Source organism: Primulina tabacum, chromosome 7, assembly GCF_025594145.1.
Source record: "Primulina tabacum isolate GXHZ01 chromosome 7, ASM2559414v2, whole genome shotgun sequence".
Taxonomy (NCBI): domain Eukaryota; kingdom Viridiplantae; phylum Streptophyta; class Magnoliopsida; order Lamiales; family Gesneriaceae; genus Primulina; species Primulina tabacum.
Genome location: NC_134556.1, coordinates 9,489,564 through 9,542,683, shown reverse-complemented (window position 1 = coordinate 9,542,683; position 53,120 = coordinate 9,489,564). Strand labels below are relative to the sequence as shown.

At 36.6% G+C, this 53,120-nt stretch overlaps 1 pseudogene; it reads right to left on the bottom strand.

Annotated features, from left to right (window-relative positions):
• Window positions 1-12,152: 12,152 nt before the first annotated feature.
• LOC142550544 (putative F-box protein At1g67390) lies at window positions 12,153-34,512 on the bottom strand (annotated as a pseudogene).
• Window positions 34,513-53,120: the final 18,608 nt, after the last annotated feature.

Here is a 53,120-nt window from a genome sequence, read left to right as displayed (position 1 = left end):
CCAAAACAATACTAGTGAGAAAACAAAATCAAATTCCTTGACACTCCAAGGAATTAAAAATGAATCAAAATAAACCACATAAAAACTAGATGCATAAAATAAAACGCGTGTTGCATAAAACCAAACAAAGTCCACTCTTCGATCAACACTCTGCGTCAGTGTTGTTCTTCGAGTGTGGGCCACACCAATCGGCAACACGGCAAAGTCTGTGACTCAATCACACAAAGTCTTCAACATCAAAAATTCTTCAGTAATCTCTGTAAAAGGACTATGCACTAAGTCCACGAAAAACCGCAGAGATCACACACGAGAAAGCTCACAAAGACACAAAAGAACACTCTTCAAAACCACGAAAGGAGACTCTCTCTCAAAACTTCTTTTCTCTCAAAATCTCATTCTCTCTCCAAGAACCCCTTTTTCTCTCTCAAGCCTCTTTTCTCTAAAACCACACCTCTTCTGCCGTCCACCACTGTGAATATATATACATGCATGACCTAGAAATGCTTCCTTAAAAAATCCTATAAAATATGGAAATAAGATTTCATTAGATATAAAAACTCTTTTAAACAAAGATAAAATATCATAGAGATACAAATCATATTAAAAAAAATTCTATATTATCTAGATTTAAATCAATTAAGATCTTATAATTTAGAATAAGTAAACCAAGATATTATCATTTAAAATTAAATCAAGCAAGATTTGATAATCTAGAAATAAATCAAATAAAATCTTTTAATCGAGAAATGCAAAATCTTAAATCGATATTATCAATTTAATAAAATAATAAAGGAGTAAAATATTCCTTTCAATCTCCCCCTTTTTGCCTTTCTGGACAAAACATCCAAAAATGATAATCTTGGTAAGCATCACAGTCAGTTAAGCTCCCCCTGCGTTAGAGTGTATCTCCCCTTGAGTAAAGTTCATCTCCCCCTGAATTAAACATGTTAGAGCACTGGTGTTGTGACAGTGTTGTCAACCACCATCGTTAGAACACCTGAAAACTTAGAAAACATACAAAAGAAAAATTCAATAATCACGCAAATAGGTATAAGAGCAACTCAAAGCAACATTAAAAACAGAGTGTAAGTATTCATTCAATATCAGCAACTCCATATGCTTCAGCATCATTATTTAGCATTTTGGTCCTCCTACTCCCCTTTTTTGGCCAGAATGTAAGCCAAATTCCAACAACAACTAGAATCAGCCACGCAGTAAGCACGAATTCTTTGGCCTTTTGAATCTGCTGTAGATCAAAGTAAATTTGCGCATCATAATCAAAAGAATCATGTTGTCAACGGTGTTGACAACATCAGACTCAACATCAGCGTATCTTCAGCCACATGTAGAACGTGAGAGAAAATTATAAGATATATCAAGAGTTAAGCACAGAAAAAAAACACAAGAAATCACGAGAGTAAGGAAAGATGCTAGTAAGTAAAAATAAGAAAGAGTAATTAACAGGCATTTAACGTCAACAAAACATATTTACTCTTACACAAAAAATCGATTCAATAATTCAGCTCCGAAAGAATCCGCACATTTAAGGTAATTTTTCCGAAATTTACCCAAACACTAAATACGGTTTTATCCCCACAAACTAAACAGTAAAATTGATTCAAACTCGTGTTACGACGATTTCAAAAGAATATCCAGTGAAACCCACGTCGATTATAACCCACTGACACAAGTAGTCACATAAATTCAAAATCTAGGTAATCAAGGTTTTTATCAACTGTCATAGGTCAGATACCGATATGTCACTGCACATGATAAATTCAAGAAACAAAAATCAATATGCATGTCCTAAATATGCCTCCAAAAATGATGAATTATCGAAATGTCAGGCAATGTATAAATTGTGTTGTGTCTGAACTTGGTGTTGGCAACACCTCCTGGTAACACCACTGAGTTTTAGTCAAACTTCCATAATTTTTTTTATATATAGAAATGGTAGCTCCCACACTAGAAGAACATTCTTCAATAGACTCCCCTAGGTAGCTTTTTCCATTACTATTTTGATTTAGAAGTGGTAGCGTCCCACACTAGAAGAACGGTCTTCAATAGACTCCTCTAGTAGCTTTTTTTCCAATTTCTTCTAACCATTTTTTTTAATTTACCTCTTTTCCTGTTTTTCTCCTTATGCTCACATTTACCAAGTCACTTTTTCACATTGGACAGATCACGATTTCCATGAACATCCTCAACAACTCGATGCCTTGGATTGAGCATAAGTTACTCCTCAACATTTGATTGGAAGTATGAACACTTAGAGAGTACCTTTCAGAAATTGCCTTCACTGTTCAGACATTACACAAATAAATAGGATGATTATGATTATGCAGTATGCCTAGCATCCTAAAAAATAGACATGCAAAAATTGTGTTGTCACCGTGTTGGCAACACCAATGACAACATGTGTGTGTGATTATTGTATGCACATGCTGAGATACTTCCGAAGTTGGAAAATCTCTCAAAGTCCCAAAGGTTTCGTGAAATATATCAGCCTGTTGTTCTCAGTCCTAACAAATTCCAGTCGGATTATCCTTTTCAACCCAAAGTTTGAATTAAATGTGTCTTATGTCCATGTGTTTTGTTCGAGAGTGGTTTGAACAGGATGTCTTAGAAATGTCCATAGCACTAGAGTTGTCACAATATACTATCCTGAAGTGCCTTGACCCAAAATTCATCTTTTAGTGCATTATTAATATTCTTGGGTTCCAATTTGAGACACAAAACACGAATGACTTACCTGGGAAAACGCTGGAGCTCATGCAGATTAAACCAACCATTTTGCGGTAGTCCACCTTTTCTTTGTTTCTTGTTTGCACACCATCATGTAATTCACCAATGATTTGTGATGATGGATGATTCTTTGAATCTTGTTGGGAATTTATCTTTCACAATTGATCATCACATCATCATTATCATCGTTATCATTATCCACAATTTCTGTTTGGTTCAGAGGCGGTGTTGTGCTTGGTGTTGCTTCACTGGTCTCAACACCAGACTCAACACTGTTTCTGGTCAGTGCCTCACTATATCAGCAATATCTTCTATATCAGCCTCCGGTGTTTTAACTGTCAGATCTGCAAGATCATCAAACACAACGTTAATTGATTCCATTGTAGTCCTAGTTCTCAGATTAAATACACGATAAGCACGACCATTAGTAGAGTATCCAAAAAAAAGACATTTAACACTTTTTGAATCAATTTAGCTAGATGATCTCTATCATTCAGCACATAACATACACATCCAAAAATATGAAAATATTTAAGGTTTGGTCTTCTTCCCATGATAATCTCGTATGAAGTCATTGTAGAACCACTCCTTAAATAACGCGGTTGGAAATGTGACATGCCGTATTTAAAGCTTCGGCCCAAAAACATTTTGACACATTCTTGGAACTAAGCATGACCCGAGCCATTTCTAGGAGGGTTCGATTTTTTCCTTTCAACTATGCCGATTTTTTTAGGGGTCTTCGGAGATGAATATTCATGAATGATACCTTTCTTATGGCATAAAGAAATAAATAGAATTTTCGAACTCTTCACCATGATCGGTTCTTATTTTAAACCATCCTCATATCATACAGATTTGTTATCCTAGCATGCAACTTCTTAAAAGCATCAAATGTATCAGATTTTCTCTAAGAAAACTTAGCCAAGTAAAATGCGAAAAATCATCAACACAAACAAACAAATATTTCTTACCACCCAAGCTCTCAACTTCCATCGGACACATTAGATCCATATGCAAGAGTTCAAGACACCGTGTTGTCCCAAAGTGTTGCAACACCAGGTGCGCAACACGGGTTTGTTTACCTTTCTGACACGGGCCACAGACATAATCATTACTTGAACTCAAATTTTGCATACCTCTCACAGCATCAAACTTACTCAGATTCTTCAAAGTCTTTGAAGCTCACATGTCCTAGTTTTTGATGCCATACGTCTAAATCACTCACCTTGGCACTTCGGCAACCATCACCTTCTCCCAATTGATAACAATTGTCAGTTGAACGAGTACCTACATTACACAAACATTAGCATCATTAAAAACTTTACAATTATTTTATTGAACTTAACATGTAATCATCATCACAAAGTTGACTTATGCTTATTAAGTTTGAGTTAAGTCCTTCAACGTGTAGAACATTATGAAGTTCAGGAAGCCCATCAACATTCAGGGTTCCTTTGCCTACAATTCTTCCTTTGGCACCACTACCATAGGTTACACACCCACTTTTTACTTCAACATAATCCGTGAGGTGTTCTTTAGATCCTGTCATGTGGTGTGAGCACCCACTGTCAAAGTACCATGCACCTGCAATGTTAGTTTTTAAAGAAGTATAAATGACATTGCAATGAATAACAGCTTTCGGTACCCAAACTTTCTTCACAGGAGGTTTATGGACTGTTGTGTTGCGCTTGGTGTTGGGCAACACAGTGGGCAACACCAGATTTGAATGCCAGTTCATATAGTCATTTCTCAGTTTAAAACAGAAAGGTTTGATGTGACCTGGCTTATGACAGTAGTGGCAAATAAAATGTCGTTTTCTTTGCTTTGATTTAGAAGTTGACATTGGCTTCTTGGTTTGTGGCATCTTCACTGGCGGGTCAACTTTCAAATGAGAAGATGAAGCTCTGTTGTGTTTCAGCATTTGTTCCGAGGCTTGCTTTGAGATTTGCAGAGTCTTCATGGGAGGTTTCACTGTTCGGGGGACAGAGCAGTCTTTGCTTGCCTTTACAAACACGGTTGATTTTGATTTAGAGTTGGAAGTTCACCATGTTCATATGTGCTTTCAACATATCCAAGACCAGTTCTGTTGTCCTTTCCCATAGTTAGAATTGAGTCAAGTTTTGACGAACTTGAGTTGAATTTTGCAAGAGTTTTTAGGCCCTTCTCAAGCTCATCCTTGACTTTGCACAGTTCAAGATCCTTTTTACTCAATACGACTTCGAGCCGAGACAATTTGCCTTTTAACTCAACATTTTCTTTTGAAAGAATGAATTTGTCTCGTTTCTTTTAAGCCAATCATCATACAACTCTTCATACATAGCCTGCACACTTTCAAAGGTGATTTCCTCAGAATCAGTATACTGGATTTCATGATTACCTGAGTCATTGTGAGATTTAGCATTGAGACACAAGGATTTTGAAGTGGTGTTGCGGCCCGGTGTTGCAACACCAGAGTCAACACCGTACGGGTTGACTTGCAGCCAGCATTTTTCCTTCAAAACAACAATGTTTGTAGACAGTACGTCCATTGAGATTCTGTAAAATTTCCTGCAAACAAAAACAACAATAACCAGAATCAATCACTAAGTGTATCAAGCGTTGGCTCTGATACCACTTGTAAGGAATTGTTGTTCATAAACGTACAGGAAATTAAAATATTATAATGTGTGTATCAATTAACAGGAAATAAATAGTTAAAACAGATATGTCAGAATTTGGTGTTGTGTTGGGTGTTGTCAACACGGAACACAACACTACAGCGGAAATTAACTTTTAAGCACACAATATAATTTTAATGAATAAACACCAGATTTAAATTATGCACAAGTACGAATACTTGTGTGATACTTCATGGCAAAAAATTCACTAGAAAATTATGTAAATCGTTACATCAAAACAATAATAGTGAGAAAACAAAACCAAATTCCTTGACACTCCAAGTAATTAAAAATGCATCAAAATAAACCACATAAAAACTAGATGCATAAAATAAAACGCGTGTTGCATAAAACCAAACAAAGTCCACTCTTCGATCAATACTCTGCGTCAGTGTTGTTCTTCGAGTGTGGGCAACACCAATCGGCAACACGGCAAAGTCTGTGACTCAATCACACAAAGTCTTCAACATCAAAACTATTCTTCTGTAATCTCTGTAAAAGGACTATGCACTACGTCCACGAAAAACCACGCAGAGATCACACACGAGAAAGCTCACGAAGACGCAAAAGAACACTCTTCAAAACCACGAAAGGAGACTCTCTCTCAAAACTTCTTTTCTCTCAAAATCTCATTCTCTCTCCAAGAACCCCTTTTCTCTCTCAAGCTCTTTTCTCTCTAAAACCACACCTCTTCTGCCGTCCCCACTATGAATATATATACATACTTGACCTAGAAATGCTACCATAAAAGAGTCCTATAAAATATGGAAATAAGATTTCATTAGATATAAAACTCTTTTAAACAAAGATAAAATATCATAGAGATACAAATCATATTAAAAAACAATCTTATATTATCTAGATTTAAATCAGTTAAGATCTTATAATTTAGAATAAGTAAACCAAGATATTATCATTTAAAATTAAATCAATCAAGATTTGATAATCTAAAAATAAATCAAATAAAATCTTTAATCTAGAAAGACAAAATCTTAAATGATATTATCATTTTAAACAAATAATAAAGGAATAAAATATTCTTTCAAGAATGATGTTTGACGAAAGTTTCATCAACAGCTTGTAAATGTTGACGTCCTTAATGTGAATATGTTCCTGCTGAAGTTCATTCCACTGTTGCCAAAACGGTTGTGTGGTATATGATGAGATTTATATATGCAAAATTAATTCTTTACGATCTTGGTGAACTTCTTAAAAAGATTACATCACAGCCGATCACGAGCCGTGGTGGTTCATTAGGGTAGAGCATGTAAGTTGAGTTGTATTTATTTTTTTTTCAATTATTTCTGCTGCACCCAAATGATAATAATTTTTTAAAGAAAATTCTAGGCATTCCCTCACACATTATGACTTATTATTCGATCTAACTTGCAATAATTTATGTTGAGGTTGATCTATATCTTATAATTTACTATGTAATCCTCTAGTATTTTCTTTTGAAGAACTTGGTTTCCCACGAGAATGAACTACTCATGTGTCAACGTTTATTCTTGTGTGGGTGACTATAATCTAATTCTCCTTGTCCTAGGAAATTTATTTTAATGTCCTTTTTAGTCGGGATAATTTTATTTGCCTCAAGATTTTGTGGTGATAAGCTGAAAAAGACACAGACTGTTTCTTGCATGATCAAATTCGTCGATAATGGTTTTGAACAAGTCTTCAGTTAAACTTTTCCCTAGAAATTTGGTATTATGGCTTATACAACTCCAATAGTCCAATGTGACCTGGCGAACCAACCTCACTGTGTTTTTATTGATTCTGCTTTGGTTCTATTAATCACATTGGCAAATTTACAGAAGTGTAGTTGTATCATGCTTGCATAAGAAATGTCTTTGAGAGTAATTCATGCATGTTGTTAATTGAAATATTAGATATCATTCTGATTCTTTTATATCATTTTTAGAGAGTAATTCATCTTATTTACCACCAATATTTTATCCAGGTTTAAGTTGATTTAATCGAAGACGATGGACCTTCCTGGCAAGTTTCCATGTATATAATAGTAACTTGTTATTTTGAATATGGATGCCTCTCTTTGTTATGTCTGCTGATGCTATGCCTAAACATTTATAACTACATGTTATGCTTTCTATGAGGCAATTTTTCAAAATTAAGGTATGTACATAAGTTTGGATTTATTGGATGGGAAATATTAAGTTCATTTGATAGCCAACTCGTAATTATATTTGATCTCTTTTTGTAACTTTCATGTCAGGGCAAAGTTCATATCAGCTGAAGAAAAAATAGGTGTTACCTTTGATGATTTTTCTAGCCAAGAATACATTAAGAGGGAGCTACAAGAGATTGTATGGATTCTAAATAAACGACAAGGAGTTCCAGAATAAAGGAATCTATTGTCCCAAAGGCATGCTTCTTCATGGTCCTCCTTGAACTGGTAAAACACTTCTGGCAAAGCTATAGCTGGCGAGGCACGTCTTCATTTTTTGCAGCCAATGGGAGTGATTTTTTTGAGGTGATATGCTTTTTTAAAAACTTCAGCATCCCGTTGTTGGGTAATTACGCCAAAGCGATGACGATCATGATGCTAATATAGTGCCAAAACACGGAATAAAATAATCAACAAGAACACAAAGATTTACGTGGTTCATCCAATATAGGCTACGTCCACAGAGCTACTAAAAATTTTTATTAGAAGAAATATTACAAATGTATACAACATTCAATCTCTCAAAATCTCAGTCATAAGTATAACCGAGAAATTTTTTACTCTAACTCACCCAAGAGAACACTCAGCACTCAAGAAAACTCTTTTCTTTTTATTTATTCTCTTTATTTCAGGATGCTTTTAAGAAGATGGGATGCTTGATAATTGAGGCAAATGAGCTCAAGTTATAGATGCAATCCTCCGTGTGAAAAAATGAATCAATTTTCCTTCGCCAACCAAATTCAGCTAGCAAATTCAGCTTTCACATTTTTATGTCAAAAGAAGTTGTTGTCCACATCCACCAACCATCAAAGTAATATAGCATCATGTACCTCCTCATTAACAATATTTGCATTATTCTTTGTAGATTTTCAGTTCTTTTTTCGAGTGACCAGTTTTACCACAGTCTCAGCACTTCAAATTCTTTTCAAAAGTGTTTTTGTCTTTTCCATTCCTGGACTTGGATCTACAGCGCCATCTGTTAGAACTTCTTTCGTACTCATGCCTCTTCCACTGTTCTCAAGATTTATTGAAGATCTCGATAATGTCCCTTACCTGAATCCATTCTGCGAATTTCTTCGACAATAATTTGATCTCTGAAATAATTGAATTATAGCTTTATTTTTTCAACAGAATTACTAACCGCTGCCTGCATCAGTTTTCAATTATTTGGTAAAGACATCAAAAGAATAAGTTCACAAATCTCATCATCAAAATTTATTTCAACTGATGTTAGGTGAGAAACAGTTGTGTTGAGTTCATTGATAGTTTAGCCACCGAAGCACCTTCTCCAATTTTCAAGTTGAATAACTTTTTCACAAGATGTGTTTTGTTGTTTGTTGATGGCTTTTCGTACATGTCCACAAAAATGGACATCACCTCTTATGTGGTTTGTGCCTCCGCCAAGTTATGTGTCACGTTTTTGTTAGGGTCAATCGTATTACACCTAACACCTATCGATCAAGGAGTTCCCAATCATCGTCCTCCATCTTTTTCAGCTTTTTCCTGTTATAAGTTGATGCAACTTCTTGTTATACAAATAATCTCTAATCAGGTAACCGGCATAACGAAAAATCTGTCATCGAACTTGTTGATTCTTAGTCCCGATCCGTTATCTCCGACCATCATTTCTCTAGTCTTCATAAAGAAAAATTTTAAAAAAATTTCTGATATGGAATATCAGAAAAAGCTGTAACCACATAGCATACTCAAAATTCTAACAAATGTTCACAACAAGGCTTTGATACCAGCTGTTGGGTAATTATGCTGAAGCGATGATGATCATGATGATAATATAATACAATAAATATGGAATATAATAATCAACAAGAAAACAAGATTACGAATGGTTCACCCAATATAGGCTACGTCCACAGAGAGCTACTGCAAATCTTTATTGGAAGAAATATTACAAGTGTATACAATACTCAATCTCTCACAATCTCAACCTCGAGTATAACCAAAAAAAAATTCTCTGAATCACACAAGAGAACAGTCAACACTCCAGAAAAAACCGTGTTCTTTTTATTTGCTCTCTCTATTCCAGGATGCTTTGAGAAGATGAAATGCTTGAAATTGAACAAATGAGCTCAATTGAAAGTAATCCTCCGTGTGAACAATGATCAATTTTCCTTAACCTACCAAATTTTACTAACGAATTCAGCTTTCACATTTTTTCTGTCAAAAGAAGTTGTTGTCTATATCTACCAACCATCAAAGCAGTTCAATCTCACCTAACACCCATTCACATTTCCATTTCCTTATAGTAAGATTATTCTGGGAATTGATCTTGTAGCAAATTAGGGAAAACATAGTAAACTGCTTTTGTCTAGAGTTGACTTGGTGGTCATGTACTGACACACTTTCCTAAAAATTATGCGATAATAAGTACATTTGAGTGATTCACATATAACTAAGTGAGCCTTGTTAGATTGCTGATAAACATCATTTTATTTCAAAAATCAAAGAATGTGAGACTTTTGAATTTTGAGTATGCTATGTGGTTACAGCTTTTTGATAAATCAGTCAAACATGTTGGATCACTCAACACATCATTTTATTTCTTTGCTAGCGCACTGCACGTCGTGGATACAGAATCGATAGCGCATACACACGTTGCGGATGACGGTATCTACACCGTGCATTATACGTCATGGACACAAGAAGCGATAGTGCACACTGCAACGTTGTAGCAAATATCATCGACAGCGCTCCACTGCACGTTGTGGATAAGCACATCAACAGTGTAAATTTCCGCACCGTTTAAATCAAATTTGTACAAAAAAATTCAATTTCATTCACAAAAAACGAAAATCAAAATTTTACAATAAATTTATTGCAAATTTAAGTCTAATCCACAAGCAAAGTTAAAAAAAGTCATTATTTCGCATCACCGAGAAACTACATTTCATCATTTGGCGAATTAGATCCACCTTCTCTACCAAAACCTTATCAATCCAAACTTTCCGATAAGGTCCACCAAGAACAACGTGATGCACTTTGTGTTTGTATCTGTAGATGCAATTCGACCTTCGCAAACAATAACCCATCACACACCAATAAAGCAGCTCACATTTAATAAAAGGACATATATCTCAACGACTAATATTCTTCAAATTTGACTGTAAATAAACAATATAAAATTATTTACTCTTCGACGCGTATTTTGCAAAAATTTTGTAGTTTAGAAATGCATAATTTCAAGATAGTTACTTGAACTGTAACAAGATGTTTTTTAACATTATCAAAATCACCACTTTTTTGGCACCGATATTGATATCATTATTGCTATCAACTTCATTCTCATAACCACTAGCAATCTAAGTTTACAAACAAATTGTGTCAAGCAATGTCATCATGATAATCCAAAAGCATTTAAGTACTGTACAATATATCAAACTGATTTTATATATGTTGTTTAATTACTAACTTGTTCTTTGTTGAATTTTTTCGTCTCATACTATTAAAAGCATAGACACCATTTCTAGAATTTCTTGTTAAGGTTATGCACCATAGTTTGAAGTTGTTTAACAGTGGTCATTTTGTTGCACATAAAGCTCCAACTTTCGATGGTGTAATTTCAAAGTCCATCCCACGCACTCTACCCTGAGCTTCATTACCAAACACAAGGCTAATTGCCTCATAAGCAATGTTTGTTGTATTCTGAGATTCAGGTAACTTTTGCAAAATAAAAGGAGATAATTGTATTCAATTTTATCTCCAACAACTTGAGTACTAAATTCCCTTTTTTTTCTTGTGCCCTTCAATACAAACATGCGATCTTGTAATGTTTGTATCTGCGGGAGTTAGGGGTGTTTATCGATCGATTCGGTTAGATTTCGGTTTTTACAAATATATAATCCGATATCCGAACCATTTTCTTCTTTCGGTTCGGTTACGGTTTTTTTACCGCAAGGTTCGGTTATGTCGGTCTGATTATTTCAGTTTCGATACAATTATTTAATTAATAAGATAAATATATTGTAAAATATAATATGTTATATTTTTACATGATTTCTTAGTAAAATATTAAATATAAAGTCTAAATGAATTACAATATAAACAACAATCAACTAAATATTATTCAAAATAATTATCATGTCACTAATATCATCTCAAAAAAAATATATAATAAAAAAATTATTAATTTAATGAAATTTCGGTTTTCGGTCGGTTCGATTTTGACAATATATAATCCGAAATCGAACCAAATAAATTTCGATTTTAACACTTATATCCGAATTATAAAATTCGGGTTTTTCGGTTTGATCAGTGTTGTGATTTTCGATTTGCCGGAATTGTCTTTTTCTTAATTATAGAAATATATAATTCAAAAGAATGTATCTACATCTCACTTATTATTTAAATTAAAAAATATATAAAAAAAATAATTTTATCATAATATAGTCAAACAAGCATAACTTCTCCGATTCATGAGTTGGAAAATTAAACTAATAAATGAGTTTATAATATTATGATTATAATTATTTTAGGTATGTCGCCTTTCATATTATACATAAATCATATAAAAAAATCTCTCCTTTTCACCATATAATAGAAATGTCTATTCATTTGGATCAACTAACTCATAAGTACTGTCGGGGACTGATAATCACGACCATAATATACTAACAAAAAAATGTTTAACTTGACTTCTAAATTATAAATGGATCTGCTATGGTTTCTTACATGATAATAATCTCAACATCCTTAGAAATGGTCTCTCTTTGCAACCGCTCGCGAATAATTCTTCGTATCTTCTGGTAATCCCATTGACTAAAATGTGTACGCTGCCATCTTTCGCGATTTACATGGTAGTGTATAGCATCCACAGAGACTGACAATCGTTCGAGGAAGACCGCATTTTTAAGGATATACAACATAAGATTATACTCATTCTGTGTCCCTCCAAATCCACTAAAATCCACCTCTTTCAACTGAGTGTGGGGCCTGACAACTCTCTTCTCTACTGGTTTTCCGTTAAATGTTGATGGCAGTAGCTGCATTCATAAAGCCATGTCAGCAATTCATTAAAAAAAATTATCACTGTGGAGTAAGGAGTAACGTGAATATGTGATGAATACCATCGATATATGGAACTTGTGTAAAAGAGGGCACAAATCCAAGATTGGAGCAAGTGCAAGCAGATCGATATTAATGTTCTGGTATTCTAAAACTAAAGCCAATTGTCTGAGGTGGATTAGCTTGTTAACTCCACCTATTTCAAATGCCTGAGACAAAATCCAGAAACTACTCTATAAGTATTTCTTCACTCCTAAGGAAATGAAGAAAGGTTAAATGGTGAAAAGAGATTCACTGCACCTCAAAGAATCTGGCATCAGTCCAAAAATACATGCATCTAAGATGAGGTAGATCTTTGGCGACATTTCCAAATATATAAGGTCCACTTTGTGTAGCAAAAACGATAACGTCATCATTCTATGGGTAAATAACTCAAAAGTAGTTAGATTTGTAGCAGACAAGTCTATCTCTACAACCTTCGAACAATTAAACACCCTCAGATTCTTCAATTGGAGATCACGACCATGAATATGTAATTTGGAAGGGAGTGTACAAGACTTAAATTTTAATGACTGGAGGCTGCAAAAGTTCAATAAAAGGCGCTCTACGGCCTCAGAAGTGAAAACCACATCAGTCAAATCAAGATCTTTGAGAGCTTTTTGGTTTGATATTTGGAAAGAACCACCCATCATATATACTTTCCACCGATGTTGCTTGAGGAAGAAAATCGGAAGATAAAACAAGAGGGTGGTTTCTCTTTAGAACATGGCTATGACAACAATATCGAATGATAAGTCTTTTCACTCCCATCTGCCAACATTATTCATCCATCTACTAAAACTGTCCAAGATGCATCCACGGAAACAACAAATCAATTCAAAGTACATTATTCTAGAACCAGAATGATGTTGTAAAAAGGCATCCACTACATGGACAAACTTCCTTCGTAATCGGCTCAGCTTTTCGCCCTCGAGTAAGCGACAAGGAGTAGAATCAGTGGACATACTACAACAACCAAATCTGACTTCTGAGATAAAGGTGTAAACATGCTTCCATCTCCTTGACAAGACGCTTGTCCTAACAGCAGCTCTAGTATCTAGTCGAGATATAATCAATGAGATCACATCATCTGGTAATTGACTAATCCTATCTTCTCTCCCCCTACGAACGTATCAGCATCAATACCATGCTTGTGATGAGTAACTACACGAAACACCTTTAGTGCAAATATAGTAAGAGGTTTGATCGATCAAGAAACAAGAACTTCAACAGCACTGAAGATAGCAACATCGTACCTTCACCCGACGACCCTCGCCTCTCCTGTCTGCCATAAAACCACCAAACACCTGATCCCGCAAAAACACCAAGAATCGAAATTTCGTACAAAAAATCACCAAAATCACATCACAATCTACTACCAGAAGTACATAACAACCAGCAAAGGAATGTCAAAAAACAAAAACGAGAGAATCATAACAGAACCAACTGGGCAAGAAAAGATTTGACGCATATACAAACAGAGTGGTTAACATATTTCCACCAAAGAAACCAGAAAAGCATCAAAGGAAGTAAAACTCACCGGTTATACAAGCGCGCAACATTAAAAACAAAATCCTAAACCAAACCGAGATTTTAATGAATAAAACGCAAACGGGAAGATGCAGATTCACGATATTCTGCTAACTCCTACGGTCGGCTAAGAGGCATGTCATAATCCATCTGTTGGTATATCAATATCATTAGGGTTGTTTGACATTAATTTTGTTCGTAAATATTCCATAAATTAATAAGTTTTTTATATAATATTTTTTTTGACCTGATATATTAATATTCGATTTAATATTCAATAAAATAATTATTTTTTAAGAAAATATTTTTTATGATCTATCTTATCAATGTGTTAAAAATATGATAATTTTGATTTTCCTTTGTCCCCGCCAAATACATAACTAGTACAATTTAGTAAAATATATATTTTTTTTATTTTTTTCATGAAATTTAACTATATTTTTATTTTTGTTTACTAGTATATCGGTGGTCTGATGTACAAAGTGTTATTTTATATAATTAATTATTAAATTTAGTATGTATATGATCGAATAATTTTTTAAAAAATTTGATATAATGTAATCTATATTATTATAATATTAAGTTTGAGACGTTTAGAGTAATTAATTTGTCGTGTCATGGTCTGTTTTAATAATTTTATATATATATTTATAGTGCTATATTTTAAGTTTTTATTCTCTAAGCATCAAAGTTGCTGGTTCAATTCTTATTAGAATCTTTTTTTCTTTCTATTTATTTATTTTTTTAAAATCATATATCACATGGCAATGTTGACCCATTATTTTTTATAATAACATTTTGATTCACATTTAAATATAAACCAAATGAATTATAAAAATATTGTATAAGCACGCAACGCGTACTTCGGTGCACTAGTTGTTATAATATTTCTATTATCCTTAGGTTTTTGTAATTCACAAAATAAATAACATCGAACTGTTTCAGGATCCAATCACTCTCTTTTATGTAAAACAGTTTTTAGACCGCTGAATCAATTCAGGAGTTCAAGTCGTTACATCAAGAATTCAAATCGTTGTATTTATGAAATCTAGTTGCAAGATCATCTAACAAAGTGACCAATCCGAAAATTCAATGTAGTGCAAATATTCAAACCGTCTCATTCCAATCGCATTACAAATAGATAGTTTGAGCATTTGTAGGAGTGTTTCAAATCAAGCCGTTTAGAAGAATGCTTCAAATGGAAAGATCACACACTATCATACCAACCCTCAAATTGGCAGAAAGTTACATATTTGGTCTACGCTCTATCAGCTTTTCAATTAGCATGGACTTAAAGCACAAAAACAAAACGAATATTAAAGAGCATTTAATAATATATACAAAGATTGAAAAAACTTGTCCATGTTGTTGGGAAATAGTGCAGATGATCATTGAAAAAAAATCCGACCGTTAGAGCTATTCAGCTATAAATATGTAGAACATTCAAAGTGTAGAATGCCGGAAACTCTAAAATCAAGTTTTCCAGCCGTGAATTAAATAATTACAGTCTGTATATTTTCAGATAGTTTGAGCACTTAATAGTTACATTGCACACTGCTCAATCAAAGCACAAGCTTACCAGATTGATTCAGATCTTCAAGGATTAAATTGTGCTATCTCAACCAAGTCAAGCCATTGCAAAGCTGGTCATTGGATCATTGTTATTTATTGCGTTGTCTGATGAACCAGGTTTCTTAAACGTCAAGACCTTGTAAAGTGGTCACAAAGAGTTTCAATTTAGGCAGTTTAATAAGTCCTAACTGAAGTGGGCTATAACAAGACGTTTTAAAGCCAAAGTATTTTAATGGAAAATTTTCTAAGTGGAAGAATGGGTGACGTAATATTTTTATCTTAAACATCATTAAAAACCTTACACTTTACATTTCTTCGCATTATAGTTTTCGACCGTTTCTTGTTAAAATGTCAACCATTTATTTATCACTAGCCAAACCGAACAGTTTCTGCACTTACTCTCTTTTAAAGTGGTTCACTAAAGCTAGTTGTTCGAGGATAGTTTTTACAGATTAAAAATATTAAAAACAATTTAAAGAATTTGTAAATAGTTTATTCACCCCCTTCATAAACTCTAAATCGATCCTAATAAGTGGTATCAGAACGGTTTTTCTTGAACTCTGATAACTACACTTTCAAATGACATCATTTAACAAAATTCTCATGTTTTAAAGGAATATTACGATGATTGAAAAATCCAATGCAGGCAACAGCAGCCAAGATGATGACATGTGGTATGTCATCATAAACGATCCAATGAAGATTTTAAAAGCAAATCCAGCTGTTCATTATCTGATGGTGCTCCACATATGGTGGAGAAGAACAGGTTCGAGTGGATGGTTGAGGACAAGAAGAAGGCCAACCTCGAAAACGTGGCCAAGGATATCCTTTACAAAACTTTAGATAAAATATATTTAGCGAAATCAAAACTTGTTCTACAACTAAAGAGATCTGGGGAAATTGACTCAGAGTAATGACCAGATTAATGAGAACAAGCTAACAGTTGCCATACAGAGTTTGATAATGCAAAATTAAGCCCGATGAAACTTCAAATGGGTTTGATGAACGGTTTAGTACTATCATTATTGAACTTGCATCTCTCGGTAAAAATATTTACCGTGAAATTTCTTTGAAGTTAATGAGAGCACTTTCGAGAGAATAACATGTAATGACAGAGGCCATGAGGGAATCCAAAGACCCAACAAACTAGAGCTATATGATTTGTTTGTTACCTGAAAGCTTACAAATTTGAGATAAGAATCAGGACAGAAGAGGAGCCATCCACTGCCCAACCACAAAAGTTCTGGCCGCCACAACATCAACTCCAACCATTAATGAAGAAGCCTCTAGCATAAATTCTACTGACCATTTCATTTTAGATTATAATAGGCCAAAGAAGGATGAAAAGAAACTTTTAAAAGACGAAGGTCCAAAGATGAAAGAAGATCTTTCAAAAAGGAGAAAGCCAAAAAGTGCTTGTTGTGAGGAGAGCAAAAGCAAATGGGCCGATTCAAATTCAGAAAGCCTAGTTCGAAGATCTCATCAAATAAAATGATGATGAGAAGGTTTAGTGTCTCATGGAAGATGTTGAGACAGAGATTTCTGAAGTGAGCTAGAAACTGTCGATGACATGATATTTAATTTTGACTAAATTGAATTTATTGCTTTTCGATTCGTACACATGAATATCTGTCGATGGGACTTCATCATTCTTATTGACTTCAGTACTTTCGTCTCCAGTTCCAATGCTTGACTTGTCCTTGTAAAATACTTTTCATTGAAGATTACATATCTGCTCCGATGATCTTCCGATTTTGGTCATTCCAAAAATGATAACCAAACTCTTTATCATTATAACCAATGAAGAAACACTTTTTGATTTCGGATCAAGCTTTGTTCTGCTAGCCGAGTCAATATGAACATAGGATAAATATCCAAATACTTTCAAGAAAGAAAGGTTTACTTCTTTGCCGTTCCATACCTCTTCAGGTATTTTGTAGTCAAGCGGTACGAATATCCTTCGTTGATCAGATATGTTGCAGTGTTAATAGCATCAGCATAGAATGATTTCGGTAATCCTGAGTGAAATCTCATACTCAGCACGTTCATTCAGGGTCATATTCATCCTTTCAGCTACGCCATTTTGTTAGGTGTAATAGGAATAGTTTTCTCCATCTTGATCTCATTATATGCAAAATATTTCTTGAACTCATCATTTTTGTATTCATCATGTTGGAATTAGAATTTCGAAATTTGACAAATTGAGCGTTTGAATTACAAAACTGATTGACTCAACTGAACGTAACTGAACTAAATTTAACTATATTGTTATTATTTTTGTTTACTAGTATATCAATCGTGTGATGTACAAAATGTTATTTTATATAATTAATTATTAAATTTACTATGTATGAGCTCGAAATTTTTTTAAAATTTTGATATAATGTAGTTGTTATAATATTTCTATTATCCTTAAGTTTTTGAATTCACAAAACAAATAGCACCGGATTGTTTCAGGATCCAACCACTTCTTTTATGTAAAACATTTTTTCAGACCACTTAATCAATTCAGGAGTTCAAGTTGTTACATCAAGATCAAATCGTTGTATTTATTGAAATCCAGTTGCAAGAGATCATCTAACAAAACTGATCGGTTCGAAAATTCAATGTAGCGCAAGGATTCAAACGTCTTATTCCAACCGCATTACAAACAGATAGTTTTGAGCATTTGTAGGAGGGTATTGCAAGTCAATCCGTTCAGACAAATGCTGCAAATGGAAATCACACAGTATCGTATCAACCCCCGAATTGGTTGAAAGTTACGTATTTGGTCTGTGTTTTGTCAGCTTTTCAAATAACATGGACTTAAAGTCACAAAAGTAAAAAATATTAAAGAGCATTTAATGATACATACAAAGATTGAAAATGACTTGTCATGTTGTTGGGAAACAGTATAGATGATCATTGAAAAGAAAATCCGATAGTTAGAGCTTTTCAACTATAAATATGGAAAACATTCAAAGTGTAGAATATCGGAAACTCTAAAATCAAGTATTACAGCCGTTGAATTAAATAATTCTACCGTCTATATTTTCAGATAGTTTGAGCATACTTAACAGTTTACATTTCAGATTGCTCAATCAAAGCACAAGCTTACCAGCTTTATTCAGATCTTCAAGGATCAAATTGTGCGATCTCAACCAAGTCAAGCCGTTACAAAGCTGGTCGTTTGATCATTGTTATTTATTGTGTTGTTGATGAACCAAGGGTTCTTAAACATCAAGATTCAAGGCTTTGTAAAGTGATCACTAAGAGTTTCAATTTAGATAGTGTTATACGTCCTAACTGAAACGAGCTATTACAAGATGATACAAACCAAAGTCTTTTAGTGGAGAAATTTCTAAGTGGAAGAATGGGTAATGTAGGAGTTTTTCTCCAGATCTATAAAAACCTTATGTCATTTACTTACGCACTTTACATTTATTCATTTATAGTTTTTTCCTACCATTTCTTGTTAAAATGTCGACCGTTTATTTATCATTAGTCAAACCGAACCGTTTCATCACTTACTCAATTTTAAGTGTTTCACTAAAACTAGTTGTTAAGAATAGTTTTAACAGCTTAAAAATGTTAATAAGTTTAAAAATTTGTAAAGAGTTTATTCATCCCTCTTTAAACTCTAATCGATCCTAATAAGTGGTATCGGAGCGTGTTTTTCTTGAAATCTGATAACTACACTATCAAATGACATCATTTAACAAAATTCATATGTTTTAAATGGGATATTACGATGATTGAAAAATCAAATACAGCACATTTAACAATCCAAGATGATGATATGTGGTATGTCATCATAAATGATCCAATGAAGATTTTAAAAGATTATCTGATGGTTCTCCACAGATGGTGGAGAAGCACTAGTCGAGTGGATGGTTGAGCACAAGAAGAAGGCCAACCTCAAAAACGTGGCAATGATATCTTTTACAAAACTTTAGATAAAAATATGTTTAGCGAAATCAAAACTTGTTCCACAACTAAAGAGATCTGGGAGAAACTGACTCAACTATGAGAATAATGACCAGATTAATGAGAACAAGCTAATAGTTGCCATATAGAAGTTCGATAATGCAAAATTAAGCCCGACGAAACTTTAAATGAGTTTGATGAATGGTTTAGCACTATCATTATTGAATTTGCATCTCTCGGTAGAAATTATTTTAACCGTGATTTATGAATTTTAGCATTTTAAAGTCAAATTTAAATTTTTAGGTGTATTTAAAGATTTTAAACATCTTATTAGAAAATTTCCAAAATTAGGATATTTAACTCTTGGGAATGATTTTAATATTTTATTAATTATTTGAGTGGTCTCATGTGAGACTGTCTCACAGATCCTAATCTGTGATACGGGTCAACCCTACCGAAATTCACAATAAAAAGTAATACTCTTAGCATAAAAAGTAATATTTTTTCATGGGTGACCCAAATAAGAGATCTGTCTCACAAATACACCCTTGAGACCGTCTCATACAAGTTTTTGCCTAATTATTTTATGTCTTAATTAAATTGTTTAGTTAGCATTTAATTAAATTTGCAAAATTTTAAAAATAAGAAAAAAAAGATAAAAACACACGCGCGCACACACACAAAAAACCTAGGGTTCTTGGCTCCCAAGCAACCACTACCCTTTCTCCACTCCTACCTACAATATTTTGGTGATTTCTCGCAAGTTCTGTAAAAAAAACGTTTAGAATCATTCTCCGTTCATCCTCCACATTCTCCCGTGCCGGTATTCATTTATTCTAGCGTTTATATACAAGGCACGTTCTAAACCATTCTTGTCGCAGCAATCTTGTTTATATTATTATTTGATGATGAATATGTATGAAAAACATGTATTGCATGCTGAAATTTTTCTGCTCGTAATCCTTCAAGTTTTCACGAGTTTTTGATGCGTATGCTTTGTGTGGATTGTCTGGGATATTGCTGCTGTGTATGGGTATGTATTAGGATGTATCTAGATATTATTTATCCGTCTTCGAAATGTCGGAATTTGTCTGGTTGCGCATAGAATAGGTGGAGCACAAGTTGCCGCATCGCCGTGCATGGGGGCTGTTTTATGGGTTCGGTCTTGGGGCAGGTTTGGGCTAGGTTAGAGCTTGTGGCTAGGGTTTGGACCGTGTCTTAGGGTGTTAAGGTGGGTCTGGTCTTGGTCGTTTATGGGCTGGTTGGGTAGTAAAGTCGCTGGAGGCAAGAAGGATAGCACGCGCGCATGAAGGCGCGAAAGGCGCTGTCATGGCCGGCTTGCTATACGATGTCAACGTGTGACCTGGGTTTGTAAAGGCTGTATCAGTTGCTTGGTTAGTGTTTAAGGTCATGGTATAGGACTTGGTTAAGGGCTGGTTCGAGCCGTGGTATGTTTGGAGCCATATGTAAAACGAACGTGTCAAAAAGAGGCCGAATAGAGTCTAGAATGGCCTAGAGTTGCTTGTCTTGTTTCGGGATGGCTTGGAGCTATTCCATAGATTATTCTAGGGGTATGGACAATGAGTTAGGTTGCTAGTCAAAGTTGAGACGAGTCCCGAGTCGTGGGGTAAGTTGTAAGTTGTTTTATTTAATTCGGGAGTCGTACAGGTAGGATGCAAGCTTATGGGCTGTTTGAGTTGTAATTTAAAGTAGTGGCAGCTGGTCCAGGGGGTCGATTCAATGAGGTCCACGATGTTCTTAAATAAATATAACGTGAAAAAATATTATTTTTGAGGTATGTAAATTGTCTTGTGGCCAAATTATGCATGTACGGGTCTGGAAGGCAGAAAACGTGTTCGAGGATCTTTGCAACTTATCTCATGATTGGTAGTGAATATCAGTCTCAAGGCTGTGGTGATCCTTGCTGGCCAAGTGTTGTGGTGTTAGTTTGATCAAACAAATTATGTTATGGTGCCACATTTTAATGAGCAGAACTCTACGCAAAATGATTAAATTTATGTAATATCAAGTACGAAGCACGTTTTATGGTATTATTTATGCAGGAAAGTCAGTTCATATTTATTTATGCCTAATTTATTTTACGTATAAATTATGTTTAATTTTCATGATTTTCTTTATTATGTAGTATTTGCTACTCACATTTTATGCATGTTGAGTCTTTAGACTTACTAAACTTGATTGATGCAGATTATAACGTTGAGGAGGCTGGAGGCGATGACAAGTGAGCAAGCTAGGACAGTAGGCAGTGCACGTCCGATGGCCTTGCAGTTTATGAATCTTTATGCATGTTAAAATTTCTTTAAACTCTAATTTATTTTATTTTACTTATAGTTGGGAAAAAATTATTTTAGTTTCGCTTTGACATATTTTATGGATGTTTGACACGAATAATTTTTATGCCTTAAAATAATCAGTATTTGAATTTTTAAATCCGCAGTTTTCGAATTTTTTGAGTTTATTTATTGTAATTTTTGAAAATATTAATTAGGTAATTATTAAGTTTTAAAGTTAAGAATTATGAAATTAAATAAATAGAAAAATTTTATTTTTTGCATACTTTAAGTAGTAAAGAAGTACGGTGGATATCAGAGCAAGGTCCTGATAACGGGTTGTGCCTACTGCCGTTTGCGATAAGCTCAAGAAGTCACGCCTCAAGTCTGTAAGTTTTTTCGATTTTAAATTTAATAAGTATTAAAGTGAGAGTTTTTTTAATTGCGTGTCTATGTTTTGAATCACATTTAGCATGTTATATGAATATTATTGTTATGCATGTTGGTTATTTGTTGGGTTGGATTGTAGAACAGTATGCCTCCAAGACGTGTAGTTGATCGTGGGGCTAGTGAGGAGGAGAGGGCTTCCTCTCCACATCCGCCACCAGATCTTCAGGCACAGATGCTTGCTGGCTTGACCTAGTTCTTTGTACAGTTCGCTAGGAACAATGCTGAAGGGAAAGGGAGGAAGAAGGTATATGAGCGTTTGTCACAAGATGGGCCCCAAGGATTTTGCAGGGACGACAAATCCTATGGTGGCAGAGGGATGGATTAAGTCCATAGCTGTGATCTTTACCTTTATGGAATTGTAGGATGTTGATATAGTCAGATGTTCCATCTACTTGCTGAAAGAGGATGCGAGACTGTGGTGGTAAGAAGTGTCAGTGACGGTGAACCTTGCGGACACTTACTTGGGAGGGCTTCAAGGAAGTGTTCTACTCGAAGTATTTCACAGATGATGTCCACTCTCGAATGACTAGGGAGTTTATGACGCTAAGGCAGGGAGACCGCACTGTGGCGGATTTTGTGAGAAATTTGAGCAAAGTTGTCACTTTTTCCCATGATTACTAATAATCCCAGGAGAGAAGTTGAGACATTTCCTAGATGGTTTGCCGGTCGATCGTGCGCCGTGATGTTCTTGTGGCTGGTCCTACGACCTTTCTCTGTTGTTGTGACTAGAGCCTTAGCGGTGGAAACAGGATCAGAGGGACATTAAGAATGATAGGCAGGGCAAGAGGCCTTATCAGGCGCCTCGACATCACCCTCACAGCAGAAATAAGAAGTCATTTCAGGGGACCATTCAAAGTCAAGGGACAGCAACCCCAGAAAAAAGGCTACTCAGAAGCCTAATGACTATCATGAGTGCCCGAAGTGCCATCGCCAGCATGAAGGAGCTTGCTTATCGATGACAGATGCATGAAGAGGGGGCATATCCAGACACTACTATCCTTACAAGTATTATATTTAATTCAGCACATTATAGTTTATTGAAATTTGGGATGCATGGTTCGAAATTTTTGGTATATAAGCAAGCTGATTTTCGAATTTTAAAAAAAAATTCTGGAGATTGGATTCAATCTGTACATCGTAAGTAAGTCTAGTCCTTTTGAGAATTGTTGAGTTTAGTGTTATGTTAATGTTATCTCAGGAATTATCTTTATAGCGAGAGTAGCCATGAATGCTCTGTAGATTTCGGGGCTACTCATTCATTAATATCAGATAGTTTTGTGAATTATTTGGGCGTCAAGCCACCAGACTTGAAATAATTATTTAGTGATTAGTCCCATCTGGGGACGAATAATTGTCAGCCTGAGTGTGGTCAGAGGACATGGATCTCAAGCTACAGGGCCACTCAGTCCATGACGATCTATTATATTGCCACTGCCAATAATTTGTCATTATTTTGGGAATTGATTGGTTGTCGAAGAATGGGTATAATTGACTTTCAGCGAAGGTCGGTTATTGGTTAGGACCGTTGGGTATGAAGAAATTTGTATTTAGCCAAATGGCTGTAGACATCTACCTCGAATGATATCATGCATTCGACCAAGGAAGCTTATTTGTAAGGGATGTAGACATTCTTAGCTAGCATTATTTCAGCCCTTGTTACAACCAGTAAGTCAATATCAAATATCCCAGTTGTCAGAGACTTTCCTGACATGTTTCTTGACAAGTTGCGTGTTTCCTCCCAAGCATGAGGTGGAGTTTTATATTGACCTTATGCCAAGTACCATGCCCAATCTCTAAGGCAAAAATCAGTTAGAAACTGCAGAAATGAAAGAGCTTCAAACCGCAGATACAGAGCTACTAGATAAGGGATTCATACGCCCTAGTTGCTCACCTTGGGGCGCATCAGTGCCTTTCGTGAAGAAGAATGATGGAAGCATGAGACTTTGTCTTGATTACTGTGAATTGAATAGAGTTATGGTAAAGAACAAGTACCCATTACCGAGGATCGAGAACTTTTCGATCGGTTCACGGGAGCAATTTTGTTCTCCAAAATAGATCCCACCCTGGGTATCATCAGATGAAGGTGAAAGACGCAGATATGCATAAGAAATATTTCAGAACTCGATATGGGCATTATGAGTTTTTAGTAATGTCGTTCGGGTTGACAATTGCTCCAGCGATTTTTCATGGATCTCATGATTGTGTATTTCACCTTACTTGGATCAATTTGTCATTGTATTCATAGATGAAGTCCTCATCTATTCGAAGAATCATGAGGAGCAAGTCAACATTTACATACAGCGTTGCAGGTAATGCAGAGCCGAAAGCTGTATGCAAAATTAGAAAGTGTAAGTTTTGGTTAGAAGAGCATTCTTGGGTCACGTTATCTCTAGCAGTGTATTGAGGTTGATCCGTCCAAAGTAGAATCTGTGAAGGAATGATTGTACCAAGAACGCATATGATTCCAGTTTCCTCGGCTTGGCGGGTTATTAAAGAAAGTTCATGAGGGATTCTCTTCTATTGCGTGGCACTTACCTCGTTGACGAAGAAGAATGCTAAATTTGTGTGGAGTGTTGAGCATGAAGAGTTTTAGATATTATGAAGCAAGCTCTTAAACATCGCCAGTTTTAGCCATGCCACCAGGGCATGGTAACTTTGCGTTTATGCCGATGCTTCCAAGCTCGGTTTAGGCTCCGTTCTGATGCAGCATAACCGACTAATTTCATATGCCTCTAGACAGTTGAAGGTGTATGAAAGGATTATACTACCCATGATCTTGGGTTAGCCGCCATTGTCATTGCTTTGAAATTATGGAGACACTACTTGTACGATGAGAAATGCAAGATATTTACTGATCACAAGAGTCTCAAATACCTTTTCACGTAGAAAGAGTTAAACATGTGACAGAGACTGTAGAACCCGTTAAATCAGACTACATATAAGCCATGCATAATTTCTAGTATTTAAATTAAAAATGATTTCTTTATTATTTAAACATTTTTTTAAAGTTGTTAGTCATGATTACTTATTTTAAATCGCATAAGTTTAGTTTATCTTTTCAGTTAAATAAGTGAGGTCGGACCGGAGTTGGAGTATTGAGATAAAATTTAATATTAAGAAACATTTCCTAGAATTTATTTAAGATAAATAATAAGTTATTTTAATGTAAAAGAATGTTTAAAGGATTTATTTAATTAATTAGAGATAAGTAGTTAATAAGTTTCTTTATGTCCAATAATTTAATAAAAGCCTAAATTAGAATTGTGACCAATTGAGATAAGTTAATCTAAGCTTATTTTATTTAAGAAATTGTAACTTAGCAAAATTTAATTTAAAAATTAGCCATGCATGCAAGATAATTACTATCCTAAATTAATTTATTATTCACTAAAATGCTTAATGGGTAGATAAAACTTTAAAGATTTAAAACACAATATTTAAGCATATTTTCACTCCTTGATCTAGCAATTTTCGGCCACTACATAGAAGATTTGAATTTAGTTTGACAACTCACAAACTTTGATTCCTTTTCATGGTAGATAATCCCTTCATTTTAATCCCCACTAATTAATAATTAAGCAATATTCCTACCCTCATTTTTATAAGAAAATCGGTCATCACCCTTAATAGATTTAAAAATATTTGGCAACTCTCCATCTTTAATTCATTTCCTTATCTTTTCTTGGGAGATAATTCCCTCACATTTAATCCTCAATAATTAAACAATTAAGCAATTTTCTCCCTTGTTTTTGAAAGCAAGATTTCCGTCACCACCTCATAAATATCCCTCAAACTCTTGATATCATAGCAACTTCTTATCTTTCAACTGTAGGATAGAAGATTCATTTGCCATTCAATTTTCCCTTTTATCTTGAAACTTCCCTTCACATTTCCTAGCCTTCTCTCCCACTCCATGTTCTCGAAATTCACTAGACATTCAACAAAATCGTGTGAGGTTGAGAGAAAACAAGAGAGAAAAAGTAGAAAGAAAAAGAGACTCGTCTCCCTCCCTCCCGCCGCGTCGTCGTATTCGTTTGTTTTATTTCAAAACAATCCAAGGCATGTCTATATCCTTCATTTCTCTTCAATCAAGCCATATAGGTATTTTAAGCATCACATATGCATGATTTGGTATGGCAAAACCGAAATTTATATCAAGCAATTTTCGAAAATATGTGCAGATTTTTCGGCCCTTTCCTCTATGCCTTCACGGTTTTTGTTTGTGTTGTGGTTTCAGGGTTGGCTCGATTTCCAGGGGCTCAAGGCTGCTTTTAACATGTACTAGGATGTGTTAGGGAGTGTTGGTCCATTGGTTTGAGTCCTTTCGCCACAAGCAAGACGAAATGGACAGCAACTCCCATAGTTCAGTTTTTGTGTTTTGATTTCTGGTTTTTCTTGCCTAAGGTGTGGGTTCTGATTGTGGCTGCCCTAGGGCTGTAGCCATGGTTAGAATCCCTCCTTGGTATGTCTAGGACGTGACCAAAAGGCCCTTCATGGCTTTGTTAATGTCCCCATTGGTTTTTAAAACAAAAAAAGAACAGCGCCCCTTCGGTTTTAAATTCTGGTTTTGTTGAGTGTGTTGTCTATCGGTTTTTGGTGGTGTCAAGTGGGTTGTGGTTGGCTTATAGCCTTAGCCATGACTCATGCAACACCTTATCATGTCTATCATGGACCATGGTTAACCTCATAGCCATGGATCCTTCATTTGACAGCAAAACAAGCAACACCCCACGCGTGCGATGTGTGTTTCTCGGGTGAAGCTTGTATTGTCGTAGGTATTGGCTTGAATTGCGGTTGGCCTAGGGCCTTTAGCCATGGTTCAAACCATACCTTAGAATGTTGGTAAGAGGCTCTGGTCGGTGGTTCAAGCCCCAATGACCAATAGCCTCACAAACGAAGCACGGAAGCACGGCCGCTGCTGCTGTATTTTGTTGGGCAGCAGGTTGGCTTCGGTTCAGAGGTCGTTCGAGTTCTTGGTTAGCTTTTAGCCTATGGCCTTGGAGTGGACAGTACCTCATTAGTTATAAAGGTCAAGTTTTTGGCCGTTTGTAATTTGGTTAATTTAGAGGTCGTACGAGAATTTACGGTGCAATGTGCCAAAGTGACTCTCGAAAGAGCGTTTCATGATTTTTGGCCTCCATGCACAATTTTCGTGAATTACAACTCTTGGTATTTATTTTCTATCATTTTAGGTTTATTTTAATCATGGCTAAATGATGGTTAAATGTGGTGGTCGGGTTGGTAAGAAGCCATGGTTGAATACTAAGTTAGTTGGGCGTAATTGTCTCGTTTTGTTCGATTTTGAAGTGTTGGTCAAGTTAAGTTTATTTGCATATTTCTCACGTTAGAATTAGGTCGCAGCAAGCCTGGGAACGATCCAACCCATTCGGTAAATAAAACAGATTTTTAATTATTTACGTGCATAAAAATATAAAAGTTTATTTTGAGATATATGCGATATTGCTTGTGGCCACTTCACGCTCATGGGATTGCAGCTTATGGGATTATTACTTCACCCGTGACTCACGACCGGTTCATGTTCATGTATGGTATGGATATCCAGTCCAAGGGCTGTGATGATCTCTACCGCACAGTATACTGTTGTTTAGTCTGATCAGACGATTCAGTTCATGTTATGGCCACTTGCGTAGAACATATTACAGGGCTCTATCGAGCAAATTTTACTTACGATTTTTCAGTTATGCACGTATTATAATTATTTCATGACACAATATTTTCACGTTACGCCAGACTTATGATATTTTTACTTTGCATGCGATTTTATGATTATTACTTGTTATTTACGATATATGCATGCTGAGTCTTTAGACTCACTAGACTTGATTGTTGTAGGTACTGATGGGTCGGGACCGAGGGCGGGGACCAGTGAGCCATCTTGGGTCGGCAGTAGTAGGAACTCCCGAGAACCTCATTTTCAGCACTTACATTTTTATTCCAAACTCAGTTCTTATTTTTGTTGAATTATTTTAAGTTGTTATTTGAAAACATTATTTACTTCCGCTGCTACTTTAAACATTGAATCTTTTTACCAGTATATTTATGAATGAGGCATTTTATTTACTTAAAGAGAAAATTTTAAATTTTTTCCGCAAATTTTCAAATACGAATTTCGGGCCTCTACAGAGACAGTGGTTAGAGTTGGTGAAGAACTACAATTGAGACATTAGCTATCATCCGAAAGCTAACGTTGGTGTAGATGTCTTGAGTAGAAAAGTAGCATTCGCAGCACAGCTGTCAGTGCATAGACCTCTACAGTTAGATATTTAGAGGTTTGATCTTGATATTTATTCTAGGGACAGAGCTCCTAGGTTATCCACCCTGACAGTATAGTCTCCTCAATAGACTGTATCCATAGTGGATAGGCGTCTGATGAGCAGATGCATAATTGAGACTGAGAGATGAATCTAAAAGCAGTAATCTTTATACAGTGGTCGACGAAGTTGTAAGGTACAGAGAGAGAATGTGGGTGCCTAGTGATGATTCGATTAGAGGAGATATTTTCATAGGCGCATACATCACCATATTACATTTATCCAGGGAGTACTAAAATGTATATGGACTTGCAGATGCTTTATTGGTGGCCAGGAAGCAAGACATTCGACATTTTGTATATGAATGTCTAACTTGTAATCAGGTGAAAACCGAGCATCAAAGGCAAGCAGAGATGCTATAACTTGCCATCAGGTGAAAGCAGAGTATCAACGATCATGTCTGACAGAGACACGAGATTCACATCGTCCTTTTGGAAGAGTTTGCATTCCGCAATGGAGACGGAGTTGATATTCAGTACAGCTTTCCATCCTCGTACGGCCCTTTGAGAGGATACGAGGATTCGCGTGAATTGTGAATGATTTCCTTGAGAGTTGGGATCGAAGATACGTCTAGTGAGTTTACCTATACAACAGTTTTCAGCTGTCAATAGGTATGGCTCCTTTTGATGCATTAAATGGAAGAAAGTGTAGATTGCATATTCATTAGGACGAGGTTGGCGAGAGATTCAAACTTGACCCAGAGATTGTTCAGCAGACCACAGACATAGTAGTCAAAATCTTGGACAGGATGAAGACTGCGGAGAGTCGTCAAAAGTTATACTGACAAAGAGAGGGACCTCGAATTTTTTGTGGGAGATCATGTATTTGTAAAGATAGTGTAGTGCCCAAAACAGTACACGTAAACCCCATGCATGATTCAAATAATTTAATTTATTTAATAAAAAGTAAGTGATGCATGTTACGTGTTAAATTATTTTAAATGTATATATATTTCATTTATTTATTTTATTATGCCATTTTAGATCCTTTATCGAGTTTTAGTTTTTAAGACGAATATTCGATGCCGAACCGAGAAAGGAGACCGAGACGTTTGAGGTGTAAAATGTAACGTACCATACTTTTTAACTATTTAAAAATTTGCGGAAAAATTAAAAATTAGATCAACATCAATTCGATGCAATAAAATCCCCAACAAAATTTTTGCTAAGATTTCTTGTTCAAACTTCATAACCAGAACATCAACTCAGAGTTATTTGAAACTATCATAAAATCTTAAATGACATGGGCAGTCCTCGGGTCTAGCCTTCTGCTCAGTCCAAGCCAGCTTTCTTGGTCCCACCCCTATCTTCTCAACATACTCATCACCTGAATCGATCAAGTCTAGTGAGTCTAAAGACTCAACACGTATAAACTGGAAGTATCAAGTAATACGTAATAAGATCACATGCAACTTCAAAATAGAGCGTACATAATGAAAACATGAAACTGAACATGATAACATAGGTGTACTTGAGCTTGAACATAATAGCATAACATAGACGTGCCATAATCATGAAAACTTCGTAAACATACTTGCATCATACATACATGAGCATACTTATCATAATTTTGCGTAGAGGCATGTTTCAAAGTAAGTGACCCATACATAAATGCCTGATCAGACTAAACCATAGTATTGGGCTGACAGGACGAATCCATTGCCACATACATGAGATCCCCGTTCATACTTTAACGGGTGGATTGGTCCCCGTTCATGCTTTAACGCTTCCAATCCTGATCTAAACTCGTTCATGCTTTAATGGGGTGGGTTGGTCCCTGGTCATGCTTTACCACTTTCCAACTCCATACATAAGTGGTCACAAGACATTTAGCATACCTCATAAACTTGAAATATTTACTTTTGCACGTCAACATACTTACTTGGCGTTGAGGGATTCGTTGGATCGCGTTTGGGGCCACTGCTGCGCAAACTGTCATGAATTCATGTACTTAACTTGCATAACTTAGACATAATATTCATACTTATACCAAGCTCATTCGTTTTCCTTAAGATGTTCTGAAATTCCCATGACTCGACCTTGTTAATCATTGCACTTAAACTAAGACATCAATCCCCAAAGCATTCAACGTTAATTTTCCCAAAAAGTGAACACGGACCCCGTTCCCGGGTCCGTGCATAGGTCCGTGTAGGTACTGTAAAATGTGTCGTGAAGAAAAAAGGGCACGGACCCCGTGCCTAGGTCCGTCTAAGGGTCGGTGTAGGTACTGTGAAATGACATTCCGGAAGGAACAACGACACGCCCCCGTGTAAAGGTCCGGGTGAAGGTCCGTGTACCTACTGTGAATATACTCCTCGAGTGAAACAAAGACACAGACCCTGTGTCAGGGTCAATGTACGGGGTCCGTGCAGCCCTCAACAAAAACGAAAGCTGCGGGAAAACTTAATATGACATTTCTTTCTTCCAACCAACCCAAATGGATATGAATCGACACCTCGAGACACATCCTAGGATGCTACGGCATTGTACCAAACCCAAGTTAAACGTTAAAATTGTTCCCAAGAGCGAAAATCCACAACCAACGACACAATTCGGAATTCGACACTAATTTTCTTCCTACGATGCTTAATTCAACTTGTTGCCTAACGACGCGAAAAGTGACACCAATAATAATCCCAACATTTTTCTTGACTTACCTAAGCGCAGCGGCGATCGTCCGTTGATTCCCAACGAAGCCTGCAACAAATAACTTCAAGAACACAATTTACATAAAAGTCGCAGTTTGATCCGTCCTACGAAAAACGTCATAACTCACTCAATTTTTATCCAAATAATTCGAATTTTATATCAAATAGAAGGTATCAAAAAGTTCTACGGTTTTTAAGTTTAAAGTTTCCTCAAAATCGTTACCGAAAAATCGTAGTATTTTAAAGAATAGCAAAAACGTGATTTTTAGATCCAAACCTTCTTCAAAACGCATCCAAATAATTTCTGCTCAAACTATTACATATCTTACACATGTTTTCATACAAAACACATCAAATTTAATATTATGACAAGATCGACGCAGGAAAAACAGAATATACATGCCTTTGAATCTTAACGTTACAAGAATGATGACACGAAGCGGAGATGGCGCGAGGATTGATCCGGAACGATTGTGGCTCGATTTCTTTGAAGAAAACCAACAAAATTATACTGGAAAAATTCAAGGGAGGGGGCGGCTGCTCTTCTCTCAAGAACCCTAAGTTTTCTCTCCAAAATATGAAAAGAAATGGATGTGTATGTGTGTTGTGTGAAAAATGGTTTGTGTGTGTGTGTGATACGTGTAGGCGTGTGTGTATAAGTGTGTGAGCGTGTGTTATGATAGTAATTAGGGGGAATTAAATTGTTTAATCACTCAATTAAAAATGCTAATAACATTCTAACTAAGATGTTAATCTCATTACTAAGCAAACTCCCCCAATTAAAAATAAAAACACACAAGTACTAAATCCTTGAGAGTTTAAAATCATACTCACCTAGTAATTAAATTAGGCTTTAAAGGTGCTAAAAGTTTAATAAATTATTTAAAATGCCTCATCCTTAGCTTTAAATAAAATACCGTATTAAAATTGCCAAAAATCGTCGCCGGTCTTTTCCTCAATCCCGTCTCGAATAATCGCCTGAAACATGAACTCGAAAAACATTTTAACTTGCATCACATAAACATAATTAATTTAAAATAATGCATTTAATAAATCATGCATGGCTAAATTCATTTGAATTAAAATAAATCAATTAAATAATCGCATGGGTTTTACGTGTACTGAATTGAGCTCTACAGTTCCTCCCCCACTTATATAAATTTCGTCCTCCCAAATTAAATCTTACCAAAAAACTCCGGATAGCGAGTCCTCATGTCTGATTCAGTCTCCCAAGTGACCTCCTCCACTGATTGGTTAGCCACCGGACTTTGACTAGCTTAGTCACTTTGTTCCGGAGTCTCCGCTCCTGTCTGTCTAGGATTTGGACAGGTCTTTCCTCATACGACAGGTCTGTAGCCAACTGTAACGGTTCATAGCTCAACACGTGCGAAGGATTAGCAAGGTACTTCCTCAGCATCGAGACGTGGAACACATTGTGAACTCCGGCTAGATTCGGCGGAAGGGCAACACGATAGGCTAGTGTCCCAACTCTGTCCAGAATCTCGAAAGGTCCAATAAACTTCGGACGCAGCTTGCCTCTTTCTCAAATCTCATAACACCCTTCATGGGTGCTATCTTTACAAAACGTGATCACCTACGGCAAACTCGAGGTCTTTGATAGGATCGATTAACGTATCAAGAGTGTTTAGAAGGGGGGTTGAATAAACACTCACAATTAAACTGATCTTTCGAATTTTGAGTTCAGTTTGGTGACAAACTGATTCTCGGAATCTTGTTGGTCAATGACAATCAGTTAAACTAAGTAGTGCGGAAAGTAACTGACTGAAAGATAGAATACAAAACTGAAATAAATACACAAGGATTGTTTCTGGATGTTCGGAGATTTCAGTTACTCCTACGTCACCCCTTCTATCTCAAGGATAGGATTTTCACTAAAATACTTTGATCGAATACAAGATTTGTACTGACCCACTTCAGTTTGGACTTATCACTGCCAAAAGCTGAAACGCTTAGTATTACAAAATGTTCTCAGTGCGTAACTGATCTTAGCACTATCAAATTTAACGATTATTACAAAGTGCTAGTGAGCTCAAATTGTAGCCTTGACTGCTACGAATAAACCAAGTAAGAGTGAGCTAAGATTTTGGCAGAATAACAGCAAGCTTTTGAATAGAGTAATCTTCTTATTCTCTTTATTCAGCTGTTCTTCTGTCATATTTATAAGCTTCCCTTCCAACGGTGACTTGAGATATATTTGAATCTTTGTATCCGTTGATTTCCACTTCATTATTTCTTGGGCATTGTTTGCTTCATTTATTGTAATGCGGCGTCTTAACTGCTTTAGCCGAAATGCGTTGTTCTAAGCTGTATTGATTGAAGTGCGGCGTTTCATATTCAGTTGCAGTCTTCTATGTCTCTTTGTCGGTTGAATGTTCTTTCCCGAGACATGTTTAGTTGAAGGATGCTTAGCTTAAAAACATACGGCTGAATATATCAACTGATCAGTTTTCTTTATTAGATCTGCTGATTTTAGTTGTTAAGTCCAGTTGCTGAATATAATTGTGCGTATCAGTTGGTTGATCAGTTTGTCAAACTCCAGAATTTAGATTTTGGTTTTCAACATTTCCCCCTTTATGGTGTTTGACAAAACTCAGCAAATAATAACAACTGAATATCTGAACACATTGTGGATAAAATAAGAGGTTGATCAACTGAATAATAGTCTTCAGAATAAAAGATTGTAACTAGAAACTGAAATTCACTGCTTTTCAATGGCTACTCTTCTTTTGTTGTTCCAGCAGCTCTTTGATCTCTTCCCCATTTTTGTCAAACAACTCCATTTGAACAGATAATTTTCGAACATCGGTTGATAAAATGTTGACAGTAGTGGATATGCTGGAGACAGCAGAAGTCATTGTGGTATGCAATGAGTCCATTTTTCTTGATACAAAAGTCTCTAGATTTTCAACTTGTTTGCTGATCGAGTCTTAGTGACAAAGAGACTTTTACCCAAACCTTTGTTCTTCTGAATGTCATCCACTGTTCGAGAGAGAGAAGTTAAAGCTTCTTGGATTGCTTTCAGTTTTTCTGAGTTGAAAGTTTCAGAATGTTCCAGTTTCAAAGAATGTTCTAGCTGAGTATGCTGAATCTTGTATATGTCTGTGATTAATTTTTGCATATTATTCTAAAGATCCTGAATTTCTTTAAGAACTAGGTCAAGATCTGTAGAAGCATGAGGAGGTGACTGACTAGACGCTCCTGTTTCCTGTGAAACTTGATCAAAAATTACCATGGTTGTTTCAGCAATATTTTGAGTTGGAACATCTGTTTCAGTTGTTTCCATTTGAACTGGAGTTGGTGAAAACTGATGTTGAGCGGCAGTAGGACTTTCGTGCTGAATTCGTAATTCTGTAGGATCTTCAGTGAGAAGAGCATGAACTGATGCTTCTGCTTGACAGTCCTCTGAGATTCGGGCTGATTCATCAGTTGGAAGTTTTTCAGAAGTAATCAACAAATTTTCCATATTTTCAGCAACCTGTTGATTTGTTGATGGAATAGGCACCACTGTTTGATCCTCTAGTTCAGAAACAGCAGGCTGAACTGGTGCTTCTGTAGAAATAGGAACTTCTTGAGCGATTTGATCAGTTGAGTGATCAACTTCTTCAGAAATGGGTTCACTAATAAGAGATTCTTGCACCACTGCTTGAATAATTTCATCAATGTTGGCAAAATTTAACTCTGCTTCAGAGTACATCTGATGTTCCACAGTAGATGATTGTAGCACATCCTGAACTGTTTCTTCAGTTGCAACAGTAGTTTGTTCTGAGGATGGCTCTTTCTGCTGAGAGAAGGGTTCTTCTTCTTCTTCTTCAGAGGCTTCCTCAGGAAGAACTAACTCCTGATCCATTTCCCACACTTTTATCTGAGATTGCAAGCCAGTAAGATCTGTATCTAGCTGAGTGATAACAACTCGATCATTATAGGCAGTTGGATCGGTGGGAATATAGTTTGCCTTCAGTTTTTCAATTAGTTGAGCCAACTTCTTGGCTCTAATTTTATCAAAGAAATATGTTTTTCTATCCAAAGCTTGAAGAATGGTAGCAGCCTTGACTACAAGGAGAACAACTACTTCCATTTTAATAAACTTGTTCAGTTGCGACTTTTTTTTCAACTGCTTAGCCAGAACTTGAGTTCGGAACATTGTCCACTCATCAAAAATCTGAATTTTGGTCGCAGCAAAGGCATTTACCTGTTCCCAGACGAGGTCAATGTGGGTTTGTATGGCATTGGATGGTCTGGGTTCTTCAATCATTTTTTCTTTGCCTTTTCCACCACTGAGAAGATGTGGAATGTTCAATCCAGTGTGAGTTGTATCCACCAATTCTCGAATCACTACCCCTTTGTGTCTAGCAGGTGGAAGGACAGTAGGGCAATTGATATGGATCAGAGGAGCTTTGGCTCTCACTGACTTCTTTTCACCAGCTGAAACTTCTGGTGGAATGACCTTTAGGGGAACAGCCTGAATAGGCTGTTGAGCAACTGATGATTGAAGTCTTTCAGTAGGAATTGATTGCAACGTATCCATTTGTTTAATTCTTTGAGTTCTTGGCTTCTTGGCGATCTTGGGAGATGGAGTTTTCTCTGACTCAGATTCGCTTACAATCAACTTTCTCTTTGCTTTCTTCAGTTGAGCCAGTGTCTTGGCTTGTTTAACTGATTTGGGAGCAGCCTGTTGCGTCCCAATCTCCTTCTTGATCTTCACGAACTGATCAGGAGAGATGTCCAATTTAGTCTTGGGTGGCAGAATATTCTTCCCATTGAAAATTTTGAATTTTGATAATCGCTCCGAATTAGCAGCCATCAATCCTTTGACTTTCATCAAATAGCTCAGCGGCACTGCAAATCCTTTGGATTGCTTGGTGGAGGAAAACATATTCTTCAAGATACTGAAAATAAGGTGCTTCCAGTTGAGTCTTCTTCCAGCCATAATGACGGTAATAGCTTGAAATTTTTCCAAGGTTAGGGCAGCATAAGATCCTGCTTTAGCTAATAGCCCTTTGGCTACGATATCAGCCAGCAACTGAACCTCATGTTTCAGTTCCTTCTTAGGATCGGAAACTTTGATTTTCCGTCCATCAGCAGAGAGTGCAGTTTGCATTTCTTCAATATCTGATGCTTTAACATCAGCAAGGTGTACCAGTCCATCAGAAGGTAATGAAAAGATTTCTCCGAAGAATCTTCAGAAATGGTCACCAACTGACCATTAATAGTGGAAATGATGCTTCCATCAGAGTTGATATATACATTTGAGTAGAGGTTCTGGAGTTCTTTTGGGTAAATCTCTTGCGAGTATTGTCCCAAAAATATCCTGAGACCAGCAGATTCAATCTTCAAAAAGACGTTCTTAACTTCAGCTTCTTGAACTGATAAAACTGAGTCAAAATCAATGGCCATAGCGTTCAACACGTGAGCTGGGATTTGATTCGCCATTTTGAAAGATAAAATGATCTGAAATTCGTAAAAGATAAGCTCTGGAATTAGTGTGCTCTTAGGAACTGATTGTATTCGTAAGAAAGAAAACTGAATTGAAGCGGGCATAGTACATTTGTACGTGACTGTTCAAATTCGGGACACGTGTCAGTCTATCAAAATTTTGAATAAAAACGTGTGTACGTGTGCTGTAAGCGTGTGTACAATTTAAACAGTTCAAATGCTTCCACGTTTTTAAAATAAGATTCATCATTAGATAGCAGACAGTCACGTCACTTGATTTGGAATATAATATGGTTAATTAGTTAACTTATATGAGAAGATTAGTGAAATACCCAACTAAACGATAAGTTGTAAGACTGTGTCCTTCCAGTTGAGAGTTTACTAACATTTGTCTTCTCAGTTAACCTCTTAAAACCATTATTCCCCCTTAATACATGCATATGATAATTAAAGTGACGATATATAAAATAAATTTAAAGGTCATAAAGATTATCGTTTGCTGAAACGTTGACGGCCCTTCAGCTTCCATGATTTTCGGCTATAAATAGAAGTAACACGGTTAGTTTCAGTCATATTGGTGAAAATATTCAAGACAAAAGAATGGCAGATACGAGTAGCTCGAGTGCTTCGCCGTTTGCTCTGGAGACCAGGAAGGCTGTTATAGAAGATGAAGTCTTCTATAAGAGTCTTCACTACTGGGAAAAGTTACAGAAGCTTGAGTTCCTGTATAATACTGGAAAGGCTACCACTCCCGAACTGGTGGCAGAGTTGAAGAAAGTACGGGAGCACTTGAACATAGATGTGTGGGTGGACATCTTTAAGGATGGTCATATCTATCAGCTAATGCTTCGAAAGGAACTGAAAATCCTTAATCGCATAGCTGTTTCTCATAGCTTTGTCAAGACATCTACCGCACCTTTATCCACTTGGTTGAAAATTTGGATAATTGTTGTAGAGGAAAAATATGATGATGTAATCCGTGCAAACGTTTATGGTTGAATGAAGTATTTATATGAGCTTAACTTTGTTTTTCTCTTTCTTATATAAGTTGATTATGAACTGAAATCAGTTAAGCATTAAGTAATAAATGACAAACTGATTTCAGTTGATAATGAACAACTGATAAATAAGAAGCCTGGGTAAATGAGAAAAACGCTTCGGTTGACTTGAGACTCTTTAGTTTCTTCAACATTTAATGTCATCTGTCTATAAATAAGACGATAGAGATAAAATGTGAGACAATAACAGTTCAATATGTCGGATTCAAGTAATTCTGATGCATGCAGCAGTACGCATATTCAAGTTACTGAACAATTAAGTCCTTATTTAGAAGAGTTGAAGAAAACGATGGAGGAATATGTCTTGACGAAAGTGATGTCAACATGGTTCAAAATTCATGATTTGCAGAGAATAAGTAGTAGTGGTGCTGCTCTTTCTCGTGCTCAAGCAGCAACAGCAAGAAAATACATTAATCGTTTTGAAGTCAGGCATGTTACAGACCTGGTTGATGACAATATTCTGTTACATGCAATGCTATGGAAGGAATGGCATGTGATTGAGAAGATTTCTACAACTGAATCATTTTCTAGAATCCGAATTTATGAGTTGAATAATTTGATTACACAATGGCAAGATTCAGTTGGTTCTAAGTTGTCTTCTGTAAGATGGAATCGATTTTATTCTTAATAAAGTATCATTTCCAATTTGTTGTTGTGTTCTTATTTTCTGCAAATAATTTTATTAGTAAAACAACATCAATAATAATTTTAAGACAAGTCAATTAAACCAAGAATATTGCGAAAGTAAGAAAACTTAGTCTCGGGTAATGGTTTGGTGAAGATGTCAACTGCTTGTTGCTCAGTTGAAATATACTCCAGTCTAATGTCCTTCTTCAAAGCATGATCTCTAATGAAGTGGTGCCTTAAATCTATATGCTTGGTCCTTGAGTGAAGAACTGGATTATAGGTGATGGAAATTGTGCTCGTATTGTCAAAAAATATGGGCGATTCATTTGTAATTACTCCATAATCTCTCAGTTGTTACTAGATCCAGATCAGTTGTACCAGCAGCAAGGTATTCTGCTTTAGTTGTTGAGGTAGCTATGGATGTCTGCTTTTTGCTGAACCAAGAGATCAGTCTGTCTCCTAGAAACTGACAAGATCCACTTGTACTTTTACGATCAAGCTTACATCCTGCATAATCTGCATCTGAATATCCAACTAAATTGAAAGTAGAGTCTTTAGAATACCATAACCTAACATTTTGTGTACCCTTAAGATATTTCAAAATTCTTTTAGCAGCTGAGAAATGTGATTGCTTAGGATTTGCTTGAAATCTAGCACACATACAGACAGCAAATACAATATCAGGACGACTGGCAGTTAAGTACAACAATGAACCTATTAAACCTCGATATAATGTTGCCTCAACTGATATTCCCCCTTGATCAGTGTCCAATTTTACTGATGAGCTCATGGGAGTATTTGCAGCTGAACATGATTCCATGCAAAATTTCTTCAGCAGCTCCTTTGTATATTTAGTTTGACTGATGAATATACCGTTCTCCAGTTGCTTCACTTGCAGTCCAAGAAAGAATGTCAGTTCACCCATCATGCTCATTTCGAACTTTTCCTGCATCAACTTAGCAAATTTCTCGCATAATTTGGGGTTAGTTGACCCAAATATGATATCATCAACATAAATTTGAACTAATAAAATGTGATCATTCTTAGCAAATTTGAACAAGGTCTTATCAACTGATCCAATAGAAAAATCATGATCAGTTAGAAATTTTGAAAGAGTTTCGTACCAAGCTCTGGGAGCTTGTTTAAGATCATATAAGGCTTTGTTCAAATGATATACATGATCAGGAAAGTTGTGATTTACAAAACTGGGGGTTGTTCAACATATACTTCCTCTTGTAATTGACCATTCAGGAATGCATTCTTTACATCCATCTGATAGACCTTGAAGTTCTTGTGTGATGCATAAGCAAGAAAAATTCTGATTGCTTCCAGTCTTGCAACTAGAGCATACGTCTCATCATAGTCAATTCCTTCTTTTTGCCTATATCCTTGTGCCACTAATCTTACTTTGTTGCGTCCAACTGAACCATCATCGTTCAGTTTATTTTTGTATACCCATTTTGTACCTATAATAGTTTTTGAAATTGGTCTTGGAACTAAGTTCCAGACATTGTTATAAGTGAACTGATTTAGCTCTTCTTGCATTGCATTTACCCAGTTAGGATCAGCAAGAGCTTCATCAGTTTTCTTCGGTGCTAGTTGTGAAACAAATGCTGAATGGATAAATAAATTTAGCATTTGATTGCGAGTTCTTACTGGATCAGATGGATTTCCTATTACCAGTTCAGGTGGATGTGATTTTCTCCATCTGTACTCAGTATTTGTTGTATCAGCAATTTCTTCAGTTGGTAACTAAACATAGTTTTCAGTCTCAGTTGGTGCTTCGTCAACTGGTATTTGAATGTTATCATTATGCTCTATCAACTGATCATCAGCAACGACTTCCTCCACATCTGATTGGTCCAGTACTTCTGGTTCAGGTGTTTGAAGTATGTTTTGATTGCCGTGACTTTCATTTTTGTCATCATCTTCCAAACTGATATCTGTAAATCGATCAACTAGCTCAACTTGATCAGTTGGCTTATCAGTTAGTTCAGTTTCATCGAAATCAACATGAGCAAATTGTTCAACATTTAGGGTTTTCTTGTTGAAGACTCTATAAGCTATACTAACTGATGAGTATCCAAGAAATATTCCTTCTGCAGATTTAGCATCAAATGCTTTTAAATAATTTTTACCATTATCAAGAATAAAACATCTGCAGCCGAATATTTTGAAATAAGTAATTATACTTTTTCTTCCATGCCAGATCTCATATGGTGTTTTCATATGATTCTTATTAATCATTGATCTGTTTTGAGTGTAACACGCAGTGTTTACTGCCTCTGCCCAAAATCTTTGAGAAATACCAGAATCAGGAAGCATTGTTCTAGCAGCTTCTTTAAGAGTCCGATTTCTTCTCTCAGCTACACCATTTTGCTGAGGAGTTCTGGCTGCTGAGAGCTCATGCTTAATTCCAGCATTTTCTAGGAAATTTGAAAGAGTTTGATTTATGAATTCAGTTCCTCGATCAAATCTGATTCGATCAATTCCAACTGATTTTTCATTTAAAAGTCCTTTGAAGAGCTTTATTAGTTGCGAAGCAGTATGGTCTTTAGATTTGAGAAAAATAACCCAAGTAAATCTTGAAAAATCATCTACGACTACCAAGGTGTATTTCATTCCCCCTAAGCTCATGACTGGTATAGGACCAAAGAGATCCATGTGCAACAGTTCTAAGCATCGGGATGAAGATTTACAGCCCTTGTTTTAAAAGAGGATCGTACTTGTTTACCATACTGACATGATGAGCAAAGTTTTTCTTTTGAAAAGTCTATTTTGGGCAAACCAGTTACAAATTCATGTTTACTCAGATAGGCAATGGATTTAAAGTTTAAATGATTTAGTCTCTTATGCCACAACCAGTTTTTAGATGATTTGGAAGCAATAAAACAAACTGGTGCATAAGTTTGATCATTCCAACTGACTTTATATGTGTTTCCACAACGTTTGCCAGTTAGTATGATTTCATCAGTTGAAGTTTTGACTGAACATGAGTTTTTGTCAAATTGTACTGAGAATCCACTGTCGCATAACTGACTGATGCTAATCAAGTTATACTTCAGGTTTTCTACTAATAGAACATCTTTAAAAGTAAAATTACCATGGATAAGCTTACCCTTACCCACAGTTCAACCTTTGGAATTGTCCCTGAAACTGATGTTTGGACCACTGTATTTGATCAGTTGAGATAACGCACTTGCATCTACTGTCATATGTCGTGAACATCCACTGTCCAAATACCATATTGAGTTCTTGTTTGTACCTGTTACCTACAATCTCACACATAATATAACTTGGTACCCATATCTATTTGGGTCCTGAGCTGATTAGTCCATTAGGAACCCACACTTGGATTAGTCTAACAGACTTTCCAGTAGCTGTATTCCAAATGGTTTTTCTCGGCTTTTGTGTGCTTGGAGTGTAGTGTATAGATGATACAATATGTGTTTTAGCTTTATTCAACTGATTGTTCAGTCTATATCTCTTCTGAACTGGCTTGCAGTTATAGTAATTGAAATAGCTATTCGAATAGTTCTTGTGAAACCTCTTTGATGACTGACTTTGTGAATCAGTTGAGAATTTTTTACTATAACCAATCTCATATCTTCTACCCTTGTTCATATTCTCAGTAAGTTGCTCAATTAGTTTCCTGGGCTCAATTTGTTCTTGTACCACTGCTGATTTGACAAAGTGAATGTATTTCCCTTTGTCTACTTTTAGCTTTGGTTGAGTATCATTTGGATACATTTCTCCTTGAGTGTTGAACCCTAAACCAGTTTTATCAGAAACTGACTTTTGTGAATTCTGCATCTCATTCAGTGCAGTAGATGACTTGTTCCAAGACTGAATGAGCTCAGTCTGTTTTGAGTTTTCAAGAATCATCTTCTGGATTAATGACTGATTTTTGTTTCTCCGTGCTTTTAACTCAGCAATTTTCCTTTTTAGACTCAACCCATCAACTGATTCATCATTTTTGGTTTTATTGTATGTGGGATCAGTTTGCTTTGCTTTGATTTTTTCAAATGATGATGCAAGCTTTTGATACTCATTTACCATGTCATGTAATGTTAGAATGAGTTCTTCTCGTGTGAAATCAGTTGAGCTGAAATCAAATACAAGTTGGCTAGATGATTCTTCTTTTGCATCATTAGCCATCAAGCACTTAACTTCCTCATCATCACTAGAGCTGTATGAGCTTTCTGGTTCTGACTCCTCACTGTCAGTTTCTGCCCATTTAGATTTGTTTTTTCAGCTAAGAGTACCTCATGTTTCTTTCTGAAGGACTTCTTATCTTCCTTGGGTCTTTTTTTGTGCTCTATGATTTCTTTCTTCTATCAGTTGAGCCTTGACTGTCCTTCTTGGGTTTAGGACAATCAGCAATAAAGTGACCTGATTTGCCACAGTTGTAGCAGACATTTGATTCATCTTTGGAGCTGTTCCTTTGGTATGACTTCTGGAAGTTTCCTTGAATCTTTCTCATGAACCTTCCAAATTTTTTGATGAACAATGACATAGCATAACTGCTCAACTGATCAGCAGATTTCTCGACTGAACTGATTGATTCTGTTCTGACAGCAGCTAGAGCAGTTGTGGCTGCAGGGGTAGATGGTTCTCCTTCTTTGGTCTGCAACTCAAATTCATAAGCCTTTAAATCAGCAAACATATCATGAAGTTCAATCTGGTTCAGATCTTTGGACTCCCTCATTCCCATGGTCTTGACATCCCATTCCTTGGGAAGACCTCTCATTACATTCAGTGCAATCTCTTTGTTAGTATACACTTTTTAAAGTGCATTTAACTCATTGATGATACTGCTTACTCTTTCATCATACTCGTGCATTGATTCTCCTGTTTTCATTTTGATGTTATCAAACTTTTGAACAGCAACAGAAAGTTTATTTCCTTTGGTTTGATCATTTCCTTCACACAGCTGGATCAGCTTTTCCCAAATTTCTTTGGCTGACTTACACATCTTTATTTTGCTGAAGGTTACTTTGTCCAGCGTTTTGTACAGAATGTCTTTAGCCACATTATCAAGATTTGCTTTTCTTTTATCTTCAGTTGTCCATTCATCTCTGGGCTTTTCTATTCTTTGTGGTGCCCCTTCTGTTATGGCAACTGCTGTATTTGTTTTTAGAATCTTCATGGGTCCATCAGTTATGACATACCACATGTCATCATCTTGTGCAGCTAAATGAGCCTGCATTCTGATTTTCCAATCATCAAATTCTTCTCTGGAGAACATAGGAATTTTGTTGAATCAAGTCATGCTAGCAAGTTTATAGATCAAAAGTATTCAAGAACAAGATTCAACCGCTCTGATACCACTTGATAGGATCGATTAACGTATCAAGAGTGTTTAGAAGGGGGGGTTGAATAAACACTCACAATTAAAACTGATCTTTTCGAATTTTGAGTTCAGTTTGGTGACAAACTGATTCTCGGAATCTTGTTGGTCAATGAAAATCAGTTAAACTAAAGTAGTTGCGGAAAGTAACTGACTGAAAGATAGAATACAAAACTGAAATAAAATACACAAGGATTGTTTCTGGATGTTCGGAGATTTCAGTTACTCCTACGTCACCATTTCTATCTCAAGAATAGGATTTCCACTAAAAGACTTTGATCGAATACAAGATTTGTACTGACCCACTTCAGTTTGGACTTATCACTGCCAAAAGCTGAAACTCTTAGTATTACAAAATGTTCTCAGTGCGTAACTGATCTTAGCACTATCGAATTTAACGATTATTACAAAGTGCTAGTGAGCTCAAATTGTAGCCTTGACTGCTACGAATAAACCAAGTAAGAGTGAGCTAAGATTTTGACAGAGTAACAGCAAGCTTTTGAATAGAGTGATCTTCTTGTTCTCTTTTATTCAGCTGTTCTTCTGTCATATTTATAAGCTTCCCTTCCAACGGTAACTTGAGATATATTTGAATCTTTGTATCTGTTTATTATCACTTCATTATTTCTTGGGCATTGTTTGCTTCATTTATTGTAATGCGGCGTCATAACTACTTTAGCCGAAATGCGTTGTTCTAAGCTGTATTGATTGAAGTGCGGCGTTTCATATTCAGTTGCAGTCTTCTATGTCTCTTTGTCGGTTGAATGTTCTTTCCCAAGACATGTTTAGTTGAAGGATGCTTAGCTTAAAAACATACGGCTGAATATATCAACTGATCGGTTTCCAACTGATCAGTTTTCTTTATTAGATCTGCTGATTTCAGTTGTTAAGTCCAGTTGCTGAATATAATTGCGCGTATCAGTTGGTTGATCAGTTTGTCAAACTCCAGAATTTAGATTTTTGTTTTCAACAGTCTCTCCTTCTCTTATATACATAAATTTTCTGATGACGCTGGGCAGTCTTCATCCTGTCTCAGATCTTGACCACCACATCTACAGTCTGCTGAACTATCTCTGGACCAAGTTGTGCTCTCTTCCCGACTTCATCCCAATGTATCGGCGATCTGCACTTCCTTCCATACAATTTCTCGTAGAGAGCCATACCTATAGATGCTTAGAAACTATTGTTCTAGGTAAACTCCACTAGAGGTAGCTTAGATTCCCAATTCCCATGGAAGTCAATCATACAAGCTCTTAGCAAGTCCTCCAAAATTTGAATCACTCGCTCAGACTGGCCATCTGTCTGCGGGTGAAAAGCTCTACTGAAAAGCAACTTCGTCCTCATGGCTGCATGAAGGCTCTTCCAAAGGACGATGTAAATCTCGGGTCTCTGTCAGACATAATAGACACTGGGATTTCGTGCAAATGAACTATCTCCCTGATATAAAGCTCCACATACTGCGTCATGGAGAAAGTCGTCTTTACTGGCAAGAAGTGCGCTGACTTAGTGAGTCGATCCACTATAACTCAAATGGAATTTGATCCTTTGACTGACCTCGGCAAACCTACGACGAAATCTATTGTGATATTCTCCCATTTCCACTCTGGGATAGGGAGCGGCTTAAGCATTCCTGCTGGCCTTTGATGCTTCGTCTTCACCTGCTGAGAAGTGAGGCATTTAGACACAAATCTGCGGATATCTCTCTTCATACCTGGCCGCCAATATAGGATTTGCAAATCCTTGTACATTTTGGTACCTCCTGGGTGGATAGAATATGGAGATGTATGTGCCTCTGACAAAATATCTTCTCTGATCGAGTCAACACTAGGCACCCACATTCTACATATGTATCTCACAATCCCATCTGACACTGTGTAGAGTACACTGCCCTTGGCCTCATCTTTCAGTCTCCATTTCTGTAGCTGTTCATTTGATGACTGACCTGTACGGATTCGGTCTATCAACGAAGACCGAACTGTCAGATTTGATAGCCTAGGAGCTCTGCCCTTACTCTAAACTTCCAACCCAAATCTCTGAATTTCTGACTGAAGTGGTCGCTGCACTGATAACTGAGCTACGACTGCAACTTTTTGGCTCAAGGCATCTGCCACTACATTAGCTTTCCCGGATGGTAGCTAATCTCACAATCATAGTCTTTCACCAGTTCTAACCACCGTCTCTGTCTCATATTTAGTTCTTTCTGCGTGAAAAAATACTTGAGACTTTTGTGATCAGTGAATATCTGACATTTCTCGCCGTACAAGTAATGTCTCCAAATCTTCAACGCAAAGACGACGACTGCCAACTCAAGATCATGGATCGGGTAGTTCTTCTCATGCACCTTCAACTGTCTGAAAGCATAAGCTATAAACCCGACCAAGCTGCATCAACACTGCATCACATCGAGCCCAATGGACTTGAGGTCCAAATGATTAGAAACTGCCTCCGAAATAAAGGAGTGAGTGGCTCCCGAATCTATCAGGGCCTTCGTGGCTAATCTCTTTATAAAAATGTTTCCTGAGAGACGATAGCACAACACACCCGACTTATATCCCAATATTCTAACATAAAATTTATGCACAAAAGACACCAAATTCTCAACTAAAACACTAAAAATCCAAAATCAGAAAAAACATGCAAGGCAAAAATAATCCATACTGTACTGAATTAAATAAGTTACAGGTCAATAGTGTCGTGCTAGGTTCGCCTCCTGTGCATGCATGGCGAATACTCTGCCCTGAGTTGGCTGCCTCCACTTTGGGCACTCCTTGAGCATGTGGTCACTGGCTCCATATTTAAAGCACTTTCCTGACCCATAAAGAAACTGGCCTAGATGCTGGCAGTTGTATTTAGGACACATTGGGAAATTACCAGGCCTCGGAGGCGCCTGCCGCTACGGCATAGGACCCTTGCCCTTCGGCGGTCCCTGGTATGGCTTCTTCCCTGGCTGCCCTTGAAAAGGTTTCTTAAATTGTGACCGCTGCTGATATTGTTGTTGCGGGGCCGGATAGGGCCTCTTGCCCTGCCTTTCGTTCTCAATATCCTTCAAGTCCTGCTCGTCCGCTAGAGCTCTCGTCATGACGACCACATAAGTCGTAGGACCCGCCACCTTCACGTCACGGCGCAAGATCGGCCGTAACCCATCAAGAAATGTCTCAATTTTGCCCGGGGCATCATTGGCAATCAGGGGCACAAAGTAACACCCTATCTCAAACTTCCTCACGAATTCTGCTATGCTGCTATACCCCTGACGCAGCTTCATAAATTCTCTAGTCAATCTGGCTTGTACCTCCTCATTGAAGTACTTGGAGTAAAAGAATTCCTTGAACCCATCCCATGATAGGGTCTGCATATTAACTTTCACGGACGCAATCTCCCACCATATTCTAGCGTCCCTCTTTAGCAGAAATACGGCACACCTAACTCTGTCGGCGTCCTGAAGTTGCATGAAGTCGAAGATCACCTCGATGGACTTAATCCATCCATCAGCTATCATCGGGTCCGTAGTCCCTGAGAAATCCTTTGGATTCATCTGGCTAAACCGTTCATACACAACTTCTGGTCTGGGCCTCGCCGTTGCGTCTGCTACCGTCTGATTTCCCATAAACTGGGCAAAGAATTGTGTCATTCCCGCAAGTATCTGAGCCTGCATATTTGGCGGTGGAGGTGGAGGATTGGCTCTCTCCTCATCACGGGCCTCTCTGCCCTCCTCCCTAGCTCCACGGTTCAACACGCGCCTGGGAGGCGTACTGTTCCAAGAAATTACCCAACACGTAAACCCAACATGCATGCACATATACATATATATCAAGGATGCACGTAATTTGACCTTAAAACATGCACTTGCTAAAATCGTGACTGAATGCTTAATACGTGAAATAATTTAAAAATTTACAACTTACAGACATGAGGTGTGACCTCGTGAGCTTCTCGCAACTGGCAGTAGGCATAACCCTTTACAAGAACCTGGCTCTGATGTCAACTGTAACATACCGTACTTTTAACTATTTAAAATTTGCAGAAAAATTAAAAATTTTCTTAAATATAAAATAAACTATGAAATTTGATCAACATATTTGCAATAAAATATCCCCAATAAAATTTTTGCTAAGATAAATTCTTGTTCAAAAATTCATAACTAGAACATCAACTCAGAGTTATTTGAAACTTTCATAAAATCATAAAATGACATGGGCGGTCCTCGGGTCTAGCTTTCTGCTCAGTCCAAGCCAGCTCCTTGGTCCCCACCCCTCGTCTCCTCAACATACTCATCACCTGCATCGATCAAGTCTAGTGAGTCTAAAGACTCAACACGTATAAACTGGAAGTATCAAGTAATACGTAATAAGATCACATGCAACTTCAAAATAGAGCGTACATAATGAAAACATGAAACTGAACATGATAACATAGGTGTACTTGAGCTTGAACATAATAACATAACATAGACGTGCCATAATCTTGAAAACTTCGTAAACATACTTGCATCATACATACATGAGAATACTTATCATAATTTTGCGTAGAGGCATGTTTCAAAGCAAGTGACCCATACATAAAATGCCTCATCAGACTAAACCACAGTACTGGGCTGACAGGGACGAATCCACTACCACATACATGAGATCCACGTTCATGCTTTAACGGGTGGATTGGTCCCCGTTCATGCTTTAACGCTTTCCAATCCTTATCTAAACCCGTTCATTCTTTAATGAGGTGGGTTGGTCCCTGGTCATGCTTTACCGCTTTCCAACCCCATACATAATTGGTCACAAGACATTTAGTATACCTTAAAAACTTGAAATATTTACTTTTGCACGTCAACATACTTACTTGGCATTGAGAGATTCGTTGGATCTCGTTTGGGGCCACTGCTGCGGAAACTGTCATGAATTCATATACTTAACTTTCATAACTTAGACATAATATTCATACTTATACCCAAGCTCATTCGTTTCCTTAGGACGTTCTGAAATTCCCATGACTCGACCTTGTTAATCATTACACTTAAACTAAGACATCAATCCCCAAATCATTCAACGTTAATTTTCCCAAAGAGTGAAGTACAGGGATCCCGTGCCCGGGTCCGTGCATAGGTCCATGTAGGTACTGTAATATGTGTCGTGAAGAAAAAGAAGGGCACGGACCCCATGCCTAGGTCTGTCTAGGGGTCCGTATAGGTACTGTGAAATGACACTTCGGAAGGAATAACGACTCGGACCCCATGTAGAGGTCCGGGTGAAGGTCCGTGTACCTACTGTGAATCTACTTCTCGAGTGAAACAAAGGCACGAACCCCGTGTCAGGGTCCGTGTACGGGTCCGTGCAGCCTCAGCAAAAACGAAAGCTGCGGGAAAACTTAACATGACATTTCTTTCTTCCAACCAACCCAAATGGCTTTGAATCGACACCTCGAGACACATCCTAGGACGCTACGGCATTGTACTAAACCCAAGTAAAACGTTAAAATTGTTCCCAAGAGCGACAATCCACAACCAACAACACAATTCGAAATTCGACACCAATTTTCTTCCTACGACGCTTAATTCAACTTGGTGCCTAACGACACAAAAAGTGACACCAATAATAATCCCAACATCTTTCTTGACTTACCTAAACGCAGCAGCGATCGCCCGTCGATTCTCAACGAATCCTGCAACAAATAACTTCAAGAACACAATTTACATAAAAGTTGCAGTTTGAGCAGTCCCACGAAAAACATCATAACTCACTCAATTTTTATCCAAATAATTCTAATTTTATATCAAATCGAAGGTATCAAAAAGTTCTACGGTTTTTATGTTTAATGTTTTCTCAAAATCATTACCGAAAAATCGCAGTATTTTAAATAATAGCCAAAACATGATTTTTAGATCCAAACCTTCTTCAAAACGCATCCAAATAATTTCTTCTCAAACTACAGCATATCTTACACATGTTTTAATACAAAACACATCAAACTTAATACTATGACAAGATCGACGCAGGAAAAGCAGAATATACGTGCCTTTGAATCTTTAACGTTACCGAAATGACGACACCGAAGCGGAGATGGCGCGAGGATTGATCCTGAACGATTGTGGCTCGATTTTCTTTGAAGAAAACCAACGAAATTATGCTGGAATAATTCAGGGGAGGGGGCAGCTGCTCTTCTCTCAAGAACCTAAGTTTGCTCTCCAAAATATGAAAAGAAATGGATGTGTATGTGTGTTGTGTGAAAAACGGTATTGTGTGTGTGTGATACGTGTAGGCGTGTGTGTATAAGTGTGTGTGCGTGTGTTATGATAGTAATTAGGGAAAATTAAATTGTTTAATCACTCAATTAAAAATGCTACTAACATTCTAATTAAGATGTTAAATTCCCATTACTAGGCAAACTCTCCTAATTAAAAATAAAAACACACAAGTACTAAATCCTTATGAGTTTAAAATCATACTCACCTAGTAATTAAATTAGGCTTTAAAGGTGCTAAAAATTTAAGAAATTATTTAAAATGCCCCATCCTTAGCTTAAAATAAAATACCGTATTAAAATTGCCAAAAATCGTCGCCGGTCTTTTTCTCGATCCTGTCTCGAATAATCGCCTGAAACATGAACTCGAAAAACATTTTAACGTGCATCACATAAACATAATTAATTTAAAATAATGCATTTAAATAAATCATGTATGGCTAAATTCATTTGAATTAAAATAAATCAATTAAATAATCGCATAAGTTTTATGTGTACTGAATTTGGGCTCTACAAAAAATTTAATGTTGTATTTTTTATTTAAACCGAAAAATTAGGCATTTCAATAGAATTATAAATTTTAGCATTTATGGCTAAATTTAATTTATTGAGTGAAATAAAAGTATGTTAAGAATTTCAATTAGAAAAATTCAAAAATAAGAGATTTAAATACGTCCACTTGAAATAAATATTTTAATTATTATTTTTATGACTTAATTAATTAAATTAGATAGTATTTAATTATGGGTAGACTTTAAAATTTGTAGGACTCTTAATTTCAAAAGTTGGAGGGCTTAGTTAGTAATTTAAATTGTGAAGAGTCATTATCCTATTTAAATACTAGGAGGAGTCCTACACTATACCATATCAAACCCACGGAACAAACACAAACACCAAAAACACACACTGAATTCTCAAATTCTCGGCCGACTTTTCAAGGTAAGTGCTAGGCTTGTTTTTTATTTTCTTATATTAGCAAGCTTAGGGCGTTTATCACATAACATTCCTTGGTAAATTTAGCCACTTTTCAAGCCATTAAACGCGGCGAACCGTTTCCATTTGGCCTTCGTTCTTCCCCGTGTTCGTTTGTTGATATATCGTGCGTTTTAATGCAAAGACATGTCCAAACATTTTTTTTATGTATTGATCATCTTATATACTGTATTTTGATATAAAATATACATGAAAACTAGTTGGTTTAATTATATGTATGCTGAAACATTATTAAAACTCGTTTCGATACGAAATATGTATTAACTTCTACGTTTTCTTTGAGTTTTGATCGTCGTATTCGTTGGACCGATCCTATGGCTTGATACTACATATGGTTATGTTTTTGGTTATGTTTAGATGTCTTTATGTGGGCCGGGATGGGCCGATAGGGCGTTGGTGTAACAAGGAACGAAACAAGCGCATCCACACACAATAGGGGAGAGCCGTGGGTTTCACGTCGGGTTGGTTGTAGACTGGACCAAGGCTCATGGCTAGGGTTTATGTGGGGTTTTAGGGTCCTGGGGTAGGCCTGATATATGTGGGTTAGGGTTCGGTTGGGCGGTATGGGCTGGAGCCATGAATTACCCCTTGCGCGTAGGAAGGAGAGGCGCGACCTAGATGCTTGCGGGTTGGTGTTGTTTAAAGGGCTGTGGCACATTATGGGCTGGAACGGAGGTTTAAGTTATGTCTAAGGGTCGAGTCTAGAGCTTGGTTCGGGCTTGGTTTGAGTTGGAATCGATAGAAAGTCGTACGGAATGCACAAGTGCCGTAGAGTCACTCTTCGGGCAGCTTGTGTGTATATAGATTGTTGTACATGGTTTGGCCTTTGGTTATGGTTCGTGGCTAGTTTCGGGCCTTGGAACAGTAGGTTAGGATGTATTGTATGTATGGGTCGAGTCCCGAGTCGATTGGTACGCCCTAAGTGGTTCTATTTAATTTGGGAGTCGTGTTTATCCGAATGCACTTTAGGGGCTGTTTTGGGTATTTAATTTTTGTTGTGGTGGCAGTATGTCCGAGGACGATCTAACGAGGTTCATGATGTTCGTAAGTATTTATGACGTGCAAAATAATTATTTTGAGGTATGCAATTGTGGGGACCCGGACGCTAATCATCTTCTTAATCATTCTTTGGGTATAATAGGAACAATTCATTAAACTGCGTCTAATTTTTTTTTTAAATGTGGAACGTAATGGAATTCAACTAATATACATATCAGTATAAAAGTACAAGTCTTGTACAAAATACATTCAAACCAAACTAGGGTTCAACCACTATACATCAAGTGCTTAAACTCAAATCTAAATCAAAGTCCGTAGTCTCCACTCTAATCTCGATCTCTCATCCACTTCTTGACCCTGATCCTGTCCCACCTGTTGCCATGTACACATACAAACACGACAACAGCCGGATAACTCCGGTGAGAATATAATCCCCAGTATAAATCAAGTATACATGCAATGTATGAACTCATAAACATTTATTAAAAGCAGGTATCATAATCTGAATCATAATCGATAAAACATGTAACATAATCTATGAAACATAATCGATACAGTTCTGTAATTCAAACTCTGACTCTTATTCTCTGACTCGACTCAATCTGGCCTAGTCTAGGGATCCCGGTTGAATAAGAACGCAACAACTCATCTACTCTCCTCAGCTAGATAGTGGTACGTTCTTATTCCCAGACTTTGGTACACTATATCGAATATCTGCAATAGAAGCCGATCTGCATTCTAAGCAACATCGATATAAACCAAACGTCCAGTGACCTGGCACCTCTGCCATTTTTGGCACCTTTGCCAAAGACTCTCTGTCTCAATCAATCGTCTAACTCATGCTTTACTATAATTCAATAGACTAAGCATATCAGTCTCGTGAATGACAAATATCAATGAAATTAAAATAAAGTATGTGGTTTTTGGGAAACTCAAGTTTAATCTGACTCAAGTCGATCTCCCGATTATCATTGATTTATACCTTTCATTCGTTGAGTTCTGGCTCTGTCGAAGTCTCGAGTTCGAAGTCTGTCA